This window comes from Hevea brasiliensis, chromosome 3 (assembly GCF_030052815.1).
Source record: "Hevea brasiliensis isolate MT/VB/25A 57/8 chromosome 3, ASM3005281v1, whole genome shotgun sequence".
Lineage (NCBI taxonomy): Eukaryota > Viridiplantae > Streptophyta > Magnoliopsida > Malpighiales > Euphorbiaceae > Hevea > Hevea brasiliensis.
In genome coordinates this window covers 50,263,026-50,335,114 of record NC_079495.1, presented here as the reverse complement: position 1 = coordinate 50,335,114, position 72,089 = coordinate 50,263,026, and the positions used below count along the sequence as shown (strand labels likewise).

At 35.3% G+C, this 72,089-nt stretch overlaps 1 non-coding gene and 1 pseudogene across 1 annotated transcript; one reads left to right on the top strand and one right to left on the bottom strand.

The window, feature by feature from the left end:
• Positions 1-30,897: 30,897 nt before the first annotated feature.
• On the top strand, positions 30,898-46,974 carry LOC110642480 (putative pentatricopeptide repeat-containing protein At1g12700, mitochondrial; annotated as a pseudogene).
• Positions 46,975-47,295: 321 nt separating this feature from the next.
• On the bottom strand, positions 47,296-47,402 carry LOC131178974 (small nucleolar RNA R71). The gene has a single exon (XR_009147981.1). It is a non-coding gene; the product is annotated as a small nucleolar RNA R71 (small nucleolar RNA).
• Between the last annotated feature and the right edge of the window lie 24,687 nt (positions 47,403-72,089).

Here is a 72,089-nt window from a genome sequence, read left to right as displayed (position 1 = left end):
TGTCCACTTTTATTCATTTGGTTGCCCAAGTAACCTACACTAGGCAGTAATTTGGATAGCAGTTAAAGCGCCTTTGGGTATCTAGTACCTCGGGCCGTCACACCATCGGTCACATATGCATCTCCCGGTGTGCAACAGAACAGCTACCAAGCTGTAAATAATCTCAGGCACAAGGCCAAATCTCAATGCAAGGTCAGAATGGCTAAAAGCCATGAAATCACAGAATGGCATATTACCATATGCAGTACTGCTAACTGAACCCTATTGGCATGCCAAACTATCTAAACCAATCTTGTTAGGTATACTAGGGCATTTGGAACTTTTAAATTCTTCACTTTGTGAATTTCAAGTTTCGGTGTCACTATTCACCTCTTTGGTCAACAAAAATGTTGACTTTTAGGTAGAAATTAGGTACATTGGTTTTGGCACCCCCAACATACCACATTTTGTATTTAAAACTTGTTGGAATTGGTCACCATTACCATTTCTAACTTAAAACCAAGAGGGCAGAAATTTTAGTTTTTGAAGCCTAAGTTTACTGTTCTATTAAGCACTGTTACAGTGGGAATTTGAAGAAATGACAAACATAAAAGTTGTTCCTTATTTTGTTTAGTTGAATTTCCTTTTTTGAATCACTCCATTTGGAGTTTTGTAGCTCCAGATATAGTCCAAAAACCATAGCTGGCCGGATTTCCAAAACTGCAGAATTACCAAATCTACAGTATCATAAACAGTAACTGTGACTGCCATTTGGGTTAGGTTCTGGTCATAATTTGGGATAGGTTTCTTCATGAAAGTTGTTTTTCTATGTCTTAACTTGTTTCTGTAAAAATTTCGGGTCAATTGACCATATCTACAGTGAGTTATGGCCAAATGAACAGTTACTGTTCATTTGGTCATTTCTGCAGGTGCTGTTGCAGGGTATCCGGATTGGGGCCAACTTTTGGTCCTCTTGCTTTGGTCTTTTGGGCATGGTTTCTTCCGTAAAAATGTGCCATTATAAGTCTAGTTTCATGTCCAATTGGCCAAACACCAATTGGATCTACACAGCCAAAGTTATGGCTGTCTAAGTGGGCTGGAATCACAGCCACCCTTACTGCTGTCCCTAGGCAGCCTACCATTTCACTTTGCCATGCCATATTTCAGTCCAATTTATGGTCAACTTACCTCAAATGGTCACTAATTGACCATTAGAATGTTCTTTAACAATTTTATAAGCAAAGTCAAATTTTCACTCCTAAACCCTAGCTCAATTTCAAAGTTTTCACAAATTTCCTTAGTTAACTCTTTTATTCTTTGTATATATATATGTATACACTTTAAACATAAGCTCTAGTTCACTCTAAGTCCATCAAACAATCAAAATCATTCCTTCCTTAGGGCTGCCGAAAATTGAAGATACTCTAACATATATAATTTACTTCAAATTATTACAATTTCTTAACTTAATTTGATGCTCTAACAAAGATTAAAAGAATGAGAGAGGAAATAAAGCACTAACCTCTTTGCTCAACTTATTGAGCTTGTGAAAACTCTAGAATTTCTCCTCTTTGTGGCTGCCTAGAGTTACCTTGTGATGTGGGGATAAGTTTTAGTGAATGGAGTAGGAAAATTTATGGTGAAATGAGGAGAGAACTTGAGCTTTGGTTGAAAATCAATGGAGGGAGGAGGAAGGAGGGTTTCGGATGGTTTGGGTCCAAAGGAAGAAAATGAAAATTTTCTTTTATTTTCAGCCTCTTTAGTTTGTTTTAAGTGTATTTGTTATATGGTGATTGGTGGACCATTTTTAAATGATATCATTATGATGTCACAATTCCCATTTACTTACTTTTCTTTTTACTTTTGTTTTCTTATTTTCATTTCTCATTTTTAATAAATTTTTCATCAACATTAATTCATATTTTATGTCACAATATTTATTTACTCAACTGGCCAAGTCGGCCAAAAATCACCTCTGAAGGCGAAATGACCAAAATGCCCTCCGTTTGGCTTAACGGGTCAAAATTATCTGTACCGATTGAAAAATTTTTCTAGGTATTTTCTTGGCATTCTAATGCCATGGGAACCTCAATAACCCTTCTCTAGAGTCCCAAAAATTATTTTATAATTTTTCCCCCGGGTCTAGGGCTCCTAGTTGCGAGAACCGCAACTTCCCTCTGGGTTACCCATCGCTAGGGCACCGGCTCGTTTAATTTGGTTGTATTTTAATTCTAAAATTTTTACTAAATTTTTCTTATCAATATTTGAGTTGATTATGGTTCTTCACTTTAGTTTAAATATTTTTCTGGACATTCTAGATGTCCGGACCGATCTGGTCACGAGCGATGGGAGAATGTACGAATGCAGGGAGGGTGTTACAGAGCCGCTCCGCGTGTAACCTTGAACGATGGTGGGGCAAACCTCAGCGAGGACGCTGAGTCCCATAAGGGGGTTGGATTGTAACACCCTAGGCAAATCCCACATCGGCAAAACACGGGAGAGATGCTGGGTTTATAAGTTAGTAGTTCATAACCCCTAGTGACGCGTTTTAAAACCGTGAGGGCTTTGGCTCAGAGCGGACAATATCACTAGTGGGCCGGGCCGTTACATTTGTGGTATCAGAGCCGCTCCGCGTGCAACCTTGAACGATGGTGGGGCAAACCTCAGCGAGGACGCTGAGTCCCATAAGGGGGGTGGATTGTAACATCCTAGGCAAATCCCACATCGGCAAAACACGGGAGAGATGCTGGGTTTATAAGTTGGTGGTTCGTAACCCCTAGTGACGCGTTTTAAAACCGTGAGGGATTTGGCCCAGAGCGGATAATATCACTAGTGGGCCAGGCCATTACATTTGTGGTATCAGAGCCACTCCGCGTGCAACCTTGAACGACGGTGGGGCAAACCTCAGCGAGGATGCTGAGTCCCATAAGGGGGGTGGATTGTAACACCCTAGGCAAATCCCACATCGGCAAAACATGGGAGAGATGCTGGGTTTATAAGTTGGTGGTTCGTAACTCCTAGTGACGAGTTTTAAAACCGTGAGGGCTTCGTTCTAGAGCGGACAATATCACTAGTGGGCTGGGCCGTTACAATAACGTATTTATTTTAATTTCAATTATTTAAATATTAAAAATGATTATAGTAATTAATTTAGGTATTTATTAATTATTTCCTATTCCTAAAATTAATACATTGTTTGTGACACCCCATACCCGTGTGCAGTATATCCGAGTAAGCAATGTCACACGGTGTACCGGCACACTCTATTTTACCTTAATTGATTTTTATCATGGTTTTGAATATAACTTGTGAAATATTATTTATTTAAGTCATTTATTGAAATTATAATTTATTTGAGGTTCCGAAAATTTTATAGAAAATCCGGCAGAGTACCGGCTAAAAATGGAGAAAACAGTTCTTCGGAACCTGTGAAAAACACTTCCAAAAATCATTTCAAACAATCCCAACTCCTTTATATCAACAAAGTCTCAATATGATTTTCAACAACCTTTCCATTACTCAAACATTCATTTCTCATGATACTCATATATAAGCTATAAATAAATGCTCAAATTTTACATTCATAACCACAATTCTCATTATTTACATGAGCATCAAAATACATTACATAAGTTTCATTTACACAAAGGAAAATAAAAATCAATTACAAAATACCAAAATGAAGCCTAGTGTCCTACCAATGCACTGTAGGTGGTGAGGTGACACGGACACTGTGCAGAGCTGCAGGATGGACTCACCCAGTCTGCGGTCTACTGGGCTCACGTTCAGTATCTCCAAAACCTACGCGTGGCAAAAGCAACGCGCTAAGCAATGATGCTTAGTGGTGCAATAATAAAATAAAAGAAAATAGCAGAAAATAAATATATATTTAATGTATATGTCTTATTTGTTTTGTATCTGTTATATTCATTTATTTCTTTAACTTTTTCCATTTTCATTCATTTGGTTGCCCAAGTAACCTATACTGAATGACTGGACTGGATAAACGGGTAACTGGCACTGGGTATCAAGTACCTCGGGCCGTCACACCATCGGTCACATTTGTATCTCCCGGTGTGCAACAGAACAGCTAACAAGCTGTAAATGATATTAGGCACCAGGCCAAGTCTCAACACAATATCAAAATGGCTAAAAGCCATAAAATCACAGAATGGCATAATGCCATGTGCAGTACTGCTAACTGAACCCTATTGGCATGCCAAACTATCCAAACCAATCTTGTTAGGTATACTAGGGCATTTGATACTCTTAAATTCTTCAATTTTTAAATTTCAAGTTTTGGTGTCACTATTCACCTCATTGGTCAATAAAAATGTTGACTTTTGGATAAAAAAATAGGTACATTGGTTTTAACACTCCCAATGTACCACATTTTACATTTAAAACTTGTTGGAATTGATCACCATTTCCATTTCTAAACTTAAACCAAGTGGGCAGAATTTTTCAGTTTTTGTACCTAAATTTTACTGTTCCATTAATAACTGTTACAGTGGGAATTTGAAGAAATGGTAAACATGAAAGTTGTTCCTTATTTTGTCTAGTTGAATTTCCTTTTTTGAATCACTCCATTTGGAGTTTTGTAGCTCCAGATATGGTCCAAAAACCACAGCTGGCCGGATTTCAAATCTGTAGAATTTACCAAATTTACAGTACTATGAACAGTGACTGTGACTGCCATTTTAGTTAGGTTCTGGTCATAATTTGGGGTAGGTTTCTTCATGAAAGTTGTTTGTCTGTGTCTTAACTTGTTGCTGTAAAACTTTCAGGTCAATTGACCATATCTACAGTGAGTTATGGCCAAATAAACAGTTACTGTTCATTTGGTCATTCTGCAGATTCTGGTTGCAGGGTGTCCGAATTGGGGCCAACTTTCGGTCCACTTGCCTTGGTCTTTTGGACATGGTTTCTTCAGAAAAATTGTGCCATTATAAGTCTAGTTTCATGTCCAATTGGCCAAACACCAATTGGACCTACACAGCCAAAGATATGGCTGTCTAAGTGGGCTGGAATCACAGCCACCCTTGCTGCTGTCCCTAGGCAGCCTACCATTCCACTTTGCCATTCTATATTTCAGTCCAAATTATGGTCAACTTACCTCAAATAGTCACTAATTGACCATTATAATGTTCTTTAACAATTTCACAAGCCAAGTCAAATTTTCACTCCCTAAGCCTAGCTCAAATTCAAGGTTTACACCAATTACCTTAGTTAGCACACCAATTCATTATACATGTGTATATATACCTTAAACATCATCCTTAGTCCACTCTAAATCCATCAAAAACACTCCATCATTGTTCCCTTCCTTAGGGTTGCCGAAATCCATGGTGGGCATACACATAATTTTTATTCATTCAAGTTACAATTTCTTACTTAATTCAAGTCTCTAATCATGGAAATAAAGAATTTAAGGTATATATGTGCACTAACCTCTTGTAGGGCAGATTTTTCCAAGCTCAAACTTCACTTTCTTTCCTTTTCTAGGCTGCCAAACACTTTCCCAAGATGAGTGGACAAGTTTTAATGAAAGGGGTTTAGGGTTTAGTAGTGGAAACAAGAGTGAAATGAAGTTTTTTTGTGGTGTTAATGGAGGTTTGGGCAAGGGCTAGGTTTCGGCTGGTTTGGGGGAGAAGATGGCTGCTGTGTTTTTTTTAATTTCTTTTGGTCTTATTTATCTCTTTTATTAGTTAATGAATTGGTTGTTTAAATACAATTGGTGGGGACTTCAAATGACATCATAATGATGTCATAAATGAGCCTTTTTATGGATTTTCCTTTTTTTTTCTTTTCTAATAGCTTTACATTAATTTTTCATCAATATTAATTCATATTTTATGTTATAATAATTATTTACTCAACTGGACAAGTCAGCCAAAAATCACCTCTGAAGGTGAAATGACCAAAATGCCCTCCATTTGGCTTAACGGGTCAAAATTATCTGTACCGATTGAAAAATTTTTCTAAATATTTTCTTGGAATTCTAATGCCATAGGGACCTCAATGACCCTTCTCTGGAGTCCCAAAAATTATTTTATAATTTTTCCCCCGGGTCTAGGGCTCCTAGTTGCGAGAACTGCAACTTCCCTCTGGGTTACCCATCGCTAGGGCACCGGCTAGTTTAACTTGGTTGTATTTTATTTCTAAAATTTTTACTAAATTTTTCTTATTAATATTTGAGTTGATTATGGTCTCTCACTTTAGTTTAAATATTTTTCCGAATGTTCTAGCTGTCCGGACATACGCTGGTCACCGGAACAGTAGAATGTACGAAGTTGCTACAGGGAGGGTGTTACAACTCTTCCCCTCTAATTTAAATTTCGTCCTCGAAATTTACCTGATGCAAACAGTTGAGGGAACTGTTGCCTCATCGTCTCTTCACTTTCCCAAGTTGCCTCCTCGGTGTTGTGGTGCCTCCAAAGCACTTTCACCAGTGGAATCTGCTTATTTCTCAACTCTTTCACTTCCCGAGCCAGGATCCGTATAGGTTCTTCTTCATATGTCAAATCCGGTTGTACTTCAATTTCTTCCCTGGAGATGACATGTGAAGGATCTGAGCGGTATCTTCTGAGCATGGACACGTGGAACACATTGTGGATCTTGTCCAGCTCTAGAGGTAAAGCTAGCCTATAGGCCACTGGACCCACACGTTCAATGACTTCATATGGGCCAATGAACATAGGGCTTAACTTACCTTTCCTTCCAAACCTCAATACCTTCTTCCATGGTGACACCTTGAGGAATACTTTGTCGCCAACCGCATATTCTATTTCTTTTCTCTTGGTCAAGATAAGATTTACATGCATGCGAGGCAACCTTGATTGGCTTTGATTAGTTTCACTTTCTCCTCGATCTGTTTCACAGTGCAGCCCCACCAGTTTGTCTTCGCCCAATTCAGTCCAGCACACTGGAGTTCTATATTTCCTCCCATACAGTGCTTCATATGGGGCCATTTGGATATTAGCTTGGTAGCTATTGTTGTATGCAAATTCTGCCAGTGGGAGGTATCTATCCCAACTTCCCTCAAACTCAATGACACAACTCCCTAGCATATCCTCAAGGACCTGACATATATTTCATGTTATTATTATCATTTCAGTTCAATATGTGTATTTGTTTAATTGGTTTCAATTGTTTACCTGGATTACTCTTTCTGATTGCCCATCCGTCTGAGGATGGAAAGCTGTGCTGAAGTGGAGTTATGTACCCAAGGACTCATGCAACTTCTTCCAAAATCTCAATGTGAACCTTGGGTCTCGATCAAATATGATGGAAAGTGGAATTCCATGCAGTCTAACTATCTCACTGATATACAATTATGCTAACTTCTCCAGTGAGTAGTCAGTCCTAACTGGTAGAAAGTGTGCTGACTTAGTCAATCTATCCACTATCACCCATACTGCATCATGTTTCTTCCGGGTGAGAGGTAGTCCACTTACAAAATCCATGGTGACCCGATCCCATTTCCATTCAGGTATGTGTATAGGCTGTAGCAAACCCGATGGAACTTGATGTTCTGCCTTGACTTGCTGACATGTCAAGCATTTAGTCACATAATCAGCTATGTCCTTCTTCATACCAGGCCACCAATACTGAATCTTCAGATCATGATACATCTTTGTACTTCCTGGGTGCATAGCATATACACTGGTGTGTGCCTCTTTCAGAATACTGGCCTTCAATTCCCCATTATCTAGTACACACTGTCTTCCTTTGTAGTACAGACACCCATCTGCTTTCACCTCATAGTCAGTTACTTTTCCCTCTGAGATTTTGCTCATAATAGCCATTAGCTTCTTATCTACCTTCTGCCCATCTAAAATCTGCTGTAACAGGTTTGGCCTCACTTGCAACTCAGCCAAAATAACTCCATCTCGAACCAAAGATAGACGGGCATTCAATGATCTCAAAGCTGTCATGGATTTTCTGCTCAAAGCATCAGCAACTACATTTGCCTTCCCAGGATGGTAGTCAATTACACAATCATAGTCTTTCAGGAACTCAATCCATCGTCTCTGTCTAAGGTTGAGCTCCTTCTGGGTTGGCAAGTATTTTAGGCTTTTGTGGTCCGTGTAAATGTAGCACTTTTCACCATACAAGTAATGCCTCCATATCTTCAGTGCGAAGATGATTGCTGCAAGCTCTAGATCATGGGTAGGATAGTTCTATTCATGTGGCCTTAGCTGCCTGGAAGCATAAGCGACCACCTTCCCCTCTTGCATCAATACACACCCTAACCCATTATGAGAGGCATCACTGTAGACCACAAAGTCCCTTCGACGACCTTGTGTGTGCTGCACGGTGTCTCTGTCAACATAGCTTTCAACTTCTCAAAACTGGTCTGACACTTGTCATTCCAGTCAAATCTGACATTCTTATGTAACAACTTGGTCATTGGAGCAGCTATTAAGGAAAATCCCTTCACAAATCTCCTGTAATACCCAGCTAGCCCCAATAAGCTTCTGACCTCAGTTGTGTTTCTGGGAGGCTTCCATTCCATCACTGCTTCTATTTTCTTGGGATCCACCCTAATCCCATCAGCTGACACTATGTGTCCAAGGAATGCAATCTCATTCAACCAAAAGTCACACTTGGACAACTTAGCATACAGCTTTTGTTCTTTCAGGGTTTGCAGAACAATCCTCAAATGTTCATCATGTTCTTCCCTAGTCTTGGAATACACCAAAATATCATCAATAAAGACCACTATGAACCGATCTAAGTATGGATGGAAGATACGGTTCATAAGGTCCATGAATGCTGCTGGTGCATTTGTTAGGCCAAAGGGCATTACCAGGAACTCATAATGCCCATATCGGGTCCTGAATGCAGTCTTGGGCACATCTACATCCTTCACCCTCAACTGATGATACCCTGATCTGAGATCAATCTTAGAAAATACTCCTGCTCCCTTCAACTGATCAAACAGATCATCAATTCTAGGCAACGGATATTTGTTCTTCACAGTCACTTTATTCAACTGCCGGTAATCAATGCAAAGCCTCAAAGTCCCATCCTTCTTTTTCACAAACAGCACTGGAGCTCCCCATGGTGACACACTGGGGCGTATGAACCCCTTATCAAGCAACTCTTGCAACTGAGTTTTCAACTCCCTCAATTCCGTGGGTGCCATCCTATAAGGAGCAATGGAAATGGGTTGTGGAAGCGGGATGTTCTCAAAAGCAAATTCAACTTCCCTTTCTGGTGGCAAACCAGGCAACTCTTCAAGAAATACCTGCAGGAAGTCTCTTCTGTGGGTATATCACTCGGGTTAAACTTAGCACGCCTAGTATCCACCACATGTGCTAGGTAGGCTTCACGACCTTTTCTCATCGGTTTCCTTGCAATCGTGAGATGACATTGGACAAGAAATCGTCCTTTCACCCACAAATGATTTCATTTCCCTCAAGTTTTCAGAGAAATTCTCTTCAATTTACAATCAACTATTGCACGATGGCGTGACAACGGTCCATTCCCAAAATCACGTCAAACTCATGGAAGGGCAACTCAATCAGTGCGCAAGAATTCATACCCCTGATCCTTAACGGGCAACCCTTGTACACTTTGTTCACTACCACTGCTGTGGCCCAATGGATTAGTGACCGAGAATGTCTTGGTCACTCTCCCTACTAGTATCCCCTTTCTACGGGTAGGTTGATGCAGATGTATGAATGAGTGGATCCTGGATCCACTAATGCATGCACAGATGTATTGTAGAGGAGAACGCACCGATGACGTCCCGGCATCTTGCTCCTCCCGAGCTCTAATGGCATAGGCTCGCAGGTGGTCCGTTATCCGGCCTCTCTGGCTCGAGATGCGAGCCTCGTGATGGTCCCACTACGTCAGTTGCAGGATTTTCTACCCTCCGTGGTGCAGGAGTAGGTGCATGCGCTTGTGTTGGAGCAACTGTAGTAGTTCTGCGTGGACAGTTCTTCAACTGATGCTCTGTTGACCCACACCTTAAGTAGGCACCAGTCACTCTCCAACACTCCCCCTTATGCCATTTCAAACAGTGTGGACATGCAGAAGATGCTGGGGCTGGTCCCCTGAACCCCATCCTCGGAGGCGCCCACCGATGGTGTGGGTGACCTCTCCTAGGGGTAAGCGTGGCTGGGCCCCGAGGTGACCACGACCTTGTGGTTGACTGAACTCTATGCGGGTGGACCCTTGAACCTCTTCCTGGATGCAGAGCTGAACTAGACTGACCTGGGCCCCTCTTCTGCTGTCTTTCCCTTCTAGTCTGCTCACTGATTCTTACTTTTTCAACCTTTATTGCAGCTTCCACTAACTTAGTAAAGTCAGTAATTCCCAAGGCAGTGATCATGATCTTTATGTTGTCATTTAGTCCCTCTTCAAATCTCTTACACCTTTCAGCTTCATTAGGGACTATCTCCCTTCCGTAGCGGCTTAATCTAACGAATTCCTTCTCATACTCGGCCACTGACAGCTGTCTCTGCCTCAGGTTAATGAACTCCCTTCTTTTCTCTTTCAGGTATACACTACCCACATATTTCTTCTTGAATTCTGAGAGAAAGAAGTCCCAAGTTACTATTTCTGGCTGTACTTCACTGGACACAGTATCCCACCATTCATATGCATCGTCTTGCAGCAGAGATACAACAGATTCCAAGTTTTGCTCTGGAGTGCAGTGGAGTTATTTTAAAACTCTGCCTGTTCTGCTCAACCAATTTTCGGTTGCAACAGAATCGTCTTCTCTCTTGCCGAAGAAGTCCACTGCTCCAAATTTTCTTAATCTTTCCAGGTGTGATTTTGGTTGTGGAGGTGGTGGTGGTGGTGCTGCTGCTGGCATTACCCCAGCCATTTGTTGGAACATGGCCTGTGGAGGCTGAGCAGGCCCTACTTGAGCAGGCGGAGCAGGTTCTCCCATACCCCCAGTCTCAGCTGCTGCAGGTGGAGCATGACTCTCCACTTCCTCCTCAACTACCCTCTGAGATGTAGGGTCCATATCCTATACAAAATAAGAAAGACAAACAGATCTGCATTAGTGTCACCTCGACTCTTACAAATGCAATGCATGGTATGGACTCAATCTAGGCCCAGAAACGCCTAAACCGTGCTCTGATACCACTAAATGTGACACCCCATACCCGTGTACAGCATATCCGAGTAAGCAATGTCACACGGTGTACCGGCACACTCTATTTTACCTTAATTAATTTTTATCATGGTTTTGAATATAACTTGTGAAATATTATTTATTTAAGTCATTTATTGAAATTATAATTTATTTGAGGTTCCGAAAATTTTATAGAAAATCCAGTGAGTCTGCTAAAAATGGAGAAAGCAGTTCTTCAGAACCTGTGAAAAACACTTCCAAAAATCATTTCAAACAATCCCAACTCCTTTATATCAACAAAGTCTCAATATGATTTTCAACAACCTTTCCATTACTCAAACATTCATTTCTCATGATACTCATATATAAGCTATAAATAAATGCTCAAATTTTACATTCATAACCACAATTCTCATTATTTACATGAGCATCAAAATACATTACATAAGCTTCATTTACACAAAGGAAAATAAAAATCAATTACAAAATACCAAAATGAAGCCTAGTGTCCTACCAATGCACTGTAGGTGGTGAGGTGACACGGACACTGTGCAGAGCTGCAGGATGGACTCACCCAGTCTGCGGTCTACTGGGCTCACGTTCAGTATCTCCAAAACCTACGCGTGGCAAAAGCAATGCGCTAAGCAATGATGCTTAGTGGTGCAATAATAAAATAAAAGAAAATAGCAGAAAATAAATATATATTTAATGTATATGTCTTATTTGTTTTGTATCTGTTATATTCATTTATTTCTTTAACTTTGTCCATTTTCATTCATTTGGTTGCCCAAGTAACCTATACTGAACGACTGGACTGGATAAACGGGTAACTGGCACTGGGTATCAAGTACCTCGGGCCGTCACACCATCGGTCACATATGTATCTCCCGGTGTGCAACAGAACAGCTAACAAGCTGTAAATGATATTAGGCACGAGGCCAAGTCTCAACACAATATCAAAATGGCTAAAAGCCATAAAATCACAGAATGGCATAATGCCATGTGCAGTACTGCTAACTGAACCCTATTGGCATGCCAAACTATCCAAACCAATCTTGTTAGGTATACTAGGGCATTTGATACTCTTAAATTCTTCAATTTTTAAATTTCAAGTTTTTGGTGTCACTATTCACCTCATTGGTCAACAAAAATGTTGACTTTTGGATAAAAAAATAGGTACATTGGTTTTAACACTCCCAATGTACCACATTTTACATTTAAAACTTGTTGGAATTGATCACCATTTCCATTTCTAAACTTAAACCAAGTGGGCAGAATTTTTTAGTTTTTGTACCTAAAATTTACTGTTCCATTAATGACTGTTACAGTGGGAATTTGAAGAAATGGTAAACATGAAAGTTGTTCCTTATTTTGTCTAGTTGAATTTACTTTTTTGAATCACTCCATTTGGAGTCTTGTATCTCCAGATATGGTCCAAAAACCACAGCTGGCCGGATTTCAAATCTGCAGAATTTACCAAATCTACAATACCATGAACAGTGAATGTGACTGCCATTTTGGTTAGGTTCTGTTCATAATTTGGGGTAGGTTTCTTCATGAAAGTTGTTTTTCTATGTCTTAACTTGTTGCTGTAAAAATTTCAGATCAATTGACCATATCTACAGTGAGTTATGGCCAAATGAACAGTTACTGTTCATTTGGCCATTCTGCAGATTCTGGTTGCAGGGTGTCCGGATTGGGGCCAACTTTTGGTCCACTTGCCTTGGTCTTTTGGACATGGTTTCTTCAGCAAAATTGTGCCATTATAAGTCTAGTTTCATGTTCAATTGGCCAAACACCAATTGGACCTACACAGCCAAAGATATGGCTGTCTAAGTGGGCTGGAATCACAGCCACCCTTGCTGTTGTCCCTAGGCAGCCTACCATTCCACTTTGCCATTCTATATTTCAGTCCAAATTATGGTCAACTTACCTCAAATAGTCACTAATTGACCATTATAATGTTCTTTAACAATTTCACAAGCTAAGTCAAATTTTCACTCCCTAACCCTAGCTCAAATTCAAGGTTTACACCAATTACCTTAGTTAGCACACCAATTCATTATACATGTGTATATATACCTTAAACATCATCCTTAGTCCACTCTAAATCCATCAAAAACACTCCATCATTATTCCCTTCCTTAGGGCTGCCGAAATCCATGGTGGGCATACACATAATTTTTATTCATTCAAGTTACAATTTCTTACTTAATTCAAGTCTCTAATCATGGAAATAAAGAATTTAAGGTATATATGTGCACTAACCTCTTGTAGGGCAGATTTTTCCAAGCTCAAACTTCACTTTCTTTCCTTTTCTAGGCTGCCAAACACTTTCCCAAGATGAGTGGACAAGTTTTAATGAAAGGGGTTTAGGGTTTAGTAGTGGAAACAAGAGAGAAATGAAGTTTTTTTGTGGTGTTAATGGAGGTTTGGGCAAGGGCTAGGTTTCGGCTGGTTTGGGGGAGAAGATGGCTGCTGTGTTTTTTTTAATTTCTTTTGGTCTTATTTATCTCTTTTATTAGTTAATGAATTGGTTGTTTAAATACAATTGGTGGGGACTTCAAATGACATCATAATGATGTCATAAATGAGCCTTTTTATGGATTTTCCTTTTCTTTTCTTTTCTAATAGCTTTACATTAATTTTTCATCAACATTAATTCATATTTTATGTTATAATAATTATTTACTCAACTGGACAAGTCGGTAAAAAATCACCTCTGAAGGTGAAATGACCAAAATGCCCTCCGTTTGGCTTAACGGGTCAAAATTGTCTGTACCGATTGAAAAATTTTTCTAAATATTTTCTTGGCATTCTAATGCCATAGGTACCTCAATGACCCTTCTCTGGAGTCCCAAAAATTATTTTATAATTTTTCCCCCGGGTCTAGGGCTCCTAGTTGCGAGAACCGCAACTTCCCTCTGGGTTACCCATCGCTAGGGCACCGGCTCGTTTAACTTAGTTGTATTTTATTTCTAAAATTTTTACTAAATTTTTCTTATTAATATTTGAGTTGATTATGGTCCCTCACTTTAGTTTAAATATTTTTATGAACGTTCTAGCTGTCCGGACAGACACTGGTCACCGGAACAGTAGAATGTACGGAGTTGCTACAGGGAGGGTGTTACATTGTTAATTTTTATTATTTAATTTTAGAGTTCTATAAGCCTTAATTTCTTAATCTTTTCCCTTTGCATGTGTAGTAATTACACCTAATTCTACTTTGATGGAAAAAAAAGAACCAAAATTTTGACAAATTTTCCCATTGGAAATTAAATATGCAAGTTCAAGTAATATTTTATATATTTTTTATATCTATTTCTTGTTTTGATTAATTCTTAACCATAATGCAGAAGCTTCTCTAATTTAAGTGGGCATTATTAAGTTTATTTTCCGCTCCTTTTTGTGATGCCTCTAGCGCATGTTTGGTGTGTTGTAGAAAAATTTATCTTGATGCGTAATAATTGGAGAAATATATAAATTAAATGAATAAAAGGAAAATGAAAAATAAATTGAAAGAGGATTTTTATAGGCAAAGTATTTTTAGGAAACTATCTTTAGGATAGTTATTTCTCCTCTAAGTGCAAAAAGTTAAATAGAAATTTTATCCCCATGATACAATCACTACAAAAAAAAAAAAAAGATTAGCAACCGACTAAATTGGTTGTTAATCTATTAAAATCAATTGTTAATCAATTTATCAACCAATTTAGCAACGGATTCAGTCGGTTATAATGAACATGGTTGCAAATAGCAATCGATAACCAAATCGGTTGCAAATAACAACCAATAATCAAATCTTTTACTAAATCAATTAAACTTAAAAAAAATGAAATTTTGGCAAAATACTGTCAATTACTAGTAGTAACCAATTTAGTAACCGAAACCGGTTGCTAATAGCAATAGAAACATAATCAGTTATAAAAAATTTAGTGTCTTTAATTTTTTATAATTTTACAATCATTTTGTAAATAGATTGCTATTTACGACTAATTTAACAACTATAACGTTGGTTGCTAATTTTAAAAATTATAAAAAAATAAATTTCCAAATAAGAAATAAAAAATTCAAATAAATAAAATTTTCAAAATTACTAAAATAATAAATTATTAATGAAAATTAGTACTAAAATTAATATAAAAATATTATAAAAAATTACTAATAATAACTATTATAAAAAAATGCAAAAAAATTAAATATAAAGCATATTTATAAGACAAATTACTAAAAACATTACCATATATATTATAAAAAAAAAATACTAAAAATTAATACTAAAAATTATTTACTAATAAAAAATATATATGTACAACAATTTTTATTCATGTCAAAGAAAAATAAATTAAATAAAAAAGATGAGAAAGAAAAAGAAGATGGAGAAGAAGAAAGATGAGAAAAAAATTATGAAGAAAATAGATGAGAAAGAAAAAAATGATAAAAAATAGATGATAAAAGAAAAAGATGATGAAGAAGAAAATAGATGACAAAAGAAAAATATGATGAAAAAAATGATGAAGAAAATAGATAAGAAAGAAAAAATAATGAAGAAAATATATTAGAAAAAAAATAATGAATAAAATAAATGAGAATGAAAAAGGTGATGAAGAAAAGGGGAGAAAAAAAGAAGAAAGAGAGAAAAAATGAGTAGTGAGAAAAGAAAATTAGTAATAATTTTTATAAGTGAATTGTGAGAAAAGAAAATTAGTAACCGATTCACAATTGCTAATTTAGTAACCGATTTTAGTAACCGAAAAAATGAGTAGTAGTTGCTAATTTCTTATAAAAATTGAGCAGAAATTTTTAGGGGGGAAATTTTGCAATTGATTCACAATTGGTTGTAAAATCAGTTATTAATAGCAACCAATTTTAATTGGTTGTAGAAATCGATTGTTGAGTTGCAAATCAGTTACAATTCAAAATAGAAAAACAAAAAAAATATGTAGAAATTTTTGAAGAAAAAAATTGGTTACAAAATCAGTTTCTAATAGCAACCGATTTTAATTGGTTTCAAAAATCGATTGCTAATGCAAATCAGTTTGAAATTAAAAAAAAAAAGAAAACAAAAAATTGGGCAAAAATTTTTTGCAGAAAAAAAAGCAGTTGCAAAATCGATTGTCATATCGGTTGCAAATAAATAAAAAAATAAAAAATTGGGCAAGAATTTTTTAGTGGAAAAATCAGTTGTAAAAATTGGTTGCTACTAGGAATCGATTAGCAATTAATCGCAAAAAAAAAAGTAGGAATTTTGTAGAAAAAAAATTTAGCAACTGATTTACAATTCTCTACAAAAATCGGTTACTATTTAGCAACCAATAAGAAATTAGTTGCGAATCGATTACAAATAAAAAAAAATTAGGTGGAAATTTTTAGAAAAAAATTTAGCAACAAATTTGTAATTAGTTACATAAATCGGTTGCTATTTAGCAACTGTTAAGGAATCATTTGCAAATAATAACCAATAACGAATCGGTTGCCAATAACAACCGATTTTAGCAACCGATTGCAATTGCTAAAATCGGTTGCTAACTCTAAAGTCAATTACAATAATTTTTTAATTTAGCAACATATTCCCTAAATCAAATATTGTTAGCAACCAATTTTAAAATCAATTGCTATTAGCAGCAGATTTTAACAATCGATTTCTTAATTGGTTACTAATAACAATTAATTTTAAAATCGATTGCTAATCGTATATCGATTAGCTACCGATTTAGTAACTAATTATACATCAGTTACTATTAGCAATCGATTTTAGTAACCAATTATAAATCAGTTACTAAATTTTTTTAAAATTAACTATTTTACTAAAAGAAAATAAAATCACAAATCAGTTACAAACTTGGTTGCTAATAGCAACCAATTTCAGTCCATTACAATAATCGGTTGCAAAATTGATTATTTTTTATAGTGAATTTCTAATAAGAAATCAAATTTGCATTACTTGATTTCTTTTGCCACAAGAACTCAACTTAGAAAAACGATAGAGAAATTTAAGAAGTAATATCAAAGTAAGAGAAGGAAGATAGCATTTAGTAATACTTTAATACATGAATGACGCTACATATTATAGATACCAATAGAAATTATCAAAAGACATACTATTTCAATTTAAAAGATGTGTTGGTTCCTGATAAAAAAAAAGTCCTTTAAAGCCAAAAAATATGTTGGTTCCTTATGAAAAAACGTGTCCTTTAAAACTAAAAGATATCTTTCTCAAATTCACATATATTAACATGTGAGAACTAAAAAATATTTTATTATTTAAATAATAATATTATTATATATTGTTATGTATATAACAATCCCCCACTTAATATTATTTAAATAACAAAATAACACAAGGAAAAAAACTAGAGAAAATTGGGCATAATGTATAATACATAACTAAAGATGGCCAAGGCTTGAACAGTTAGAATGAATATGAAAATTAAATTCATATTCGTATGATACATGAGTTCTTGAATCTGCAATGGTGGTGCATTTAATATAGGCTTTGCGCTCTATTCTGTTTAACAAGTACTCTAGGATTTCACCATTAATACATAAAAATCGACTTCTAACTTTCATACTTGAATAGGCAGTCTCATCAGGAGTGTCCACAACCACTCTATCACTCCACATTAAGTTATGAGAATTATTAAGAATAAAGTTCAACCTTCTTATTGTAGAAATCAATGCATATAACCAAATGTGAGAATTTTTTTTAAAGAAATAGTAATAATAAATATTTAAAATATTTATTATCACCCCAATATTAATTGAGTATAATATGCATCGAAAATTTAACTTCTGTGTTAACATTTCTAGGATAGTACTTGATTGAATTTTCCTTGAACTCTTAAAATATGAATTTTCAATTAAAATGGCATTCACATAAAAGAGTAGATTCAATCAAGATTATCTCTTTTAAATTGGTGATAGTTGTAACACCCTCACTGTTGCGATTCCATACATTCTACTGTTCCGGTGATCGATGTCGGTCTGGATAGCTAAAACGTCTGGAAAAATATTTAGACTAGAGTGAGGAGTTATAAATAACTCAAATAATGATAAGAAAAATTGAGGAAAAATTCTAGAAATAAAATACAACCAAGTTGAATGAGCCGGTGCCCTAGCGATGGGTGACCCAGTGGGAAGTTGCGGTTTTCGCAGTTAGAAGCCCTAAACCCTGGAGAAAATTCGTGAAATAATTTTTGGGACTCCAGAGAAGAGTCATTGAGGTTTCTATGGCATTAGAATGCCAATAAAAGGTTTAGAAAAATTTTTTAATCGGTACAGACAATTTTAGTCTGTTAAGCCAAACGGAGGGCATTTTGGTCATTTCGTCTTCAGAGATGATTTTTGGCCTACTTGTCCAGTTAAGTAAATAATTATTATGACATAAAATGTGAATAAATATTGCTAAAAATTTAATTGAAAATGAGTAGAAAAGAAAAGGAAAGAAAAATGAAAGAAATTAGGAATTATGACATCACATGATGTCATTAAACACTCTCCACCCAATCACAACTTGACAAACTAATTAAAAGGGATAAAAACTAATTAAAAAGAGACAAAATGAAAAACCAATCTGCACTCCCATCTTCATCCTTTGGGCAGCCAAAACATAGAGAGAGAGAGGAGAGGGTTTCCATCATTGTTTGGTCTTGCAAGCTTGATTTCCCCAAGTTTTTCACCCCAAAACCCTTAGGCCCCTTCACAAAAAATTATTCTTACACCTTGAGGAAGTGTTTGGCTACCAAGAAAAGCCAAGAAAGTGAAGGAAAATTTAAGATTGGATGAGGGAAAATTCTGCTCACATAAGGGTTAGTACCTATTTCTTCTCTTTTTCTTTAGATTTTGTGCTAGTAACATTATTTATGCTAGGAAATTGAGAAAATTGAATAAATATGTGCATGTTTGGGCCTCTACAAATTTTGGCAGCTGTATGGGGGGAAGTAGTTATGACTATTTTGATGGATTAAAGTGGATTAGAGGTGGTGTTTGAAGTGTATATGTAGAGTGATAATGAATTAGTATGTTTAATTGATGTATGTGCATGAATGGACATTTGAAAACTAGGGTTTGAGGCATGAAGTTAGGGTTTGCTCATGTAATGGTATATTAACATTGTAATGGTCAATTAATGACCATTTGAATGTGTGTGAGGAGGAATTAAAGTGAGTAAGGATAATGGAGTTGAGTTTAGGCATGCTACATTTGGTGACCTGTAGGACTGGTTGTGAGTCCAGCAGGTTTGGGCAGCCATAAATGGAGTTGTATAGGTTCAATTGGTGCAAGGCCAATTGGAGATAAAACTAGACACATAATGAAATAACTTTGGTGAAGAAACCCTACCCATAAAACCAAACCAAGTTGACCTAAAAGTTGCTCTAATCCGGGTGACTTGCATTCTGCCTGGGCAAAATGACTAAATAAACAGTGTTTATTCATTTGGTCATAACTCAGTGTAGAAAGGTCCAATTAACCTGAAATTTTACCAGCAAATAGCTGAGACATAGAACTACAACTTTTATGAAGAACGTAAATCCAAATTCTGACCATAACTTAGTCAAATTGCCAACCAAACTTAGGTCACCAAATCTGGCAGAACCAAATTGCCCAGAAATTCTGGGTACAGGTCAATCCCGCCAGTTATGGTAAAATAACCATAACTTGAGTTACAAAACTTCAAATGGAGTGATTCAAAAAAAGAAATATAACTAGACACAATAAGGAACAACTTTCATGAAGACAATTTTATCAAATTCCTACTGTACAAATGACCAATGGAACAGTAAACCTAGGGTATAAAATCTAAAAATTTTGAATAACATAAGTTAAGCTTTGAAATGGTATTGGAAATCAATACCAACAAAAATAAAATGCAAAATGTGATATCTTGGTGAACTTAGGTTCAATAAATTTATTATGTATCAAAAAGTTAACAATTTAAGTGAATAGTAATGTGAATAGTAATACAAAGACACAAAGTGTAAGAACTAAATTGGTAGAGGAAATTAAGGTATGAAATTTGGAATCCATGAAACATACATTGATTACTTAGAATAGAAATAGTAATTTATCTAAATGACTTAATGAACATTTAAGTTATGTGAATATATAGTTAAGATTTATATTCCTATTACTAGTAGGTTTAATAAAACATGAGTGATACCACTTGAATATGAAATGAAATTAACCTAGATGGATTGTTGAGACTTATACTCCCAACATCAATGGAGTTCATAATATATTAGCAATACGACTTGAAGTATGAAATGTACTTTACATGAATAGATTGTTGAATGAATAAATGTGATAAAAGTGTCATTTGGGATTTAGGTTCCCATCAAGAGAGAAAGGAAAGATGTTTTGAATGTGAATGGTACATGAGATTAAATGAATGTGAATTGTAATTAGTATGAATATTACGATGAATGCATAAATTACCTAGAAATGTGAATTTGGAAATTATGTTTCCATTATAAACAAAATTAGAATGCTATAAAAATATAAATGAAAAATATAATGAAATGATGAAACATATAAACTCTTAATGGTACTATGTGCCCATGCATTGCCTAGACACGTGTGTCAGATTGGATAGATTGGCATGCCAATAGGGTATTGTTTAGCAGTACTGCGAAATGCTTTATGCCCGTATTCATGGCTTTATGCCCGCACTCATGACTTAATGCTCGATTATGTGTTATCATGGCTTTTTAGCCATACTAACTGCATACGTGATTGACATTCTGCGTCCCATGGTATGACGGCCCGAGGCACTGCGGTGTCCAGTGCCAACGACCCGTTATCCAGTTTAGTCAGCCTGTCATAGGTTACTTGGGCAGTCTAATTTATTAAAATAAGTTACGAATATTAGCAATTAAAAATGCTAGAAAGCAAATAAATGAGTATGAGGTTCTGAAATAAATTAGATTAGCACCAAAAATTTGTTTCTTAGAATAGTCTGAAGTAAATGAAATTAGTTCTTAAAAAAAAATGTTAAATATTACGAAATGATTGTAAACAACTTATAAAGTATCAAGAAAGTGATAAAAAGACTAGTAGGAGAATTATAACTTAATAACATTACAAATGTGACATACATAAGAATATAAGTAAAAGTTTAAATTTTAGATTAATCGTATCTGGTACATCATTAATGCAAATTTCTGAACTGAGCACGTCCAAAGAAGAATATGGCAGGATAGAGGACAGTTAATAATAGAAACTAAATTAATTATAAATTTAAATTATTCAAACTATGGTTTATTTTTACCTTCATTTGTATATTATTTTCTTGCTATATTATTGCACCACTAAGCAACAATGCTTAGCGTGATGGATTTGTTTCCTCGCGCAGGTACTGAAGTTAAAGCCTAGCGAATACCAAACAGAGATTTTGGAGTTCTGTTCTGCAGAGTATACAAAGGTTGTTACCTCTTCAGCAATACATGTAAATAGGGCTCACATTAAGCATATCATGTATTTTGTGTACGTTATTTATTTCTTATATTGTAATGTAAATTAGCAAATTATAATTAATTTGTATATCGTGTAAATTAAGGATTTATGTAATTATTGCAAATCATGTAAATTAATGCAAATTTGAGAATTTTACTATAAGCATGGAGCATGAATGAATTTGTACCAATGAGTACGGATTTGAATTAAATAATGATTTTTGAAATGATGATATGAGTATAGATAAGATTATTATTGGAAAATATTGTTGAATTTACAAACAGGTGAATAGTAAAACACGTCAAACGATAATAAAATAGGGGAAACTCCGTTAGTTTCTCCTTCGAAAAATTATCGATAATAAATATAATGAGAACAAAATTTTTAAAGAAATAAAGTGAGATAAATTAAGGTGCTCTAGCACTGAATGTAGCACGCCTCGCTTGGCTACACTATAGTCAGGTGAGGGGTGTTACAATAGTCCCATGTTTCTCATGACTTTTTTTTAATCTTCCCACCTGGTAAATGTTTTGTGAGAGGATCTACTATTATTTGATCAATAGGCATATATTCAACAGATACTTTACCTTTATGCACAATACTCCTCACATAATTGTATCTCATAGTAATATGTTTATATACCTTATGTTCTTCTCCTTTAACCATGTAGCTTTCAAGTTGTTTAATATAGATTTGTTTATCTATGTCACCACTAAGAAATGCTGCTTTGACATCAATTTGATAAAGTTCTTATCCAGCAAAGTTCTATTATTCCTTTTTGTACCTTTATCAAAACTTCATTCGATGGCAGCCCATAACTTATATGCAAGGTAGCATCATTACTCATTGCATTCAAGATCATCGAATGACACACAAAATCATTTTCAACCCATTTTTGTTGTGCTTCAAAATGTTGTCCCTCTCTTGTTTCATTTTGTGGATATGGAGTGGTAAGCACATAGAAAACTTTGGCAACTTTCAATTGATACATGATCTTCATGCTCCAACGCTTGTAGTTCATTCCATTGAATTTCTCCAATTGCTCCACATCTTTTTGTGCTTTGAACAATAAAGGCTCATGTGCTAACTTTCAAGGGTAAAAGGTCTAGCTTCAAAAGTTATACCCACCACTTTGAATCGCCTAGAATGAATTCCTTTTGGCACAAAAAAGGGATGCTCTAGTTAACAACCCAAACCACCCGATGCTCCAGAATTGGATATCTCCACCCGTGGGGGTTATCAAAATTAATTTTGATGTTGTGGTCTCTAAGCATGTTCATATGAGTGTATTGAAAGCAGTGGCTCCTGATCATTTAGGCAAGACAATTGAGTGGACTTCTAAGCATCATTTAGGAATCACGGATCTCCTAGTGGCTAAAAGTCTAGCATGCCGAATAGCATTCTTTTTAATTATTAATAATGGCCTGCGCAAAGTTTATATTAAAGGGACTCTCTTGCCACCATCCAATCCTTATAGAAAAATAATTCGCCCTGGAAATCAAAAGAATTATTGATGACATCCTCTACTTAATTGCTAATTTATAAAAAGTCCATTTTTATTTTATCAAGCGGTCTAATAAAGCTGCTCATTTTGTAGCATCAAAAGGTCTCTATGATGCATCTTTTATTTGTAATTCTTTGGTGCAATTTAACACTATATTGTTAAAATGCTAGCTTAATTCTCATCAATATATTTACCTTTTGCCTTTAAAAAAGTCCAAATTTAATGACACTTAAACATTGATCAATTATCATGCGAGTATCTAAGAAAACATTAAAAAAAGGTATTTATGGCATTGGCTTTTTTATTTTGTTATATATATCTAAAAGGTCCTTCTTACCCCCTCCCTGTAAATGCTAATGCTACTATATTCAGATAGTCTAAATAAACTTTTGAGCAAATAAAAGAAACTGTTCTTTTGGCAAATAAAATAAATTTCAAAAAAAAAAAAATAAAATTACAGGATGAAACTTTAAAAATTTTACAACATTTACAAAACTGAATAAAAATAAAGAAAGATGTTCATTAAATTTGTGATAAAATATATGGCTATGAATGCAAAAACTTTCTTAATTTTAAATTAATAAATATGATAAAAAAACACAAAGGTCAGATAATTTTTGACATATTAATGGCATCAAATTATAGTTATCTAGAAATTAAATGAATAATACAAGCACAATTACTTGCTTTTTGCCTTGGATTAACACATCTACTCAATATTTTTTCAATAATATATTGATGTCATAATAAATATAATTAATTAAATAAAAATTATAATAAAAAATACAAATGAATTGATAAAAAGTTTTTTTTAAATATTTTACAATTTAAAAATAATAATATGTGTTTAATATTTTTTTATGTAAAATATATTTATTTGTATCACTAGAAGAATATATATTTATTATTTTTAATAATTTTATATTTAATGTCATAAAATAATAGAAGAGATTCTTAAAATAAAATCAAAGATTGATTAAATATTTTCGATGCGAGCTGTAAAATGTAATTTATCACAAAATTAGTCACTCTTTTCTTCTATCGAAAAGTTAGAAGACACGTACACACTGATTTTATTCTTTTTATTCTTTTATTCTAACTTAATGCTAGAGACATAAACAATTATATATAATTATGAAATGATATTGTTCCAATGGGATAAGGGAATTTCTATTATTATTTATTTTATTATTTTACTATTTATTTTTTTTATTAATTGAAAAAATAATTAAAAAATAAAACAATAAGTATTAAAATAGTAATAACCCCGATAAAGACCAACGTTTTATTCATTTGGATTTGATTGTGTCATAGTTTTATATTTGGGATTAAATTTATCATTGGATAAACTGCATTATTAATATTCATCCAATTTTTTTAAATTATCATCATTATATATATATATATATATATATATATATATATATATATATATATATATATATATATATTTGAATTGTTAAGTAGATAAACATTAACAAATTTGACATTTTACTAATTTTATTATTATTTTTTATATCATGAATATATATAAATTATTAATTACAATTAGGGGTGAGTAAATTTCGGTCTAAATCGAAAAATCAAATCGAATTGAGTCAATTCAATTCAATCGGTTCGGTTTAAAATTTCAATTGGTTTGGTTCAGTTTATAAATTTTGATAATTTCGGTTAATCGGTTCAGTTCGGTTATTTTCATTAAAAAAAAACCGAACAGAATAGAAATTATATATATATATATATATCAAGGAAACTTCAAGATTTTTGAGTTCTGATTTCTAAATTTTTTTTTTATGTTTTTGTTATTGAGATTTAATGTTGAAAATATAAAATTTTATAAAATTCAGTTTGATTCGATTTAATTTTCTCTTAGTGATCGGTTTGGTTTGATTTTTAAAATTCTTAATTTTCAATTTTTAATTTTATCAGCTCGGTTCAATTCAAAACCGATCATTTGCACACCCCTGATTAAAATGTATATATATTAGTTATTAAGTAACAAGCCGCGGGTGTAATCGTGTTTGTATGTAACTGTCGCAAAGTATTATAATGGTTAAAAGGTATTGCTTAAAATAATAGTTAAAGGTTTTTTTTTTTTTTTTAAATGTGATCTATAATTTATATAATATACATATTAATGAGGGAGAAACTTCTAAATGAAATAAAAAATACATAATTAAGTCTGTTATTTACAAACAAAAATAATTATTTAATTAGAAAAAGTTTTTGAAACAAATTAGAAATTAAAAAAATATTAATTATTAATTGTTAATTATTAAAAAATTCTAAATTTATTATATATTTTTAATTCTATTTATTTTATGTAAAATCTAAATGAAATAAAAAAATACATAATTAAGTCTGTTATTTACAAACAAAAATAATTTTTTAATTAGAAAAAGTTTTTGAAACAAATTAGAAATTAAAAAAATATTAATTATTAATTGTTAATTATTAAAAAATTCTAAATTTATTATATATTTTTAATTCTATTTATTTTATGTAAAATCTATTTAAATATTTGCATCAAGTTCATTATTAACGATAAGTTTGTTTATCGGTTACCACTTACCAGCGTTTCTTAAAGTATAAATTTTTATATGTTTTAGCCTTGTTACTTTTCCATTAATGATTAATTGTAATTATTTCATCAATAATTATAAATTTAATAAATTAAATATTATTTATGATATAAGTTAATGTTATATTACTTTTATTTTAAAATATATTATCATTTTACAATTCATTATTTACTTATTATTTAAAAAATATATATTTTAATTTAATTCTCCCTTCATTAATATTATAATTATTATTTAATATTCTTTTTTTTATTGCATTATTAAGCAATTAATTTTCACTTATTTACAGGTTGATCAATAAAATTCTTTTGATTCCTATTTTCAATAAAATTCTTTTGATCAATAAAATTCTTTAATAATTATTATTTAATATTCTTTTTTTTATTGCATTATTAAGCAATTAATTTTCACTTATTTACAGGTTGATCAATAAAATTCTTTTGATTCCTATTTTCAATAAAATTCTTTTGATCAATAAAATTCTTTACCCTATCCCACATCCATTGTGGATAGAATGTGTGTGTGACTTATATGGGTTAGCATATCTTGGTAAAATTACCATAGTATTATCAAAGAGTGTGTCCTATCACTAAGCCGTATGTGTGTGTTTATCTGTCTTTGAAAAAAAAAAAAATCAAAGTCCCTGGGAGGGTGAGCCAGTGTGCGCACGTGGGTTACCTTCCACACATGAGTCATGTACACGTGATTCATTGTAACACCCCTATGTTCGGTAGTGCGTTCTGCTGTTCCGGTGACCAGTGTGGTCCAGACAACTAGGATGGCTAGAGCTACACTTCGATATGAGTGAGGAGACATAAAATAATGAAATACAAGAAAAGGAAATACAAGAAAAACAAAGGAAAAATAATAGCAAAGAAATGTAACCAAGTTAAGCGAGCCGGGAAACCTAGCGATGGGTGACCGCACCGTGAAGCCACGGCGTGGGCCGTTGACTAGCCCTGGACTGCGGGGAACCCTGGAAAACATTTTTAGGACATAAATAGAACCTTATTGAAGAATAAATATCATTAGAAAGATCAAAGAAAAATTAAATAATTAGTACAAAGAAAAGTGAGAAATCGAAAAATGCATAAAACCCAGAATACCGAAAAATCGAACGTGAATCTAACAGGGGCATTATGGTCATTTGACATCCCGAATTGTCTTTTGACCTAAATATCCATTAAAAATAAATAATATTACACTTAGAAAATGAAATGAAAAATTAATTTGGTGGTACCTAAAGAAAATAGCTAAAATCATGGGGTAAATGTGGAATAAGTGGGAAGTTAGCTTAAAATATGATTTAATTTTGCTAGTGGACCACTAAGAACATTAAAATGATTAATTATACTTGTAAGTGGGCAGATTATTCCCACTCAAAGTTCATCTTCCTCACTTAGCTCAACCATGCCGTGAATGAAGATGAAAGAATCCACCATTGACGTTTTGCATGAGCTCACTTAACCTCCCCATTTTCAACTCCAATCCCTTAAGTAGCTTTATGAAAAATGGTCTACACATCACAAGGAAGATATTGATACCAATTTTGAGAAGTTTGGTGAAGGTTTAGCAAGTTACAATTAAAGGTAAGTTTGCATTTTTGAGAATTTCCTTGTTAAACTTTATGTTTATGTTATGGGTGTTAGTTTTGTGAAGGAAATTTTGAAGTTTAAATAGTTATTGAGATAGCCATTTTTGGACAGCCATGGGGTCACACATTTGATGATTTATTATGCATATAATTGATGAGAAATAATGTTGATCATGGTAAATTAATATCCTAATGAATTGTTTCACATATATATGGTGATTTTGGCACTTGGATGAGAATTGATGGATTGTAGGGCAATGTGGTGTTGAAGGACAATTTCGGCAGCTTGGGAACCCTTGCATAATTGTATGTATTGATGGAAGTATTGGCAGAATTGTGGCATTAAGGAATGAAGGATATGTGTATGAAATTATTGTGTAAAGTGTATGTGAGAATTAGTGGTGTTTAGGTGTATTTGTAATGGTAATTAGAAATTGTAAATGTGAATTATATTTGGTGTGTTGAGGGTAATGGTAATCTGCCCAAAGTAATGTTAATGTAATGTAGAAAATGCTTTTGGTAATGTACCAAAACAGATTGGTAGGTAAGTAAACAAATTGCAAAGGTAAATATGTGTTTGAAGTGGGGTGTGAAAGGCATATTGAGGACAGTGTACATTCTAGCCTATAACCTTAAATGTGTAACCTCAATTGGTATGAGACCAATTTGAGGTGAAACTAGGCACAAAATGTGCCAACTTTCATTGAGAAACCATACCAAAATTCTGCTTGCAAGGTGACCTAAGAAAATGACCAATTCGGATTAGGTGCAATTAGGACCTGAAAAATGACCAATTGGGCAGCAGTGAGTGTTTAGGCCATAACTCACTCAAAACAGGTCCAATTGACCTGAAATTTTAACCAAGAATAGTTAAGACCCATACCTACAAGTCTTATGAAGACACCAAAGCCCAGAAATGACCATAAGCAAGTCAAAAAGCTTGCACAAGTTCGGGTCCAAAAACTGGCCGAACCAGAATTGACCAATTTGACCTAAAATTGACCTAAAATGGTACCATTTGACCAGCAATAGTATAATGACCATAACTCGGTCTACTTAACTCGGATTGACCTGAAATTTTGCCCCGCGTGCAATAAGACCTAGATCTACAAGTTTGTAGTTTTGACCGAAACCCGAAAACTGAGGGAACTAGGCCGTCCGGCTAGGTCAAAGCAGTATCCCGGAATCCAGCAATTTGCATTAAAGTGCACTAAGCAAGGAAATGACTTTGGTAAAACATACCAAACCTAAAACCCTATCGAGTGTGACATATTAACGACACTAAAGCCTAATTTACCTAAAACGCATCGAGGGTCGGTATATTAGGTGATTAAGTGAATAATTGAGTTCAGTGCATTATTTACCAAACACCATCGATCTGCATAATTTAATTTGGTATCAAACACTTCGAATTGTGTTTCTCGCTTAACAAGGACTCAAAGAAAAGGGAAAGAAATACTGAGTCAGGACCAGGAGACAAATATCAGAGGTTTGTGCACAACAACTGTTTCTTTTGAATTATTTTCAATTGAAATAAATATTGACTATTTGTATATTATTGTTTTAAATTGTGGAAATGTGTTTGGTGGACACTTATTGATTGAAAAACATTGTGAATGGTTTGAAACTGTGAAGAATTGTTTGAATGATATTGATGGATACTTATTGATTGAAAAGCACTGTAAATGGTTTTTGTGGAAATTGAAGTGAATTACGAATTGTGTTGCCATTTTGTGAATGAAATTATAACTTTGGAAATTTATTGGATTCTTACGGATCATTTGAATGAAATGTTTGGAATTGTTTTGACTCACAATTGGCATGACACTGATACTATGTTCCTCCTCCATTAATGGGGTGAGTGTGGTTATTCCTCCCTCTTTGACTTACCAGTCTGGGGTGAGTATGATTATGTTCCTCCCTCTTTGACTTCCCAGTCTGAGGTGAGTATGGATGAGTACTCATTAGATAGCTAGCTTCCTCCCTCATTGATTTCGATTATTGGGGTGAGTATGTCTTGTCGTGGTGTACAACACGGCATATATGGAAAAATTGTGTCATGACTTAAATTGTGATATTGATTGGCAACACTGTATTCTCCAGTTATTTGATCAATTGTGTTATCGATTTGCAAAAAGGTATTATTCCGTTATTTGATCAAATTGTGCATGAATTGACAATACGGTATTCTTAAACTATTTGACTAAATTGTGTTATTATGAATTTTGATAATTTGTGAATTGGAGTTTAAATTCCTTATGACATTCATTGTCTTGAATTTAACCATGGTTTTAAGTATCCACTATTGATATGATTTATGAATTGTGATTTAAAATTTGTATTTGGTTAATGTTGTGCACCACTGAGACATTGTCTCAGCGATAGCTTTTTATTGCTGTCGCAGGTAGACAGACAGATAGGGCAGCAGACTAGGCTGCTAGTACCGCCAGCGAGAGATTTTTGGGTATAGTGAGTATACCGCATTTTGTATTTTGTAATGTGATGTATATTCACTGTATGTATATTTTGTTTTTGGTTTTGAGCAGTTGCAAATTCAAATTGTACCTTGAAGTTGTAAATTAATTATGAGCTATTTGACTTGTAAAAACTGTATTATATTTCCTTATCTCAGACTTTGAAAAATTTCTATGGAATTGAGTTGATAAATTGTTGTGTTGAGAAATGTATTGGAGTTGAGATTTGGAAAATTATTGAAGTGTCTTTTTACAGGTTTTCTGAAGAACTGTTTTATCCAAAATACAGATGGCACTCTGCCAAAATTTTTACAGAAATTTCAAATAAATCAAATGAGTTAATTGTTTCACTTCAGTTCACAAAAGTTTTTAACACCTGTAAATAGTGCTCACCACTGTAAAAGAAGTAAGAAAAGTTTTTAAAATCCCTTGTAGTGTACTTAATGGGTCATCAGTAGACGAAGTTGGTAATTCATTAGGTATACTACGGGATCATGTTATGCCTTACAGAGGGGTAGGGTGTGACATTCATGGAGGGCTGGTACTTTGGGATTGCACATCGATTATGTGTGTGACTTATATGAATTAGCATGACTTAATAAAATTACTATGATTTTAACAAAAAAAAATGTTATATCACTGAGTCATGTACGTGCTTCTGTATGCCTGTGAGAAAAAAAAATATCAAGTCTATTTTCATTAGCCCTAAACAATCTCTCTCTGGTCTGTGATGTTGATGGGTGGAACTTGGAAGATGATAATGGCGGCACTGCGGAGCATTTTCACAAGGTGCTTCCACTTTCAATTGTTGATGGATATGGGTATCATTCAATCTCCATCCTTATTATTATTTACAAATTACTTCCACTGCTTCAATTATTCTACTTATACTTCTAATTCCACTCATAAACTTGAAGGTGCAAGCTCTCAAAGTTTCTTAGGATCTAAATTCAATTCTGCTTCTTTTAGAGATGTTGATGATGCCCTAGCTTACTTTAATCGCATAATTCTTATGCATCCTCTACCTTGTATTGTTCAATTTTGTCGATTTTTATCTGCTCTCATGAGAATTCAATAATACCACATTGTTGTTTGGATGTTCAGAACAATTGAGTCACTAGGAATCTCACACAATGTTTGCTCTTTCCATATTGATGAATTGCTTCTGCCGCTTACACCTCATGGATTTCGACTTCTCAATTTTGGAGAAAATCCTCAAAATTGGATTGGAACCCAACATTGTGATATTTAATACCTTAATTAATGGGCTCTGCATAGTGGTTAAAATCAATAGAGCAGCAGAATTTTTTAATGATATGGTTGCGAGAGGTTGTCAACCTGATGTTCGTACGTACTCCGTGATAGTAAATTGTCTATGTAAATTTGGGAAAATAAGGGTTGCTACTGGGTTGATGAAGGAAATGGTTGAGAGAGGTTGTGAACCAAATGATGTGACATACAATAGAATCATTAACGCCCTTTGCAAGGATAGGCAAGTTACTGAGGCATTACATATCTTCTCTCAAATGAAGAACAAAGGCATATGACCTACAGTTATCACTCACAACTGCTTAGTTCATGGTCTTTGTAATTTAGGTAAACAAAATCAAGCTTTAGCCTTGTTGAAAGAAATGGCAGGACAGAACATGTCACCATACATTTTTACCTTCAATATGTTGATAGACTCTTTTTGTAAGGAAGGAACAATTTCTAAGGCTCAAAGTATGATCAAAATAATGATTCAAAGAGGTGTGGAGCCTAATGCTATCACTTACGATTCATTGATGAACCGATATTGTTTGTGTAACCAAATGGATCAAGTTTTGGCCTTGTTGGATAAAATGGTGGAACAAAACATATCACCAAATGTTTGCACCTCTAATGTATTGATTGACACTCTTTTTAAGGAAGGAATGGTTTTAAAGGTTTAAGGTATTATCAATATGATGGTTCAAAGGGGTATAAGGCCTAATGTGGTGACTTATTTCTCATTGATGGATGGATATTGTTTACACACCAAATGGATGAGGCTATAAAAATAGTTGATCTAGTGGTAAGCAGTGGCATAGTTAATGTCTTTAGCTATGACATCTTAATTAATGGATATTGTAAGGGGAAAAGGATTGATGAAGCATTAAAACATTTTAATGAAATGCCTCAAAAAGATTTAGTTCCTGATTCTGTTATGTATAATACTCTTATAAAGAGCTTGCGGGAAGTAGGCAGGCCTTGGACTGCACTAGAGTTATGACACCTTTTACCCGTCTACAGTGTAGCCGAGCAAGATATGCCACTCAGTGTGCCGAAGCACCAATTCATGTTTTAATTACAATTTATCCCTTTTAATTCATTTATTTATAATTTTCGATAAATCTGATTTTTTTCGAAATTTTTATAGAAAATCCGGCAGATTGCCGGCTGTAAATTGGAAAAACAGTTCTTCTGCACCTATTTAAAAACACTTCCAATATAATTTCCAAATGCAGACTCCATTATACACACATATCTCAACTCAATCTCAAAATCTCAATACTATTTTCAGAAAGTTTTCTTTTCTGTTCACATCATCACTGGAAGCACATTCATAAATATTTCTTAACATTTCATTTTTTTTTTCAACATAATATACAGAAAATTTCAATAACATGAAATTTCATATATTTACATTATTACATAATTTCAAGAGTTTATAGTTACAACCCAAACTAATACAAAATGCAAAATACAAAGTGCTACCCCAAAGTCCTAATGTCCTACCATATGCACTGCAGATGTGAGGTGACTCTGGACTCCGGATGCAGGTCTGAAAGTTCACCCGGTCTGATGTTGACTGGGCTCTCCAGCTACGTCTCCAGTACTTGCGCGTGGCAAAAGCGACACGCTAAGCAATTCTGCTTATTAGTGACAATATAAAATAAAATAAAATAAAATAAAATATAATAAATATGCAGAATGTATGATTTCATATTTGGGTAGACTTAATTTTTGATATTTATTGCAGTATTATTCGATTAAAATTTGGTAAAATTTATTATAATTGCCCGAGTAACCCATATTAATCGACTGGACTGGATAAACAGGTAAACTGGCACTGGGTACTAAGTACCTCGGACCATCACACCATCGGTCACATTGTGTCTCCCGATGTGCAACAGAACAGCTAATAAGCTGTAATAATCATCAGGGATAAAACCCGAGTGTAATAACTCAAATAACATAGCCAAATGCTATTATGTCACAGAATGGCATGGGAAGCCATGAAACACAGAATGGCATGAAGCCATTTGCAGTACTGCTAACAGAACCCTATTGGCATGCCAACCTATCCAAACCAATCTTGCTAGGTATACTAGGGCATTTTACACTTTTAAGTTTCATAATTTTTGAAATTCAAGTTTTAGTGTTACTATTCAATTCATTAGTCAACAAAATATTGACTTTTACATGGACAATAGGTATATTGGTTTTAATACTCCCAACATACCACATTTTGCATTCTAAACTTATTGTTATTGGTTGCCAATACCATTTCTAAGCTTAATGTTAATTGGAAAGAATTTTTAGTTTTCAAGCTTTGTGTTTACTGTTCCATTAGTCATATTTGCAGTGGAAATTTGGCAAAATGATCAACATGAAAGTTGTTTCTTATTTTGTCTAGTTGCATTTCCTTTTTTGAATCACTCTATTTGGAGTTTTGTAACACAAGTTATGGCCCAAAAACCACAACTGGCCAGATTGCAATTTTTTTAGAATTTCTGGACTGACCAAATCTATAGTATTAGGAGCAGTGACTTCAGGTCACTTTTTGAATATGTTATGGTCATAATTTGAGTTAGGTTTCTTCATGAAAGTTTTAGGTCTATACTCAGCTTATTGCTGGTAACATTTTAGGTCAATTGGAACTTTCTACACTGAGTTACGGCCAAATGACTAAACACTGTTCATTTGGTCATTTTGCCTAGGCAGAATGCAGGTCACCCGGATTAGGGCAATCTTTTGGTCAACTTGGTTTGGTTTCTTCACCAAAGTTGTGCCATTATGTGTCTAATTTCATGTCCAATTGGCCTTGCACCAATTGAACCTCTACAATTCCAGTTATTGCTGCCCAAACCTGCTAGACTCATGCCCAGTCCTGCAGGTCACCAAGGGCAGCCACACCAAACTCTAATCCCACTACACAATTTTCACTTCATTTTTGATTTAAACAGAACCAAATGGTCACTAATTGACCATTAAATCCTACTTTCATCATCACATGATCAGAGTCTCATTTTTCACCCCAAACCCTAACTCAAACATTACAAATCATGCATTATCATTGCATTTCATCAATCCACTTAAGAGATACATATTGAGGGCAGCTTTTAGCTCCACAAAAATCATCACCATCTTACCCTAACCAAGGCTGCCGAAATTATGGGTTGGCATACAAATGGTATTCAACAAATTTTCTTTGTAATTTACACTCATTCAAAGTCCTTAAACATGAATTTAAAGTAAAAACCAAGGTTAGGTCACAAACCTCTAATGGAGTGAGATTTCCTACTTGCTAGGGTTCTTCTTTTTCTTTTCTTTTTGCTCCCAAAAGACTTGCCAAGATGTAAGAATACTTTTTTGTGTTGGGAATATGGGGTTTAGTTGGGTAAAAGTTAGGGAAATCACGCTTGAAAAAGCTTGCTCATGGAGGGTGTGTGTGACGGTAAGAAGAAGAGTGGAGAAGGAGTTCTGATTTTTTTTTTTCATTTTTCAGCCCATTTGGTCTCTTTTAAATAAGCTTATGCCATGTGTCAACATTGGATTGGTTGGGAGAATTTTAATGACATCATTATGATGTCATAATTCCATTTTCTTTCATTTTCTCTCCTTTTCTTGTCTATTTAATTTTAATTAAATTTTTACTAATATTTATTCATATTTTATGTCATATAAATTATTTATTTAACTGGACAAGTTGGCCAAAAATCATATCTGAAGACGAAATGACCAAAATGCCCTCTGTCTGGCTTAACGAGCCAAAATTATGTGTACCGATAGAAAAATTTTTCTAAGCATTTTTTTGGCATTCTAATGCCATAAGAACCTCAATGACCCTTCTCTGGAGTGCCAATAATTATTTTATAATTTTTCTCCTGGGTCTAGGATTGCTAACGGCCTTCACCGTCACTTCTCCTTCGCGTTACTCATCCCTGGTGTTTCGGCTCGTTTAACCTTAGTGTATTTGGTTTCTAAAATTTTTCCTTGCTTTTTATGAGCATTATTTAGTTTCTTTATAACTCCTCACTCTAGTCTATTTATAATTTCAAAAATTCTAGCTGTCCGGACTGACATTGGTCACTGGAACAGTAGACTGTACGAACTAGCTAAAGTGAGGATGTTACAACTCTTCCCTGCTAATAAAAAATTTCGTCCTCGAAATTTACCTGATGCAAACAGTTGAGGAAACTATTGCCTCATCGTCTCTTCACTTTCCCAAGTTGCCTCTTCAATGTTGTGGTGCCAAGCACTTTCACCAGTGGAATTTGTTTATTTCTCAGTTCCTTCACTTCCCGAGCTAGGATCTGTATAGGTTCTTCTGTATATGTCAAGTCCGGTTGGATTTCAATCTCTTCCATGGAAATGACATGTGAAGGGTCTGAACGATATCCTTTCAGCATAGAAACATGGAATACATTATGTATTTTATCCAGTTCTAGTGGTAAAGCTAGCCGATAGGCCACTGGTTCCACACGTTCAATGACTTCATATGGGCTAATGAACCTAGGGCTTAACTTACCCTTTCTTCCAAACCTCAGTACTTTCTTCCACGGTGAGACTCTGAGAAACACTTTATCGCCAACTGCATATTCTATCTCTTTTCTCTTCAAGTCGGCATAAGATTTCTGTCTATCTGAGGCAACCTTCAAGTTAGCTTTGATTATCTTCACTTTTTCCTCAGTCTGTTTCACTAGGTCTGGTCCTACCAGCTTATCTTCGCCCAATTCAGCCCAACATACTGGGGTTCTACATTTCCTCCCATAAAGTGCTTCATACGGAGCCATTTGAATGCTAGCTTGGTAGCTATTGTTATATGCGAACTCTGCCAGTGGGAAGTATCTATCCCAACTCCCCTCAAACTCAATGACACAACTCCTTAGCATATCCTCCAGGATCTATCACATAATTCACATTGTTACTATCATTTCAATTTATTAACTATGAAAATTCAATTAGTTCTTATGTTTACCTGGATTACTCGTTCTGACTGTCCATCCGTCTGGGGATGAAAAGCCGTGCTAAAACGGAGTTGTGTGCCCAAGGCTTCTTGCAACTTTTTCCAGAATCTCGATGTAAACCTTGGGTCTCAATCAGATATGATGGAAAGTGGGATTCCATGCAGTCTAACTATCTCACTAATATACAATTCTGCTAGCTTCTCTAGTGAGTAGTCAGTCCTAACTGGCAGAAAATGTGCTGACTTTGTCAATCTATCCACTATCACCCATACTACATCATGCTTCTTCTGGGTGAGAGGTAGACCACTAACAAAATCCATAGTGACCCAATACCATTTCCATTTAGGTATGCTTATAGGCTGTAGCAATCCTGATGGAACTTGATGTTCTGCTTTAACTTGCTGACATGTCAAACACTTGGTCACATAGTAAGTTATATCCCTCTTCAAACCAGGCCACCAATAATGAGGCTTCAAATCATTATACATTTTTTTGCTTCCCGGGTGCATAGCATAAACACTAGTGTGTGCTTCTTTCAGAATACTAGTCTTCAATTCCCCATCATCTGGTACACACACTCTTCCTCTATATTACAGACACTCATCTGCTTTCACCTCATAATCAGTTTCCCTTCCCTCTGGAATTTTATGCACAATGGCCATTAATTTTTCATCTGCCCTCTGCACATCTTGTATCTGCTGTAGCAAGTTTGGCCTCACTTGCAACTCAGCCAAAATAGCTCTATCTTGAGCTAAGGACAGACAGGCATTGAGTGATCTTAAAGCTGTGATGGACTTCCTGCTTAAAGCATTAGCAACTACATTTGCCTTCCCAGGATGATAATCTATCACACAATCATAGTCTTTTAGGAACTCAATCCATCGCCTTTGTCTAAGATTGAGCTCCTTCTGAGTTGGCAAATATTTTAGACTCTTGTGGTCTGTATAGATGTAACATTTTTCACCATATAAATAATGCCTCCATATCTTCAGTGCGAATATAATTGCTGCTAACTCTAGGTCATGAGTAGGATAGTTCTGTTCATGTGGCCTTAACTGCCTGGAAGCATAGGCAACCACTTTCCCCTCTTGCATCAATACACACCCTAGCCCATTATGCGAGGAATCACTGTAGACCACAAAGTCTTTTCCCGACACTAGCTGTGTTAACACTGGTGCTTCTGTCAACATAGCCTTTAGCCTCTCAAAACTGGCTTGGCACTTGTCGTTCCAGCCAAATTTCACATTCTTGTGCAATAACTTTGTCATTGGAGCAGCTATAAGAGAGAACTCTTTCACAAATCTTCTGTAATACCCAGCTAGCCCCAAGAAACTTTTGACCTTTGTTGTATTTCTGGGAGGCTTCCATTCCATCACTGCTTTTATCTTTTTGGGATCTACTCTAATCCCCTCAGCTGATACTATGTGTCCAAGAAAGGAGATTTCACTCATCCAGAAGTCACACTTGGACAGCTTAGCATACAACTTCTTTTCTCGCGTGTTTTGCAGAACAATCCTCAAATGTTCATCATGTTCTTCCCTGGTCTTGGAATACACCAGAATATCATCAATAAAGACTACTACAAACCGATCAAAGTATGGATGAAAGATACAGTTCATAAGGTCCATAAATGCTGCTGGTGCATTTGTTAACCCAAACGGCATCACTAGAAATTCATAATGCCCATACCGGGTTCTGAATACAGTTTTTGACACATCTGCATTCTTTACCCTCAACTGATGATACCCTTATCTGAGATTAATTTTTGAAAATATACCGGCTCCCTTCAACTGATCAAACAGATCGTCAATTCTAGGCAATGGATACTTATTCTTCACAGTTACCTTGTTCAACTGCTGGTAATTAATACACAATCTCAAGTTTCCATCCTTTTTCTTCACAAACAGCATCGGAGCTCCCCATGGTGACACACTGGGGCGTATGAACCCCTTATTGAGTAACTCCTGCAACTGAATTTTTAACTCCTTCAATTCAGTGGGTGCCATCCTATAAGGAGCAATAGAAATGGGTGCTGTACCCGATATTACCTCTATAGCAAACTCGACTTCCCTTTCTGGTAGTAAACTAGGCAACTCTTCAGGAAATACATCTGGGAAGTCTCTTACTGTGGGTATATCACACAGGTTTGGCTTAGTCTGCCTAGTATCAACCACATGTGCTAGGTAAGCTTCACAGCCTTTTCTCATCAATCTTCTTGCAACTGTGGCTGAGATAACATTGGACAGAAAATTTGTCCTTTCACCCACAACAGTAATCTCATTACCCTCAGAAGTTTTTAGAGAAATCCTCTTCAATTTGCAATCAACTATTGCCTGATGACGTGACAAGCAGTCCATTCCCAAAATCACGTCAAACTCATGGAAGGGCAATTCAATTAGGTCGGCCGAGAATTCATACCCCTGAATCCTCAACGGGTAACCTTTATACACCTTATTCACTACCACACTGTGGCTTAGTGGATTTGTGACCAGAATGTCTTGATCACTCTCCTCTACTGGAACTCCCCTCTCTATGGGTAGTTTGATGCAAATGTAGGAATGAGTGGATCCTGGATCCACCAATGCATGCACAGAAGTCTTGTAAAGGTAAAACGTACCCTTGATGACATCCGGGGCATCTTGCTCCTCCTAAGCTCTGATGGCATAGGCCCTAGCAGGTACTTTAGTGTCTGGCCTCTCAGCTGACTCGGATGCAGGCCTCAGTGATAGACCAGCTACCTCAGATTTACCGGGCTTCCTACCCCTTTGTGGTGCAGGAGCAGGTCTGTCAGCTTGTGTTGGAGCAACTGTAGTAGTACTCTTCGGACAATTCTTGATCTGATGTTCTGTAGATCCACACTGTAAGCATGCACCGGTCACTTGCCAATAGTCCCCTTATGCCACTTCTGGCAGTACTGACAGGCAGAAGATGCTGGGGCTGATCCTCTAAACACTGTCCCTGGAGAGCTGCCCACTGATGGTGTGGACTGGCCTCTCCTAGGTGTGAACTATGGTCTGGGCCCCTGAGACTGACCCTGACACTGTGGTGGTCCTGAACTCTGAGCAGGAGGACCCTTACTCTTCTTACTAGGAGCAGAAAATGTACTGGACTGACCCGGACCCCTCTTCTACTGTCTTTCCCTTCTATTTTGTTTATTTATTCGGACCCTTTCCACTTTTGATGCAGGATCTACCAGCTTAGCAAAATCTGTGATCTCTAATGCTGTTATCATAATTTTGATATTGTCATTAAGTCCTTCTTCAAACCTTCTGCACCTCTCTGCCTCTGTAGGGACTATCTTTCTCCCATATCAGCTCAGTCTGATAAACTCACGCTCATACTCTACCACTGACAATTGTCTCTGTCTCAGACTGATAAATTCTCTTCTTCACTCTTCTAAATACACTTTGCTAACATATTTCTTCCTGAACTCTATGAGGAAGAATTCCCAGGTGATCCGTTCTGATTGCACCTCACTGTTATTGTGTCCCACCACTGATATGCATCATCCTGAAGTAGGGACACAGCAACCTCCAGGTTCTGCTCGTGGGTGCAGTTAAGCTATTTCAGCACCCTGATGGTTCTATCCAACTATTTTTCTGTGGTCATGGGATCATCCTCCCTCTTCCCAAAGAAATCCACAACCCCATGTTTTCGCAGTTTCTCCAGATGGGACTTCTGTGGTGCTGGTGGAGGTTGTGGCTGTGGTTGTGGTGGTGGAATTGCCCCCATCATTTGCCGGTAGAATTCGGTCATTTGCTGAAATAGCGCAAACTGAGGTTGGGCAAATGCCTCAGCTGCTGGTGGAGCAGATTCTCCCCTGCCCCCAAATTCAGCCATTGGTGGAGCCCGACTCTCCACCTCTTCATCCACTGCTCTTTGAGAAGCAGGATCTATATCCTAATCAAAATAAGAAAACAAACAGATCTACATCAGTATCATCTCAATACTTACAAATGCAATGCAATGCAATGGTATGCACTCTATCTAGGCCCAGAAACGCCTAAACCAATGCTCTGATACCACTAAATGTGACACCCCTTACTCGTCTACAGTGTAGCCGAGCAAGATATGCCACTCAGTGTGCCGGAGCACCAATTCATGTTTTAATTACAATTTATCCCTTTTAATTCATTTATTTATAATTTTCGATAAATCTGAATTTTTCTGAAATTTTTATAGAAAATCCGGTAGAGTGCCGGCTGTAAATTGGAAAAACAGTTCTTCTACACCTGTTTAAAAACACTTCCAATATAATTTCCAAATTCAAACTCCATTATACACACATATCTCAACTCAATCTCAAAATCTCAATACTATTTTCAGAAAGTTTTCTTTTCTGTTCACATCATCACTGGAAGCACATTTATAAATATTTCTCAACATTTCATTTTTTTTCAATATAATATACAGAAAATTTTAATAACATGAAATTTCATATATTTACATTATTATATAATTTCAAGAGTTTATAGTTACAACCCAAACTAATACAAAATGCAAAATACAAAGTGCTACCCCAAAGTCCTAATGTCCTACCATATGCACTGCAGATGTGAGGTGACTCTGGACTCCGGATGCAGGTCTGAAAGTTCACCCGGTCTGATGTCCACTAGGCTCCCCAGCTAGGTCTCCAGTACCTGCGAGTGGCAAAAGCGACGCGCTAAGCAATTTTGCTTAGTGGTGACAATATAAAATAAAATAAAATAAATATGCAGAATGTATGATTTCATTTTTGGGTAGACTTAATTTCTGATATTTATTACAGTATTATTCGATTAAAATTTGGTAAAATTTATTATCATTGCCCGAATAACCCATATTAATCGACTGAACTGGATAAACGGGTAAACTGACACTGGGTACTAAGTACCTCAGAGCATCACACCATCGGTCACATTGTGTCTCCCGATGTGCAACAGAACAGCTAATAAGCTGTAATAATCATCAGGGATAAAACCCGACTGTAATAACTTAAATAACATAGCCAAAGGCTATTATGTCACAGAATGGCATGGGAAGCCATGAAACACAGAATGGCATGAAGCCATATACAGTACTGCTAACAGAATCCTATTGGCATCCCAACCTATCCAAACCAATCTTGCTAGGTATACTAGGGCATTTTACACTTTTAAGTTTCATAATTTTTGAAATTCAAGTTTTAGTGTTACTATTCAATTCATTAGTCAACAAAATGTTGACTTTTACATGGACAATAGGTACATTGTTTTTAACACTCTCAACATACCATATTTTGCATTCTAAACTTGTTGGTATTGGTTGCCAATACCATTTCTAAGCTTAATGTTAATTGGACAGAATTTTCAGTTTTCAAGCTTTGTGTTTACTGTTCCATTAGTCATTTTTGTAGTGGGAATTTGGTAAAATGATCAACATGAAAGTTGTTCCTTATTTTGTCTAGTTGCATTTCCTATTTTGAATCACTCCATTTGGAGTTTTGTAACTCAAGTTATGGCCTAAAAACCACAACTGGCCGGATTGTAATTTTTCCAGAATTTCTGGACTGACCAAATCTATAGTATTAGGAGTAGTGATTTCAGGTCACTTTTTGAATATGTTATGGTCATAATTTGGGTTAGGTTTCTTCATAAAAGTTGTAGGTCCATATCTCAGCTTGTTGCTGGTAAAATTTCAGGTCAATTGGACCTTTCTACACTGAGTTATGGTCAAATGACTAAATACTATTTATTTGGTCATTTTGCCCAGGCAGAATGCAGGTCACCCGGATTAGGGCAATCTTTTGGTCAACTTGGTTTGGTTTTCTGGGCATGGTTTCTTCACTAAAGTTGTGCCATTATATGTCTAGTTTCATGTCCAATTTTCCTTGCACCAATTTAACCTCTACAATTCCAGTTATTGCTACCCAAACCTGCTGGACTCATGCCCAGTCCTACAGGTCAGCAAGGGCAGCCACACCAAACTCCAATCCCACTACACAATTCACTTCATTTTTGATTTAAACAGAACCAAATGGTCACTAATTGACCATTAAATCCTACTTTCATCATCACATGAGCAAAGTCTCATTTTTCACCCTAAACCCTAACTCAAACATTACAAATCATGCATTATCATTGCATTTCATCAATCCACTTAAGAGATACATACTGAGGGTAGCTTTTACCTCCACAAAAATCATCACCATCTTACCCTAGCCAAGGCTGCCAAAATTATGGGTTGGCATACAAATGGTATTCAACAAATTTTCTTTGTAATTTACACTCATTCAAAGTCCTTAAACATGAATTTAAAGTAAAAACCAAGGATAGGTCACAAACCTCTAATGGAGTGAGATTTTCCACTTGCTAGGGTTCTTCTTTTTCTTTTCTTTTTGCTCCCAAAAGACTTGCCAAGATGTAAGAACACTTTTTTGTGTTGGGAATATAGGGTTTAATTGGGTAAAAGTTAGGGAAATCAAGCTTGAAAAAGCTTACTCATGGTGGCCATGGAGGGTATGTGTGACGGCAAGAAGAAGAGTGGAGAAGGAGTTCTGATTTTTTTTTCATTTTTCAGCCCATTTGGTCTCTTTTAAATAAGCTTATGCCATGTGTCAACATTGGATTGGTTAGGAGAATTTTAATGACATCATTATGATATCATAATTCCATTTTCTTTCATTTTCTCCCCTTTTCTTGTCTATTTAATTTCAATTAAATTTTTAACAATATTTATTCATTTTTTATATCATATAAATTATTTATTTAACTGGACAAGTTGGCCAAAAATCATCTCTGAAGACGAAATGACAAATGCTCTCCGTTTGGCTTAACGAGCCAAAATTGTGTGTACCGATAGAAAAATTTTTATAAGTATTTTCTTGGCATTCTAATGCCATAAGAACCTCAATGACCCTTCTTTGGAGTCCCAATAATTATTTTATAATTTTTCCCCTGGGTCTAGGGTTACTAATGGCTTCACTGTCACTTCCCCTTCGGGTTACTTATCCCTAGTGTATCGGCTTGTTTAACCTTAGTGTATTTGGTTTCTAAAATTTTTCCTTGCTTTTTATGAGCATTATTTAGTTTCTTTATAACTCCTCACTCTAGTCTATTTATAATTTCAAACATTCTGGCTGTCTGGACCGACATTGGTCACTAGAACAGTAGACTGTACGGACTAGCTAAAGTGAGGATGTTACAAGAGTTTTTCAAGAACATGTGTTCACATGGTCACCATCCAAATATAATAACTTTCTCAATTTTGCTTGACGGCTTGTGCAAAGAGGGAGATCTTGATAAGGCACTTACCATATTCAAAGTTATGGAAAATAGTCAATTAAAGCCTAATTGTGTGGTCTATAATATTTTGATCGATGGTTTATGCAAAGTTGGGAGGCTTAACGATGCCAAGAAACTTTTTTATAAGCTTTTTGAAAAAGGTTTACAGCCTAATGTTTATACATATAGTACAATAATAATAGGACTTTGCAAAAAAGGATTACTAGATGAAGCACACCAGGTTTTCAGAGAAATGGAAGGTGGATGTTTACCAAATGATTGTTGTTATAATGTGATTATTCAAGGGTTTCTTAGGCATAAGGATGTACCAAGAGCATCACAACTTATCAATGAAATGGTTGATAAGGGATTCTCTGTAGATGCCACAACCATCGAATTGATAATAAATTTATCGCTCAATGATGACCTCATTTTAAGAAAACTACAAATTTGATCTGAAGATTCTAAAGTTGTAAATGTGAAGTGAGATTTTAACAATCAACATCTGGTCAAGAGATGCTAGAGGCCTTTGTAATGTTGTGAGTTATTGGTATTTGAATCTATTTCAATATGTATGCAATTACAATGTTGCTAGTTAGTTGCTTTTGCTTTATACAGGAAACTATTTATTTGTAGTAACATCATGTTTTTAAGCTGTATATGCACAATAACATTAATGGATCTATTCTATTGATACATTATTATGAAAGAGAAAGGAAATGTCAATTTCCTATATACAGGGAGTATATAAAGAATCTATTATATCATTGTTTTGGAAAGAAACCTATTTGATGATCATATGGTTTTTGGCTCAATAAAGGACCTAGGTGATCTAGATTTGATGAATTTGTCTATGAACATGGTATTAATTTCTCGTGATTTTTGTTTTCCAACTGTAATTTTTTTCCTATTCAGGTCTAGGCTCCAAGTCCATGCACATTTAGTCTGGTATACAACCCATTCTCAATTTCAAGGTATGTTTGCCTACCACTAGTGTTTTTAAATGGCAATTTGCGTTAATTATCATGGTTTAATTACTTTGAAATACTATTTAAATGCAGAATTACCTGATGTATAATGGGGTTATGAACACTCATTTTGATGACACTAATTACTCTTGTGCCTTTTGCCCATGGAATGGGACTCATCTCAAATAATATCTATGGGGTTGGCAAAACATATATACACTTCCTATTCATTTTGATCCCTTTAATTAATCTCAACTGAAAGTTTTACATATGCTTTTGAACTTCTTGCAGGATGTTCAATCTGCTTGCTATGGAAACCACACTGATCCTAATGATGATTGCCCTACAAGCATTGATAAAGTTTATGAGGTGAGTCCTTTCTCAACTTTATACCATAAAATAAGCACATGCAAGCTTAGCTTGATGCAAAATATCATATCCTTAAAGTATTCGCATTTAAGCCATTGGGCCTGACAGTCCAATAGTTGAGTGCCTTATGGTACAAGAGGCCAAAATTTGAGCCTTGGCAACTCCAATCTGCTTTAAGAATTTCTAAAGACCAAAAACATGTCTTTAAAGTACTCAGGAGCTTAGCCTGGTGGTAAATGCCATAATTTTAAAGTACCTAGTGGCTTAGCTTAGTGGTAAATGCATCTCTCAAGTCTTAACTTGGACACAATTTTAAGTTTGAATCTAATGCAATCAAATAGTAGGATCCTGCATTGTTTACTTAGTCCAAATTCAATTATTGTAAAGTTGATTGGATGAATAAGGCTATTGATGGGCTAAACATATATGACATCTCGGAGACTTACTACTAAGATGGCATGACCCAAATGCATGCAAAGATGGCAAAGGAAATACAAGCTTACCAGTTACCAGTGAGTTTCCAGCAATTAGGGCTAACATAGAGGCCTCTTAAGTAAGAAAAACAATGTTTGGTGATACACGTAAATTGTATAGATATTTTTAAGCACATTTGTATACTATCTCATAGCATTTAGGTAAGTAATCTCATGCATAGTAGTTGATTTCATTAGTTTTTGTAATTTCTATTGTCAAGCTCTTAATTCCATGTTTCTGCAGTATTTCAAGGTGTTTTGGTGAAGTCCCAGAGCATAGGAGTGCGAAGGGAATCTTGGAGAGTTCAAAAGACTCAGAATTGCTGCTGATACAAAGTACACGGGTCGTGTAAGCAATGCCACAGACCCGTGTAACCTTCTGCCAGATAAAAGCCAGAGAGCCAATGGAGGAATAAAAGTACACAGGTCATGTAATTGGACCCGTGTAATCTGTATGGACCCGTGTAAGTCTCTGCCGAGCACAAGCTTGAAGATTTTCTGAGAATAAAAGTACACCAGTCGTGTAACCAGGCCCGTGTAGCCAACGCAGACCCGTGTAAGTCTCTGTGCCAATGCAAGACTCCGCCATTCCACTCCAGTAAGTTACACGGCCCGGGGCCGTGTAGTGACACACGGGCCATGTACCATGCGGCAGCCAGTTTTTTAGCCCGAATTTCTACTTTTGTTTACACATTCAAATCAGACTCCTAAGGCTTTTTGGACTCAAAATGACCTAACCCTATAAAAGCTATTATAAATAGAAGCAGAAAACATCAATCAAGGGAGATCAATCTTTTTACAGAGCTTTTTAGGAGTTTCAGAAGAGTGCTCGCTTCTGCACTCTCTTCAGCCATCTTGAGGAGAAGAATATCAGTATCAAGGAGGAGCTTTTCAACCGAAGTTCCACAAAATCAAAGCTGCAAACCCTCTTCGGTTCTTTTATTCCATTTCCTTAAATGGATTTTTATTGTTCTTTACTTTATTTTTATTATATTTGTTCAACTCACCATGAGTGAATAGTTTTCATATTCTGGAATTGGGAGAGTAACCTTGTAATCATTATTATGGATAAACATTAAGTTTTATTTATTGGATTTGAGAATTGTTTCTTGATTTAATTTCTTGTGATCTTAAAGCATGCTATGTGTTGGTACCCACTTAGTATTGATTATAAATATTAATTGAAGGACTGAAAGGTGAAGATTAATATTAGAAAATCAAGATTTTGAACCTAGGAATTATGACCTAGACATAGGCTGATTACCTTTGTGGAATTTCAAAATTGGTCAAGGACCTTAAAGGCTTTTAATTAATTTGATCGCCACGAAAGTCGGGTTTAAGTTAATTAAAATACACCCTAGGTGCCTTGAGAGAGGACTTAGGATACCTTAGGATTAATTTCCATCAAGGCAAATGATTTTCAATCCAGTAAATAAACAAGATAACATCCCTAGTAAGATTTAAGTGTGAAATCTTAATTCCCGAATTGTTTCAAAATAGATTATTTCATTTTAAGTTTATCATTTTAGTGTTAAAATAAACAACTTTCATTCCCTCATTATTTGATAGCCTAAACAGTCAAAATCACTGTGTAGTTTGGTAGTTACTAATTAAATTCCTCGTGGGAACGATACTTTAGTCATCACTTTATTACTTTTTAGCGATCCATACACCTGCGGGGTTGTAAAACTAGCAAACAAGTTTTTAGCGCTGTTGCCAGGGAATTTAACTTTAGTAATATCAAGCGATAGACAATTTAGCTGATTTAGGCAATTATATTTATTATCTAGTTTTATTTGATTTATTTTATTTCTTTTCTTTTTTCTTAGGTGCCTGACCTGGTATATGACCAGAACAAGGCCAGAAGAAGAAATCTTGGACTGTGATCCTGAAATAGATAGAACTCTCAGAGCCATCAGGAGGGAAAGGAAACACCAAGAGCACGATCAAGAAAATCCTAAAATTCCAACCATGATCGATAATAATGATAAGCCAAGACTCTTGAGAGACTACAGAGCTCTATCTGTCTAAGGATTTTAGCCCAGTGTCACAAGACCCACAGTGGAAGCCAATAACTTTGAGTTAAAACCAGCATGGCTTCAAATGATTCAACAAACTCAGAATGGAGGTTCACCAACAGAAGATCCATACTATCACCTCCAGTGCTTTCTTTCCCTATGTGACATGTTTAAGATGAATGGAGTGTCTGATCAAGCCATAAGACTCAGAGCATTCCCATTCTCCCTTTGAGACAGTGCAAGGAAGTGGTTACTTTCTCAAACAGCTAGAACACTCTGAGAAAACCTCTCACATGCTTTTCTATCAAGATATTTCCCACCTGCAAAGACTGCAAGACTGAGGCTTGAGCTCAACAACTTCAGACGAAAAGAAGGTGAATCACTCCATGACGCATGGGAAAGATATAAGAACCTGCAGAGGGAATGTCCACACCATGGCATAGAGGATTGGCTATTAGTGCAAAATTTCTATAATGGGTTACTACCCTCTACAAGAAGCACAGTAGATTCAGCTACAGAAGGTGACCTAATGGAGAAAACAGTGACTCAAGCACTTGATGTCACACCCTACCCCTCCATAAGATGTAACATTATCCCGTAGTATACCTAATGAATTACTGAACTTCGCTTACTGGTAACCCATTAAATAAGCTATAAGGGATTTTAAAATAATTCTCGTGAAATTTAAATCATCGATTAAAATCTGGTGTTATAAAAATTTTTCAAAATTTCGGCAAAGTGCTAGCTGTATTTTGAGAAAACAGTTCTTCAAACCTGAAAAGGAAAACACTCCCAATATGATTTCTCAAATACAACTCCAATAAACTTCATTTCATCTCACAATTCAATCTCAATAATCAAATCATTTCATTTTCAAACCAACCTCATCATAAAAGAAACATTTCATTGATTACAAGACTCAAAAATTAATATTACAAAACTATTCAGGTAAATAAAATCTCAAATTTACATTTAAAATAATTTACATTTAATTACATACCAAAATATTTTACAAGAGTTTTTATACTACTGCTCAAATAATTTACATATTTTACAAGAGTTTTTATACTACTGCTCAAATAATTTACATACATATTATTACATGCATACATCAAAACCTATGTACATGGGTATACCTATGATATACCTGGAGCTGATCTGAATGTGTCTTTAAAGAAGCTTACTCAACTGCTCTATGCTCTTTTCACCTGCGACAGCATACAAAGCTATCGCTGAGTGGTGAACTCAGTGGTGCACAACTATAATTTAAAACATAGTACAATATACATTGACAAAATTATAAAAATTAATTTAAAAGTCTCGAAATTCAACAAAATTCCAAAAGTCAAAATCTTCGTTGCCAATAATATAAATCATTAGTTGAAATGACTTTGAGCAAGAAATTCAATTTATCAAATCATAACTGGACATTTAAAGTAATTTTAGCAATCATGAAATAAAGATTAGTTCCAACAAAATCAATTATGCATAAATCCCATTTGAAATCTAAATTCTTTACTATTAAAAAATCATTCTTTATCTCACTAACTATGTAAGACTAATCCGCAAGGGCCATCTTCGGGGTGATTCTAACTCCCTATGGTTGGGGAGGTCAAATCATCGTGCACAGTACACATCACAATAATGAAACTTCCAAAAGGGCCATAACATAAAAACTTAGATCTAACCTCTAATAAGAGGAGAATCTAAGCCTGTGCACGTACCATGGTAATCAAAACATAGCTAACTCCATTGTCTCTTCAACAAATGAGAGAGACGGGTAATAACCTAGTCAAGCACCTATAGTGAGATACAAAATAATATCATCAATCTCTTTGTCCTTTTTGTGAGCATAAATCACAACACAATTCGATTCAAAGTCAATTCCAATATCCAATAATTTTTTATGCTCATCACAATTCAAAACATAAATTTGTATTTTTTCATGCAAAGTGTCCATCACAATTCAAAACATATTCTATCACAATTTTCCAAAATATAATTTATTCAATCCACAACAATGCTTAATACTTATTGAAATACCATTTCACAAAGCTAAATTCATACATACTATAACAATTTCATTAATCATTGAATTAAATCCAATACTTGATAAACATAATACATAAGGAAAATAACATCATTTAATCTGTAACACCCCTATGTTCGGTAATGCGTTCTACTGTTCCGGTGACCAGTGTTGTCCGGACAGCTAGGATGCCTAGAACTACACTTCGATATGAGTGAGGAGGCATAAAATAATGAAATACAAGAAAAGAAAATGCAAGAAAAACAAAGGAAAAATAATAGCAAAGAAATGTAACTAAGTTAAGCGAGCCGAAAACCCTAGCGATGGGTGACGCATCGGAAGTCACGGCGTGGACCGTTGACTAGCCCTGGACCGCGGGGAACCCTGGAAAATATTTTTAGGAATTAAATAGACCCCTATTGAAGTTTAAATATCATTAGAAATATTAAATAAAAATTAAATAATTAGTACAAAGAAAAGTGGGAAATCGAAAAACGGACAAAACCCGGTGTTACCGAAAAATGTGGAATGCAACCCGAACAGGGGCATTGTGGTCATTTGACATCCTGAGTTGTCTTTTGACCTAAATGCCCATTAAAAATAAATAATATTACACTTGGAAAATATAATGAAAAATTAATTTAGGGGTACCTAATGTAAATAGCAAAAATGGGAAGCTTAATGTGGGAAAACGAAATTTTAGATTAAACTAATAATTTATTTTGACATAGTGCTCCACTAATTCATGAAAGTGGACCACTACCACTTCATTTGGACAGCAGATCATCTTCTTCCTCACTTCTCCAAGAACTGGCCAAATTTCTCCCAAGAAAATCCACCATTGACGTCCATTTGAAAGCTTCATGCAAGCTTGATTTAAGCTTCCTTCTTTGCACCTTCCTTCATTAAAGTTAATCCTCACACCATGGGTAGTAGATAGGCAGCAAGAAGACTAAGTTTTGGAGAGATTTTGAAGAATTTCCAAAGTGGTAAGTTTGTATTTTTGGGTTATTGCTTCATTAAAGTTAGTAGGAATGTTATGGGTGTTTGATTTATGAAGAAATTTTTGAGTTTTGATGTTGAATGGGAATGTGCACTATTGGCAGCCATAGAAGCACCTTGAAGGCAGTTTATTTGTGCTTGTAAATGGTGAATTAAATGATTGATTAAATGTATATTGTGTAGGAAATTGTTCGGGTGATGTATACTTAGTGTATGTAAATGTAAAATGAGATTTAAAGCTTGGAAAGTAATGGAATGTAAGTGTACCATTGTGGCAGTTTGTTAGCTCTTGAAGAATACTGGAATTCATGCTTGGTTTATGGAATAATAATGTTAAAATGTGTTGGTTGTTATGGCAGTTTGAGTGCATGAATGATGGTGTGAAGTTTGACATGTAAATGAGCATGAATTGGTGATTGAATTGTTGTAAATTGAGTTGGACAAATTCTGCACTTGTTGGTGCACATTGAATGTAATTGTAAGCTGCCAAAATGACCTATAAAATGTTGTAAATTATGTTTAGGTTGTGGTACAACCAGAATTGGTTTAAATGTTAAGTTTGGTGAGTGTTAAAAGTGATGCTTGATGTGTATGCAAGAATTTCAATAAGACAGTTTGAGTTTTAGGCCTAGAACTTTAATTGTGTGGTTCCAATTGGTATGAGACCAATTGGAGGTGAAACTAGGCACAAAATGTGCCAACTTTCATGAAGAAGGCTTACCAAAATTCTGCTTGCAAGGTAGCTTGAAAAATGACCAAATCCGGATTAAGTGCAAATGAGGCCTGAAAATTGACCATTTGGGCAGCAGTTAGTGTTTAGGCCATAACTCACTCAAAACAAGTCCAATTAACCTAAAATTTTAACCATGAATAGTTAAGACCCATATCTACAAGTCTTATGAAGATACCAAAGCCCAGAAATGACCATAATCAAGTCAAACAACTTGCACAAGTTCGGGTCCAAAAACTGGCCGAACCTAAAATGACCTAAAGTGACCTAAAATGACCAATTTTGGTGCAATTTGACCAGCAATAGTAAAATGACCATAACTTGGTCTACTTAACTCAGAATGACTTGAAATTTTGCCCCGCGTTCCATAAGACATAGATCTACAAGTTTGTAGTTTTGACCGAAAACCGAGGGAACTAGGTCGTCCGGCTAGGTCAAACTAGTATCCCAGAATCCAGCAAATTGCAAGAAAATGCAGTATACACGGAAATGAACTTGGTAACATGTACCAACCCTAAAAGACTATCGAATGTGACATATTAGTAACGTTAAAACCTAAATTACCTAAAACGCATCGAGGGTCGATATATTAAGTTGATTAAGCAAATAATAGCATTCAGTGAATTATTTATCAAACATTATCGTTAGAGACAGTTTAATTAAGTACTGAAACACTTCAAATTGTGTTTCTCAGTTAGCAAAGACTCAGGGAGAGGGAAGGAAACACTGAGTCAAGACCAAGAGACAGTTATCAGAGGTTTGTGCACAACTAGTTTTTAACTAATTTTGTTTGAATATTTCATATGATTAAATGACATATTTTTCTTATGTATTATGTTTAACAAGCATTGGATTTAATTCAATGATTATTGAAAATTGTTATAGTATGTATGAATTTAGCTTCGTAAAATGGTATTTCCACAAGTATTAAGCATTGTTATTGATTGAGTAAATTATGTTTTGGAAAATTGTGATAGAACATGTTTTGAATTGTGATGGTGATTTTCATGGAAAAATGCAAATTTATTATTTGAATTATGATGAGCATAAAAATTATTGGATATTGGAATTGAATTTGAATCAAATTATATTGTGATTTATGCTCACTAAAAGGATTGTGATATTGTTTTATATCTCACTATAGATGCTTAACTAGGTTATTACCCGTCTCTCTCATTTGTTGAGAAGACAATGGAGTTAGTTGTGTTTTGATTACCATGGTACGTGCACAGGCTTAGATTTTCCTCTGATTTGAGGTTAGATCTAAGTTTATTTTATAGTTATGGCCCTTGCGGAAGATTCACTATTGTGATGGTACTGTGCACGATGATTCGACCTCCCCGACCATAGGGAGTTAGAATCTGATTGGACCTCCCCGACCATAGGGAGTTAGAATCACATCGAATATGGCCCTTTCGGATTAGTCTTGCATAGTTAGTGAGATAAAGATTGATTTTTGAGATACATAATGATTTTTGAGATACAGAATGGCTTTTGAATGGTAAAGAATTATGATTTCAATTATGGTTTATGTATAATTGATTTTGTTGGAATTACTTAAATGGTTAGTCATGATTTGATAAATTGAATTTTGTGATCAAAGTCATTTATACAAATGATTTACATTATTGGCAATGAATATTTTGAGTTTTGGAATTTGATGAGTATTCAGATTTCCAAATTATTTACTGTAAATTTTGTCAATGTATATTGTACTATGTTTTAAATTATAGTTGTGCACCACTGAGTTCACTACTCAGCGATAGTTTTGTATGCTGTCGCAGGTAAAAAGAGCATAGAGCAGTGAATAAGTTTCTTTGAAGACATAATCAGATCAGCTCCAGGTATATCATAGGTATACCCATGTACATAGGTTTTGATGTATGCATGTAATAATATGTATGTAAATTATTTGGTCAGTTGTATAAAAACTCTTGTAAAATATTTTGGTATGTAATTAAATGTAAATTATTGTAAATATAAAGTTGAGATTTCATTTACTTGAATAGTTTTGTATTATAAATTTTGAGACTTGTAATAAATGAAATGTTTCTTTATGATGAGAGTAGTTTGAAAATGAATTGATTGTTTATTGAGAATTGAATTGTGAATTGAAATGAAGTTATTGAAGTTGTATTTGAGAAAACATATTGGGAGCATTTTCTTTTGTAGGATTGAAGAACTGTTTTCTCAAAATAGAGCCGGCACTTTGCCGAAATTCTGAAAAAAAAAAAATTTATAACACCAGATTTTAACCGATGATTTAAATTTCACGAAAATTGTTTTAAAATCTCTTATAGTATATCTAATGGGTTATCAGTAGGTGAAGTACGGTAATTCATTAGGTGTATTACGGGATCATGTTGCATCTTACAGGGGGTAGGGTGTGACATAATCATATGAAATATTCAGAACAAAATCAATTAAAAACTAGTTGTGCACAAACCTCTGATGATTCGCCTCTTGGCCTTGATTCAATGTTCCTTATACTTTTTAATATCCTTTTCAATGGAAACACACAATTTAAAATGTTTCAGTACTCAGTTAAATCGTTTCTGACAATAAAATCCAATATCTAAATTTTCTTGATACTATTTCCTTCAATTCATTTCATTAGTCAACCTATAACGTTGATCTTTGATGTACTCTAAGTGAGTCAATTTTAATGTTCCCAATTTGTCACATTTTATAGTCTCTAAGTGTTGGTATATGTTACCAATTTCATTTTAAAGCTTATTACATTTTATTGTAATTATTCAAATTTCATGTCCAATGTTTACTGTCTATTGGACCAATCTACAGTGTAAATTTAATTGATTTCTCTTCATTAAATTGTTTCTTATTGTGTCTTCTTTAATTTCCTTTTTGAATCATGTCATTTGGATTTGTATAACTCAAGTTATGGTCAATTGACCATAACTAGGTCAATTCTGAATTTTGGTTCCCTTACTAAGCAGTTTTAGTATTACACTTTACCGATTTTATTTAAGTAGGTTGCTGCCATATTGAGGTCTATTACTCCTCATAGGATATGTTACCCTATGTCTTATGGTCACTAAGAATTTTTTATTGTAATTTTTTAAGTCTTGTAAAGTTACTTATGGTCAAGTTATTAGACTAGACTCAATGGTCTTATAGTGACAGGATGTTCAACTAGGGCAGTAGATTTTACCCAACATTTGAGCTTCTTACATTCATAAGGTGAGGGAGAGGTCTAAAACAAAGTTGAAGGTTTATTTCTTAACTTTCCAGAATGGTGTGGCTCATTTTGTTTGAAGACTTCTAGTGGGCGTTATACTTAAAACACTTTGCTGGAGTTTATGGTCATTTGAACCATTTCCAAATTTGGTATGCCAACTTAATCAATTTAATTGACCTAGTATCCTAAGTTTCTGGGTTTTGGTCAAAATACCATTATTGTAGGCCTATGTCTTAGTGAAAATTTGGCACTAGTGTCAGGGCATTTAGAGTTATATGGACCAAGTTATGGTCATTTTACTATTACTAGTCAGGTTGCACTTATATTGCAAAGTTTAGGTCATTTTTAGGTCAAAGTCAATTCGGTTAGTTTTGTAACCCAACTTGTGCAAGCATTTTGACTTGGTTCTGGTTATTTCTGAGCTTTGGTGTCTTCATAAGAGTTGTAGCTCTATGTCTAAGCTTTCCATGGTATAAATTTCAGGTCATTTGGACATGTTTTGAGTGAGTAATAGCCAAAATACTGACTACTGTTCATATGGTCAAAATTCTGGGTTTTCATGTCATGCAATTCTGGATTTGGTCATTCTTTTAGGTCACTTCTATGCAGAATTTGAACAAGCTCTCTACATGAAAGTTGGTCTATTTTATGCTAGTTTCACCTCCATTTGGCCTCATACCAATTGGAGTCACAACTTTGCACTTATAACCTAATTTATACACTGCCAACAATCACAACCTGCATAAGAGAATTTACACTCTCAATTTGGCAATCCTCCTCCTCCCAATACTTCAATATTCATTCTTGGCACTTCTATATTTATTCAACACAATTTCAGCAAAGTAAATTGGGCAGAATACTAAAGTAATATAGACTCCCATGGCTGCCTAAAATTGGGTAGTCCAATAACTTAACAATTCTTCAAATTTCTTAACCCAAAATACTCCCCATAATCTCAACACAAACTTTAATAAAGCAAGTTAAAGATATAAGCATTTACCTTTAGTTGACCACTTTTTAACCTTCACCAAAGCTCCTTTTCTTGCTGGCTATAGCTTTCCCATGATATGTGAACAATTTCTTGTGAAAGGATTAGTGGAAATCATGGTGAGATTGAGTGAGATTAAGCTTGCATGAAGGTGTTTCAATGGAGGTTTGAGAGGAATTTAAATTCGGCAACTTGAGAGGTGAAGAAGATGTAACATCCTCACTGTAGCAATTCCGTACATTCTACTGTTTCGGTGACCGGTGTCGGTCCGGACAGCTAGAACGTCTAGAAAAATATTTAAACTAAAGTGAGGAATCAAAATTAACTCAAATATTAATAAGAAAAATTTAGGAAAAATTTTAGAAATAAAATACAACTAAGTTAAATGAGCCGGTGCCCTAGTGATGGGTAACCCAGTGGAAAGTTTTGGTATTCGCAACTAGGAGCCCTAGCCCCGGGGCAAAATTCATAAAATAATTTTTAATTCTCCAGAGAAGAGTCATTGAGGTTTCTATGGCATTAAAATACCAAGAAAATGCTTAAAAAGTTTTTTCAATCAGTACAGACATTTTAGGTCTGTTAAGCCAAACGGAGGGCATTTTGGTCATTTCGCCTTCAGAGGTGATTTTTGGTCGACTTGTCCGGTTAAGTAAATAATTATCATGACACAAAATGTGAATAAATATTGCTAGAAATTAAATTGAAAATGAGTAGAGGAGAAAAGAAGAGAAAATGATTTAAATGTGAATTTTTACCTCATGCTTATGTCATTTAAACCCTCCCCACCAATCACAATTAAGTTAACTTATTAAAAAGGGATAATTGAGACCAAAATAACCAAAAGCAATCAGATTTCATCTCCTTTAACAAACTTGCTGTTTCCCTTCAACCCACCCAAAATCACCATTAAAGCTTACACAAGCTTTCCAACTCACCAAATCTCACTTGTAACCCTAAGTCCACTTCAACAAAATTTGTCTATACAACTTGGCAAGATGATTGGCTGCCAAGAAAAGCCAAGAAAACTGAAGTTGTGAAGGGAGAAAATTCTGCTCCCTTGTGGTAAGTGACCAAACTCTTGTTCTTTTTAGTTTAATTCATGTTTAATGGCATGATATGTGTAGGAAATGTAAGAAAATGAAACAAACAAGTGTGTGTGTGCACCCTACAAGTTTAGGTAGCTAGGGTTAGTTAGGTTTAATGATTTTTCTTGATAGCAAAGTGTTGAAGAGCAACCCTTAGTGCTAAATGCATGATTGAACTTAGTTGTGTAGGTGAAATGCAAGGATTAAGTATGTATGAACATGGAAAAATATGGACACTTAACAATATTAGGGTTTGCTCATGTAATGGTCATTAACATTGTAATGGTCAATTAATGACCATTTGAATGTGTATAATGAGGAAATGAAGTGAGTTGAGGCTTGGCATTTACGTATGGGTGAGTTGCCTTGGCTAACTTGCAGGACTGAGCATGAGTCCAGCAGGTTTGGGCAGTTATAAATGGAGTTGTAGAGGTTCAATTGGTGCAAGGCCAATTGGACATGAAACTAGACACATAATGGCACCATTTTGGTGAAGAAACCCTGCCCAGAAAACCAAACCAAGTTGGCCTAACAATTGCCCTAATCCGGGTGACTTGCATTCTGCCTGGGCAAAATAACTAAATGAAAAGTGTCTATTCATTTGGTCATAACTCAGTGTAGAAAGGTCTAATTGACTTGAAATTTTACCAGCAAAAAGCTGAGACATATACCTACAACTTTCATGAGGAACACAAATCCAAATTCTGACCATAACCTAGTAAAATTTCCAACCAAACTTATGTTACCAAATCTGGAAGAACCAGTTTTGCCCAAAATTTTAGATTCTGTCTAATCCGGCCAGTTATGGTGTTTAGGCCATAAATTGAGTTACAAAACTCCAAATGGAGTGATTCAAAAAAAGGAAATGTAACTAGACACAATAAGGAACAACTTTCATGAAGATAATTTTGCCAAATTCCTACTGTACAAATGACTAATGGAATAGTAAACACAATGCTTGAAATTTGAAAATTTTGAATAACTAACACTAAGCTTAGAAATGATATTGGCAACCAATACCAACAACTTTAAAATGCAAAATGTGGTATTTTGGGAGTATTAGAATCAATGTACCTATTGTCTATGCAAAAGTCAACATTTTAGTTGACTAATGAAATAAATAGTAACACCTAAACTTAAATTTCAAGAATTATAAAGTTTAAAAGTGTAACATGCCCTAGTATACCTAGCAAGATTGGTTTGGATAGGTTGGCATGCCAATAGGGTTCAGTTAGCAGTACTGCACATGGCATTATGCCATTTTGTGATTTGATGGCTTTTAGCCATTCTGACATTGTGATGATACTTGACATTGTGCCTAATGTTATTACAACTTATTAGCTATTCTGTTGGACACCGGGAGATACATATGTGACCGATGGTGTGACGGCCTGAGGTACTTGATGCCCAGTGCCAGTTTACCTGTTTATCCAGTCTAGTCATCCAGGATAGGTTACTTGGGCAACAAAAAATGAAAGTGGATAAATTTAATGAAATTATGAATATAACAAGCACATAATAAATAAGATTACCAATACTGATCGAAAAATTATCTGCATAAGACATTAGAATATGCACTGCATATTTATTTTATGTTTTTTCTTTTTATTTTATTATTGGCACCACTAAGCATTATTGCTTAGCGCGTTACTTTTTGCCATGCGTAGGTTCTGGAGAGATCGACCGAGAGCCTAGTAGACCAAAGACTGGGTGAGACCTTCTGCAGCTCTGCATAGTGTCCGTGTCACCTCAGATCCCAATGAGTCGAGGTGACACTAATACAGATCTGTTTGTCTTTGTTAACTAGGATATGGACCCTACATCTCAGAGGGCAGTTGAAGAGGAAGTGGAGAGTCATGCTCCACCTGCAGCAGCTGAGACTGGGGGTAGGGGAGAACCTGCTCCGCCAGCTCTAGCAGAGCTTGGTCAGCCTCCATAAGCCATGTTCCAGCAAATGGCCGAGTTCTTCATATAAATGGCTGGGGTAATGCCACCAACACCACCACCTCCATAGCAGAAATCACATCTGGAAAGATTGAGAAAATTTGGAGCAGTGGATTTCTTTGGCAAGAGAGAAGATGATTCTGTTGCAGTCGAAAATTGGTTGAATAAAACAGGAAGGGTTTTAAAGCAACTCCACTGCACTCCAGAGCAAAACCTAGAAGCTGCTGTATCTCTGTTGCAAGATGATGCCTACCAATGGTGGGATACAGTGTCTAGTGAAGTGCAGCCAGAAGTAATACTTTGCGACTTCTTCCTCTCAGAATTTAAGAAGAAATACATGGGTAGTGTATACCTAGAAGAGAGAAGAAGAGAGTTCATTAACCTGAGGTAGAGACAGCTATCAGTAGCAGAGTATGAGAAGGAGTTTGTCAGACTAAGCCGTTACGGAAGGGAGATGGTCCCTAATGAAGTTGAGAGGTGTAAAAAATTTGAAGAGGGATTAAATGATAACATAAAGATCATGATTACTGCCTTAGGAATCACAGACTTGACCAAGTTAGTGGAAGCTACAATAAAAGTTAAAAAGGTTAGAATAAGTGAGCAGACTAGAAGGGAGAGACAACAAAAGAGAGGCCCGGGTCAGTTTAGTTCATCTCTTGCACCTGGGAAGAAGTTCAAAGGTCCACCTGCACAGAGTTTAGGTCAACCTCAATGTCGTGGTCGGGCCAGGCCTGTGCCACGCTTCACCCCTAGGAGAGGTCCACCACACCATCAAGGCGCCTCCAGTGACGAGTTCAGGGACCAGCCCAAGATCTTCTTGCATGTCCGCATTGCCCGAAATGGCATAAGGGGGAGTGTTGGAGAGTGATCGTGCTCGCTAAGGTGTGGGTCGATAGAGCATCGCTTGAGGAACCGCCCACGAGAATCGCATACCGCTTCTAACACAAGCGCATGCACTGCTCCTGCACCACAAAGGGGTAGGAAATCTGGCAAATCTGAGGTAGTGGGACCATCACAGAGACCTATATTTGAGCTAGTAGAGAGACCTAAGGTCAGAGCACCTGCCAGAGCCTATGCCATAAGAGCTCAGGAGGAGCAAGATGCCCCGGACATTATCATAGGTACGTTCTCCCTCTACAATACATATGTGCATGCATTGGTGGATCCAGGATCCACTCATTCATACATCTGCATCAACCTACCCGTAGAAAAGGGGATATTAGTAGGGGAGAGTAACCAAGACATCCTGGTCACTAATCCATTGGGCCACAGTGTAGTGGTGAACAAAGTGTAAAAAGGTTGCCCGTTAAGGATTTAGGGGTATGAATTCTTGGCTGACGTGATTGAATTGCCTTTCCATGAGTTTGACGTGATTTTGGGAATGGACTGGTTGTCATGTCATTAGGCAATGGTTGATTGTAAGTTGAAGAGGATTTCATTGAAAACTCCTGAGGGTAATGAGATCACAGTTATGGGGGAAAGGACAGATTTCTTGTCCAATGTCATCTCAGCCATAATTGCAAGAAAACTGATGAGAAAAGGCTGTGAAGCCTGCCTAGCACATGTGGTTGACACTAGGAAGGCTAAGCCAGATTTGTGTGACATACCCATAGTAAGAGACTTCCCCGATGTGTTCCCTAAAGAATTGTCTGGTTTGCCACAAGAAAGGGAAGTTGAATTTGCTATTGAGATACTGCCGAGTACAGCACCAATCTCTATTGCTCGTTATAGGATGGCACCCACAGAATTGAAAGAACTGAAAATCCAGTTACAGGAGTTGCTGGATAAGGGGTTCATACACCCCAGTGTGTCACCATGGGGAGCTCCAGTGCTGTTTGTAAAGAAGAAGGATGGGACTTTGAGGTTATGCATCGATTACCGGCAGTTGAATAAAGTGACAGTGAAGAACAAATATCCGTTGCCTAGAATTGATGATCTGTTTGATCAGTTGAAGGGAGCAGGAGTATTTTCCAAAATTGATATGAGATCAGGGTATCATCAGTTGAGGGTGAAGGATGCAGAAGTGCCAAAGACTATATTTAGGACCCGGTATGGGCATTATGAGTTCCTGGTGATGCCCTTTGGCCTAACAAATGCACCAATAACATTCATGGACCTTATGAACCGTATCTTCCATCCATACCTATATCAGTTCGTAGTGGTCTTTATTGATGATATTTTGGTGTATTCCAAGACCAGGGAAGAACATGATGAGCATTTGAGGATTGTTCTGCAAACCCTGAGAGAAAAGAAGTTGTATGCTAAGTTGTCCAAGTGTGACTTCTGGTTGAATGAAATTGCATTCCTTGGACACATAGTGTCAGCTGATGGGATTAGAGTGGATCCCAAGAAAATAGAAGCAGTGATGGAATGGAAGCCTCCCAGAAATACAACTGAGGTCAGAAGTTTCTTGGGGCTAGCTGGATATTACAGAAGATTTATGAAGGAATTTTCTTTAATAACTGCTCCAATGACTAAGTTGCTACACAAGAATGTCAGATTTGACTGGAATAACAAGTATCAGACCAGTTTTGAGAAGTTGAAGGCTATGTTGACAGAGGCACCAATGTTAACACAGCCAGTGTCGGGAAAGGACTTTGTGGTCTATAGTGATGCCTCTCATAATGGGTTAGGTTGTGTATTGATGCAAGAGGGGAAGGTGGTCGCTTATGCTTCCAGGCAGCTAAGGCCACATGAACAGAATTACCCTACCCATGATCTAGAGCTTGCAGCAATTATCTTCACACTGAAGATATGGAGGCATTACTTGTATGGTGAAAAGTGCTACATTTACACAGACCACAAAAGCCTAAAATACTTGCCAACCCAGAAAGAGCTCAACCTTAGACAGAGGCGATGGATTAAGCTCCTAAAGGACTATGATTGTGTGATTGACTACCATCCTGGGAAGGCAAAGGTAGTTGCCAATGCTTTGAGCAGAAAATCCATCACAGCTTTGAGATCATTGAATGCCCGTCTATCCTTGGCTCAAGATGGAGCTATTTTGGCTGAGTTGCAAGTGAGGCCAAACCTGCTACAGCAGATTTTAGATGGCCAGAAGGCAGATGAGAAGCTAAAGGCTATTATGAGTAAAATCTCAGAAGGGAAAGCAACTGACTATGAGGTGAAAGCAGATGGGTGTCTATACTACAAAGGAAGAGTATGTGTACCAGATGATGGGAAATTGAAAGCCAATATTCTGAAAGAGGTACATACCAGTGTTTATGCTATGCACCCAGGAAGTACAAAAATGTATCATGATCTGAAGCTTCAGTATTGTTGGCCTGGTATGAAGAAGGACATAGCTAACTATGTGACTAAATGCTTGACATGTCAGCAAGTCAGGGCAGAACATCAAGTTCCATCGGGTTTGCTACAGCCTATATGCATACCTGAATGGAAATGGGATCTAGTCACCATGGATTTTGTAAGTGGTCTACCTCTCACCCAGAAGAAGCATGATGCAGTATGGGTGATAGTAGATAGATTGACGAAGTCAACACACTTTTGCCAGTTAGGACTGACTACTCACTAGAGAAGTTAGCATAATTATATATCGGTGAGATAGTTAGACTACATGGAATTCTACTTTCCATCATATCTGATTGAGACCCAAGGTTTACATCAAGATTTTGGAAGAAGTTGCATGAATCCTTGGGTACACAACTCCACTTCAGCACAGCTTTCCATCCTCAGACGGATGGGCAATCAGAAAGAGTAATCTAGGTAAACAATTGAAACCAATTGAATTAATACAAATATTGAACTGAAATGATAATAATAACATGAAATATATGTCAGGTCCTTGAGGATATACTGAGGAGTTGTGTCATTGAGTTTGAGAGAAGTTGGGATAGATACCTCCCACTGGCAGAATTTACATATAACAATAGATACCAAGCTAGCATCCAAATGGCCCTGTATGGGAGGAAATGTGGAACTCCAGTGTGCTGGACTGAATTAGGTGAAGATAAACTGGTAGGGCCAGACCTAGTGAAACAAACTGAGGAAAAGGTAAAGCTAATCAAAGCTAATCTGAAGGTTGCCTCAGATAGACAAAAATCCTATGCCGACCTGAAGAGAAAAGAAATAGAATATGCAGTTGGCAATAAAGTGTTCCTCAAGGTGTCACCGTGGAAGAAGGCACTGAGGTTTGGAAGAAAAGGTAAGTTAAGCCCTAGGTTCATTGGCCCATATGAAGTCATTGAACGTGTGGGTCCAGTGTGAAGGAACGGAAGAGTGAAAAACACAAGTTTATACCATTGAATTCAAAAATTTTCACCTAGGGTCACATGCATTATGCAAGATTTATTTTTAACTATTTGATTTCAATGATAAACAACATATTAACACTCTTTTAATATGTTTTTGGATCTGTATTTGTCATTTAAGATTTTAAAATTAATCAGATTAATTTTAGAACCCTAGATTAAATCAAGAATGATTACACTAACCTCTTGATGCACTGCAGCGTATTTGCGCCTTTGAGATTCGTCTTCAGGACACCAAATATTGTCCCTCTAGCTTGTCCACACCAAGAACACCTATGGCAGCCCTTGAACAGCTTCTAAAGCTTTTTCTATTAATTAGAAATTCAAGTTCTGCCTTTTAAGAGATTAGAGATGTAAACAGGACACTAGAAACAATTTCTAGTATTTTTAATTCAAGAGATTGATAGCTAATCTCTTGGAATTGATGAGAGATGAAGAGGAAGAGAGGAAGAGCTTCAAAATGGCGTGACAAAGGAGTGTGGCTACTGGTTATATTTTATTTTCTCATAACAACACTTATATAGCTAGGTTAACACATTAAACCCTTGCCACATATCACCCTTTGATTAGCTCTAGGTTTAAGTGACCCAATCACATTGTGCCAAGTGTCAAACCTATATTTAATCTTAATTTTAATCATCTTACATGATTAAAAGACATTTGCCAAGCTTATGTGTAATGCCATGTGTCGCCATCTCATGGTGCCACGTATCACACTACAAAATGACCAAAATACCCCTGTGTCTTAATTTTGAGTTCTTAACCCAAAATAATTATTTCTCTTCTTCTAATTAATTTATATCAAATATAAATTAATTAATTAATCTCTATTAATTAATTTCTCATTAATTAAATTCATATTTAAATAGTTTAAATATAAATTTAACTTATATTTTACATCCAATAATCTAGATTTGGTTTCAAGTCATGCTAGGAACTTTGCAATCTAATTGCAAACCAAACTTATTTAATTAATCAATTAAACTCTTTAATTAATTAATTAATTAAATCATATTTAATTAGGTGACTACTTGTGTATGTGTGTGACTTACTAGGCTCATCACTAATTGGCAATGAGACATGATATCAACTCTCAATATAATCAGAACTCTTTCTTACCATTAATAATTTCTCTAAATCATTTTATGCACCTCATAGACCATGGTTAACACCTAGCATAGCATGCCATGGCCACCCAATTAGTAATAAGGTTTACCTTAAATGAACCTATAATCATATGTTACCATGCACTAGAATCTCTCTATTACAAAATCCCAACTCAAGCTGGAGTCATGGTATATGTCAAACTCCATTTGCTATGAATATTATATTCTCTTTTAATTCCAGTTCTTGATTAAAAAGATTTTCTCATAAGAAACTCTTTTCTGATTAAATCTATATGTCCTGGCCAGGAACTTGAAACATCAAGAACAATTAAATGAACATAGGATTTTATCTCTATTTACTTAGAGGAACAGATTCCATCTTGATCAACACCTACCTTCATATATAACTAGTAGGAGCCAACACATGCCCATATACCCATACATAGTACAAGTATGAAAGCAGTATCAAACTCAAACTACCTATATACAAGATAACTGTGCTATCTCAGGTCTAAAGATTATATGCACTGATATGATTTATGACAAAACATTGACAAGAGTAAACTGCATGTGCTTGTCATAAGTGTCACTGGTTTGGCCTACTTATCATTTATAAGTACCTATCATGTTTGTCATATGGCATGAGACTCACCATTCCATCTTATTTATATCTCATATAAATAACTTGGGAAACAAACATAAATACAATCTTTCTGGATAAGTCATGTCCTTATTATGAAGTATCCTCGAGATGATACTTTGTGCTAGAAATAATGTCACTCATATTCTTAACGACTTAAGAATAATATTTCTAACAAAATATCAATGGACATTTTCTATTACACATAAATATATTATGTAAACGAAAAAGTGGAAAAGCCTTTTATTAATAAAAATATGTACAAGATACATACTAAATGATATGCTCTAGGGCATACTACTAACAATCTCCCACTAGCACTAGAGTCATTCATTATAATATCTTAGACCTATCTTCTCAAGATGTCGGTCTAGCTGAGTCTGTGACATAGGCTTAGTGAATGGATCAGCTGGATTTTCAGCTGATGCTATTTTCTGCATGGCTACATCGCCTTGCCCAATTATTTCTCTGATAATGTGGTAGCGCCTTTCTATGTGTTCGGATTTTTGGTGAGACTTTGGTTCCTTAGCTCAGATGATCGCTCCATTGTTGTCACGCAGTAGTGGAACCGCCGACTCAATGGATGGAACTCTGCAAGTTTTGTCACGAACTTCTTTATCCAAACAGCTTTCCTTTGCAAAGATCCGATGCAAAGAATATACTCACTCACGTAGTGGAATCTGCAGTTGTGCTCTGTTTGGAACTCTTCCAACTGACTGCACCTCCATTACAAATGAACACATATCCAGATGTAGACTTTCTATCATTGATATCTGATTGGAAATCAGAATCAGTATAACCATCCAATTGCAAGTCTCCACCTCCATAGATCAAGAATAAATCCTTAGTTCTTCTCAAGTACTTAAGGATATTCTTGACAGCTATCCAGTGTTCCAAACCTGGATTGGATTGATACCTGCTAGTCAAACTAACAGCATATGCGATATCCGGCCTAGTACACAACATTACATACATTAAACTTCCAATAGCCGAAGCATATGGAATCCTAACCATCTTATCTCTTTCTTCAGGTGTCTTTGGAGACATCTCTTTAAAAAGATGGATACCATGTCTCACTGGTAACAATCCTCTCTTGGAATCAAGCATGTTAAACCTCTTTAACACATTTTCCAAGTATAGACTTTAGGATAAACTAATTATTCTTTTCGCTCTATTTCTATAGATGCGAATCCCAAGAATATAGGTTGCCTCCCCTAAGTCTTTCATGGAGAATGTATTTGACAACCATATCTTTACAGTTGTCAACATACCTGTGTCATTACCCATCAACAGTATGTCATCCACATATAAGACAAGGAAAGTGATAGCACTGTCACTAACCTTCTTATATACACATGGCTCATCCTCATTTTTGATAAAACCAAAGGATTTAATGGCTTCATCAAAACGGATGTTCCAACTCCTCGAAGCTTGTTTCAACCCATAAATGGATTGCTTTAGCTTGCATACCTTGGAACCATCTTGGGATTCAAAAGCCCTTGGTTGTTCTATAAAAATGTTTTATTCAATGTATCCATTGAGAAATGCTGTTTTGACATCCATCAGCCAAATCTCATAATCATAGTATGCAGCTATTGCTAATAGAATCCTAATTGATTTAAGCATGGCAACAGGCGAGAAAGTCTCCTCATAGTCGATTCCTTGCCTTTGGCGAAACCCTTTAGCTACTAGCCTTGCCTTATAGGTCTCTACCTTTCCATCAGAATCAATTTTATTCTTGAAAACCCATTTGTTCCCTATAGGTACAATACCTTCAGGATAGTCAACAAGATCCCAAACTTGATTCTTATACATGGAATCAATTTCAGATTTCATAGCATCAATCCATTTTGAAGAGTCTATATCTGATATAGCTTCTTCATAGGTAAGTGGATCATCTCCATGATCTAATTCTTCATGAGTAGACAACTCTTGTTCTTTTTTATGAAGGAAATCATATCTCACTGGTGGGTGAGATACCCTGGTTGTTCTACGAGGAACAGCTGTAGATGTTTCATCAATGGGTGTAGGTTGACTAGATGGATCTATATCCATCTGATCTGTTGGTTGGTCAGAATTCTCCAATTCCAACTCTATTTGCCTTTCTTTTACCACCTTCTTGAACAAACTTTTGTTCAAGAAATGTGGCATCTCTACTTATCACAACCTTTTATGAAGTACGCAAATAAAAATAATATCCAAAACTATCTTTTGGATATCCAACAAATCGACCTTTTTCTGATCTGGTTTCCAATTTATCAGTGTTCAGCTTTTTGACATAAGCTAGACAACCCCAAATATTAACATGCTTAAGACTTAGCTTTCTTCCATGCCATATCTCATAAGGTGTGGAAGAAACTGATTTTGATGGAATCCTATTCAGAATATACAAAGCTGATTCTAATGCAAATTCCCAAAAGGAGATTGGCATATTAGTATAGCTCATCATACTACGTACCATATCCAATAAGGTACGATTTCTCCTTTCAGATACACCATTTAGCTGTAGCGTTCTTAGAGGAGTCAGCTGGGAAACAATGCTGTGCTCTCTCAAGTATTCATCAAATTCAATACTCAAATATTCACCTCCACGATCTGATCGAAGAGCTTTAATATTCTTTCTTGTTTGATTTTCTACTTCAGATTTAAATTCTTTGAACTTTTCAAAAGATTCATGTTTGTATTTCATCAAATACAAATACCCAAACCTTGATTTATCATCACTAAAGGTAATAAAATAATGAAAGCCCCCTCTAGCCATTTCTTTAAATGGACCACATATATCACTATGTATTAGCTCCAAAATATTTTCAGCTCTTAGCCCTTGTCCAACAAAGGGTGATCTAGTCATTTTGCCCTGAAGGCAAGATTCACAAGTTGGAGTAGGCTCAGAGCCCAATGAGGATAGAATCCCCATTTTCTTCAGTTTTGCAATCCTATCTTTTGCAACATGACATAACCTTAAGTGCCAAATATATTTTGAACTTGTGTTGATTTTTACTATGGCATTGCATTCATTTAGATGACTTGCATTCATTTTGTGTTTGTCATTATTATCCAAATAATAAAGACCATCATTCATATAACCCAAACCAACATATTTATTTACAAAATAAATATTGTAAACATCATCTATGAACTGAAATTCATAGCCATTTCTAGTCAAACTAGATATAGAAATGATGTTCTTAAAAGCATCAGGTACATATAAAATTTTATCCAAACACAAAACATGCCCAAACATGTAAAAAAATTTAGATCCTATGGCTAAAGCTTCAACAGTTGAGCCATTGCCAATCCGGACTCTAACATCTTGAGAACGCAAGCTGCTCCTATTTGCTAGTTCCTGCATATCATTAGAAATGTGAGAACTGGCACCATTATCTAAAACCCAAGTTGTAGATGAACTATGAGTATCATCAGAAACTAAATAACAAGATATGGACATACCTTCCAAAGGTCTATCCTTCTTGTCCTTCAGAGAAGCAAGATATTCTGGGCAGTTCCTTTTCCAGTGCCCATCCTTCTGGCAGTGGAAATACTTTCCTTTGCCTCCTTCAGCTTTAGTCTTCCCTTTCTTTTTAGCTATTTTCTTAGAAGGACCAAGAATCTGAGGTTTCTTTTTCTTATTGCCCTTCTTCTTATTGGACTTTCCAGTAGAAGAAGATGCATTCAAAGTTACCTATTTTCCTTTATTGGCCGGTATATTCTTTTGGGCAATAACCAGCATGTTGAGTAAACCAGCTAAGGTGCATTCCTGTTGAGTCATATGGAAATTTATCACAAAATTCCCAAAAGACTCAGGAAGGGACTGAAGGATCAAATCCGTCTGTAGTTGGAAATCCATGTTGAAGTCAAGATGTTCCAACTGCTCAATCAGCCGAATCATCTTGTGGACATGATCCCTAACATTCTGTCCCTCAGACACCCTCATGCGGAATAGCTGCCTAGATATCTCATACCTAGCATTCCTACTGTGCTTACCATATAACTCTTGTAGGTGAAGGAGGATCTCACTCGCACTCTGCATGTTTTCATGTCGTCAGAACTCATTACTCATGGAAGCAAGCATGTAACACTTAGCTCTCATATCATGCTCCTTCCACTTGTCCAAAGTTTTATGTTCCTCTTGAGTGGCCTCTGGAGGTAAGGGACCAGGAACATTTGAATCTAGAACATATCCTATATGTTCAAGGTTCAGGACAAGTTTCAAATTTCTTAGCCAATCAAAGAGATTAGGTCCTGTCAACCTATTGCGATCAAGTATGCTTGCAAGGATATTGGATGGTGGTGGTTGTTCTGTGCTCATTATTATCAGAAAATTAACTGCAGAAAATAACCAGATTAATTAGTAAATATATCAAGTAATTTACCAAAATGATTATGGTCTTTTAATCAAATTGGTCCTCCCACTAACTTAGCGAATCCTGCACTTCTAAAGTAGAAAACGGAAATCCTAGTTAGATGGATTTCTAGTGGTGATTGAATTCTTATAATTCTATTGATCATCCTCAGGTACATCCATTATTGGAATTACAATAAACTATAAGTAAGCAACTCCTTGCCCATCACATCTCATGTGAGGTTCAATCCTTTACCTAGCCCCTAATGCTCAAAACCTCAAGTACATCCATTATTGACTTATCTTGCATTAGTTAAGTTGATCCCATTGAGCCAGTAATTATGCAAATAATTTTAATGTCCTCAGGTACATCCAATATTGGCCACCAAACCATTTACATATTTACAATATCTCATGCTTAACAATTATTCTTAAGAAAATCTCTTAAATTAATTGCATCTTATGCAACTATTTAAAATTTCTTAAAATAATTGTCCCAATGGAGGGCCTATGTTATAATTACTTTAATTATAGCATTTCCAACTTAATCATTTGTTTGGAAGATTTTATAATCATCCTAATTACTATTAAGGTCTCACTTTGCACATTATCCATTTAGCATGCATATACCATATAATTGCATACATTCCCATGCATCTCATGCATTCATGGATAAGCAGTAAATATGGTATGATCATGGACTTTCTAAGGGATTCAATTCTGAGCCACCAAGAATTGAATCAGGGCATTGGTAGGTGCATTTCATTCATTCATTTTACAAGAGTTGCTGAAGGAGTACATAATCAAAACTTGATCTTGAATTCCTCCCACTGGTCCCACCAATGCTCTTGACCTCCTTGAACTTCTTGCAATCCAATTACATAGTAATCCTTGGCATACCAAGGCGAATTTACAAGAACTTAAATAAATGAAATTACAACTCAAAAATTATTACAAACATAATAATACATGCCCAAAATAAATTAAAATAAATTAATTAATTTACAATCCCAAAGAAACATAAAAGAAATAAATCCAATCACATTAGTCTTTTATAGTCCATGATCATCCATCATGCATATCACTATTTAACAATTAAATAAAACATACATACTTAAAATAAATTGAATATCTCATATTCAACTTAAAAAATCCAGATTTGAATATGATTCGAATAAATTTAAAAATTCATATTTGAATCTCATTCAAACAAATTTAAAAATTCAGATTTGAATCACATTCATATTTAAATATGATTCAAACAACTTTAAAAATTCAGATTTGAATCACATTCAAACAACTTTTAAAATTCAGATTTGAATCACATTCAAATAATTTTTAAAATTCTGATTTGAATCATAATTTAATTGTGTAATTAAAATTCTAATTAAACAATTTAATTAGACATAGGATGAGCTTTTAGATCATACAACAATTGTAAATTAAAAGGCAAACCTTGCACCACCTTGAAGAACCTTTGTTGCCGCCACCAATGGTGGCTTCACCATGTGTGCAGCCACACATCCATTGCAACCAACAATGGATCAATCATCTCATGATCAAATCACACAATTAAATCATATAATCAACAATCTAAATGGCAAATATAGTAGCTCTGATACCAATTACAGGAACGGAAGCGTGAAAAACACAAGTTTATACCATTGAATTCAAAAATTTTCACCTAGGGTCACATGTATCATGCAAGATTTATTTTTAACTATTTGATTTCAATGATAAACAACATATTAAAACTCTTTTAATATGTTTTTGGATCTTTATTTGCCATTTAAGATTTTAAAATTAATCAGATTAATTTTAGAACCCTAGATTAAATCAAGAATGATTACACTAACCTCTTGATGCACTGCAGTGTATTCGCGCCTTTAAAATTCGTCTTCAGGACACCAAATGTTGTCCCTCTAGCTTGTCCACACCAAGAACACCTATGGCAGCCCTTGAACAGCTTCTAAAGCTTTTTCTATTAATTATAAACAGGACACTAGAAACAATTTCTAGTATTTTTAATTCAAGAGATTGATGGCTAATCTCTTTGAATTGATGAGAGATGAAGAGGAAGAGAGGGAGAGCTTCAAAATGGTGTGACAAAGGAGTGTGGCTACTGGTTATATTTTATTTTCTCATAACAACACTTCTATAGCTAGGTTTACACATTAAACCCTTGCCACATGTCACCCTTTGATTAGCTCTAGGTTTAAGTGACCCAATCACATTGTGCCAAGTGTCAAACCTATATTTAATCTTAATTTTAATCATCTTACATGATTAAAAGACATTTGGAAAGCTTATGTGTAATGCCATATGTCACCATCTCATGGTGCCACATGTCACACTGCGAAATGACCAAAATGCCCCTGTGTCTTAATTTTGAGTTCTTAACCCAAAATAATTATTTCTTTTCTTCTAATTAATTTATATCAAATATAAATTAATTAATTAATTTCTCATTAATTAAATTCATATTTAAACACTTTAAATATAAATTTAACTTATACTATACATCCAATAATCTAGATTTGGTTTCAAATCATGCTAGAGACTTTGCAATCTAATTACAAACCAAACCTATTTAATTTATCAATTAAACTCTTTAATTAATTAATTAAATCATATTTAATTAGGTGACTACTTGTGTATGTGTGTGACATACTAGGCTCATCACTAATTGGCAATGAGTCATGATATCAACTCTTAATATCATCAGAACTCTTTCTTACTATAAATGATTTCTCTAAATCATTTTATGCACCTCATAGACCATGGTTAACACCTAGCATAGCATGCCATGGCCACCCAATTAGTAATAAGGTTTACCTTAAATGAACCTATAATCATATGTTACCATGCACTAGAATCTCTCTGTTACAAAATCCTAACTCAAGCTGGAGTCATGGTATATGTCAAACTCCATTTGCTATGAATATTATGTTCTCTTTTAATTCCAGTTGTTGATTAAAAAGATTTTCTCATAAGAAACTCTTTTCTGATTAAATCTATCTGTCCTGGCCAGGAACTTGAAACATTAAGAACAATTAAATGAACATAGGAGTTTATCTCTATTTACTTAAAGAAACAGATTCCATCTTGATCAACACCTACCTTCATATATAACTAGTAGGAGCCAACACATGCCCATATATCCATATACAGTACAAGTATGAAAGCAGTATCAAACTCAAACTACCTATATACAAGATAACTGTGCTATCTCAGGTCTAAAGATTATATGCACTGATATTATTTATGACAAAACATTGACAAGAGTAAACTCCATGTGCTTGTCATAAGTGTCACTGGTTCGGCCTACTTATCATTTATAAGTACCTATCATGTTTGTCATATGGCATGAAACTCACCATTCCATCTTATTTATATCTCAATAAATAACTTGGGAAACAAATATGAATACAATCTTTCTAGATAAGTCATGTCCTTATTATGAAGTATCCTCGATTGTGAACCTATTTATGATACTTTGTGCTAGAAATAATGTCACTCATATTCTTAACAACTTAAGAATAATATTTCTAACAAAATATCAATGGACCTTTTCTATTGCACATAAATATATTATGTAAATGGAAAAGTGGAAAAGCCTTTTATTAATAAAAATATTTACAAGATACATACTAAATGATATGCTCTAGGGCATACTACTAACACGGTGGCCTATAGACTAGCTTTACCACCAGAGCTGGACAACATCCACAATGTGTTCCATGTATCTATGCTAAGAAGATACCACTCAGATCCTTCACATGTCATCTCCAT